This window comes from Phasianus colchicus, chromosome 21, assembly GCF_987193195.1.
Source record: "Phasianus colchicus chromosome 21, bPhaCol1.hap1.1, whole genome shotgun sequence".
NCBI lineage: Eukaryota > Metazoa > Chordata > Aves > Galliformes > Phasianidae > Phasianus > Phasianus colchicus.
This window is the reverse complement of record NC_143456.1, coordinates 3,128,549-3,200,637: the sequence shown is the minus strand read 5'-3', so window position 1 is coordinate 3,200,637 and position 72,089 is coordinate 3,128,549. Positions and strand designations below refer to the sequence as shown.

General features: G+C 41.4%; 3 long non-coding RNA genes across 5 annotated transcripts; all 3 read left to right on the top strand.

Moving 5' to 3' along the window:
* Positions 1-11,769: 11,769 nt before the first annotated feature.
* On the top strand, positions 11,770-36,205 carry LOC149915303 (uncharacterized). Its single transcript, XR_016459237.1, has 7 exons — positions 11,770-12,224; positions 24,305-24,441; positions 24,589-24,663; positions 27,159-28,186; positions 29,164-29,204; positions 33,563-33,684; positions 35,998-36,205. It is a non-coding gene; the product is annotated as an uncharacterized LOC149915303 (long non-coding RNA).
* A 1,151-nt stretch (positions 36,206-37,356) lies between these two features.
* LOC116227841 (uncharacterized) lies at positions 37,357-42,299 on the top strand. Of its 3 annotated transcripts, none has more exons than XR_016459226.1 (4): positions 37,357-37,608; positions 39,599-39,761; positions 40,641-40,809; positions 41,464-42,299. It is a non-coding gene; the product is annotated as an uncharacterized LOC116227841 (long non-coding RNA). The 3 variants fall into 3 exon arrangements; XR_004166663.2 differs by having other exon boundaries at positions 41,502-42,296; XR_016459225.1 differs by lacking the exon at positions 41,464-42,299 and adding an exon at positions 41,019-41,198.
* Positions 42,300-56,408: 14,109 nt separating this feature from the next.
* Positions 56,409-58,514, top strand: LOC116227842 (uncharacterized). Its single transcript, XR_004166664.2, has 3 exons — positions 56,409-56,758; positions 58,273-58,341; positions 58,452-58,514. It is a non-coding gene; the product is annotated as an uncharacterized LOC116227842 (long non-coding RNA).
* Positions 58,515-72,089: the final 13,575 nt, after the last annotated feature.

Genomic DNA, 72,089 nt, shown 5'->3' with positions numbered 1-72,089 from the left:
GGCTTGAGGAAGGAGCAACACTGATCTGAGTTGCTTTAGAGCAGCTAGGAAGACAGGTCCTTTAGAAGCAAATAACTCTTGGAGATCGCTGGGGGCAAAAGAAACTCTCCAGGGCTGCCTCCTTTCAAGGTGTATGGCGTGTTTGATCTCTGAGCTGTGCAGGCTGGTGTGATGTGGGTACATAAATCTTCACACAACTTTTTTTCCATCCCCTTTGTAACAGATAATGACCCCAGGGATAATTAGTTTGAAGAAAAGTCATTTAAAAAAAGCGGTTTGATCAAGGCAGATGAAATGGGTCTTCAGTGGGCATAAATTGAAATAAAGGAAATTCCATTTAATTATTAGAAAACAACCCATTTATAACCTATCTGTAATTGTGTTCAGACACTGGCACAGGTTTCTCGAAGAGGTTATGAAGTCTCATCCATGGAGATACTCAGATTCCAAGAGGACTGTGCTGAGCAGCCTGCTGGAGGCCATGACCATCATCTCCAGAGGTGCAGTGACTGCAGTTCTGTGAAACATCCACGGAGTATGAGTCAGGTGATTCTTTTTTAACATACTTTAGTATATTTCACAGTCAGCAAAAGATGGTGTAAACCAGAGAGCACTAACAAGTTCAGGATTTCCTTCTCTGGGCAGTACACTGCTACTCTTTTCATGCTTCTACATGCCTGCAGTGCTGGGTGCTAGTATAAAGACTGGATTAATTAGCTTGTTCAGTAGTGGTTATACAAATCCATGTGTGGTCTGTGTATCCTCTGTTCCTAGAAATAAAACAAATTCTGCAAATTCTGTTCAAGAAACAAGAACAGAAAAGAGAAGGAAAATAATGGTATTTTTGAATCTCTTAGCAGCAGACATTTATTCTGGGCACATACTTGGCTTAGCAGGTGGTATTATTTACTGACCGAAGAACATTACTCAGGATGGCAAGCTATGGGCATTTCAAATCAGAGGAAAACTAATAATAAAGTCTTCCCTGACTATATAGCTCTTCTTTTTAATTTATTGTTCACAGTAGGTGGAGAAGATTGAAATTATAGCGGTGATTAAAAACGAGCAGAGAGAAACTTAGCAAACTAGTTTGACAGTTTCAAGAAATATCCAGCTCTAACTGGAACAAGTCTGAAATAAACTGCTGTCCCTCGTTCTGCACGCAAAGCATGCCTGCCAGTGACTTGGGTTGCTTGGTGGGGAAGGCAGGGGAGCAAGCCAACACTTCAGTAGACTTCAGTGGGTGGGCTAAGGGCGAACCAGATGTGGACTTACTGTAACCATGAAAGCTGCATTGAAAATGTCTTGGAATGCAATCAGAGATTAATGATCTATTGTCTGCTCATCTTGGAATGGCTCGTGAAATAGCATATTGGAGAGACAAGGTTTTCCTTTTTGAGATGTATGCTGAAGTTTCAGATTTCTTGCACGTGGTATTCAGTGGTTGCAGAAGTTCATTCCCTTTTGGGTAGCTATAGCAGATAGTTGTACTAATGGGTTAAGTATTGAGTGCTTAATGCAGTTCTGTAGAAATTGGCATAAACCCTCAAAGATTGAAAAGAACAGGATTCACCCAGAAAGGTTGTTTAAGAAAAAACACACAATTCCGTAGCTGAGGGTATCTTTCATAAAATTACATATATATAATTATATATATCAGGGCTGCCCTTTCAAAAGAGAATTAACTGACAGCTATGGAAATAGAAAATATACCAAGTAACTCTGCTGTTATCCTGGCATGGCTCAGTGCTGTGTGTCAGAATTTTCTCTCTTCTCCCATCAGAGGCAGTGGGGGGTGCAGGGAATCACTGAGATTGTCAGCCTGACATTCCAGAGGAAGCAGACATGAAGAAATATGCAGCATCTGCAAAAGCCAGATGTGCATCTTCTGCCTGCCCTTCTCTAACAGAATACTATTTGAAGAGAAAGAGCTTGTCTGCTGTTGATAATCTATGAAAGTTCAGCGTGCTGGGGAGGTCAAGGCTTCCACCTGCAGTCCTTCTGTGCTCCAGTGGCAGAGGCCTCAAGCAAAACCCAGATCAGTTATTTCTCCCTGCAGGTCACGTCTGTGTGTGTTTCATAGCACTTGTGTTAGCTGTGTCAACGCTTAGAGGAGAGCACGTGCTCAGGTGTGCTCACCAGGGACCAACTTATGCTCATGGCAGAGGGATTGGAAGTAGATGATTCTCAAGGTCTCCTCCAACCTAAGCCAATCTATGAACTTGAAGCAAGTGCATAACTCTTCTTATGAACTGGAGTGAAAGTGCATCAAGGTGTTGGTGAGACTGGGACCTCAGTTTGTCTGCACTGACATGGTGATGACCTCCCTTGATTTCTTTAACAGTGTGCATACATTGCCAGCAACTCCTGTTTGATATGCAACATACAGAGCCTTTTTCAACTGCAGAATATTACACTGCAACTAAACTTAAGTTCTCCCATTAATCTAAGGTTTAGAATTCATGATGACTAACCTTATTTAAGCACCTGTGTAAATTTTAACATTAATCATTCTCTAGTGCTTTGACTTAAATACCGGAGCTCCTTGCAATGCCTGACCTCACAATTGTGCTACAATATATTTTTCAGTTGCTTTTATCACAGCAATTTGTCTTTACCCGTCACAGCTCATTGTTTCTGAACACACAAACTGTCACTAACAGGTAGTCCTTTACTCTGTGACTGGAGAACAAGAAGTTTTAATTGCTAGTGTTTTGTTGAAAAGCTTGATAATACACTATCATTAATGCATTAATTTCTCACTGATAGGCTACAACTTGTGATCTCTAAATAGGGGAATGCTTTGATGCCGTGATAAAAAATTCCTGCTACTTTTCTCCATTTTATAGTTACAGATAGAATAGCAGGAGAACAAAATACTCAATTTGAAGTCTGGGATTTCCCAAACTTTCCCCCTGTTTCACTGGTCCATATCCTGAATAGTCAGGTTTTCTTCCACAACTTCAAGAACTCATGTTCCCAGTCTTCCTTTGCCTCCTCCTTCTATCAAATGCATTTGTTCTAACACAGCAGCGTGGCACTTGCCATCTTTTGCTGATGATATCTCAACACTGATTAAACAGAACACTAATCACCATGGCATGTTCTATCCTGCTGTTCCTATTTGCTTCACACTGCAAATTCCCACAAAAAGTATTTGGCATCTCTTAATTTCTCCCATTGCCAATATTGCTTAGGTTCATGTACTGCTGAAATCCAGCTGTGAAGGACAATTTTATGTGAACATGAATTACTTTTAATTTCTAGATTTTAATTAGGTGGTTAATTACTTATGACCATATTGTATCATTGGTGACATTTCAATTTTTAAGATAATTACACAAGGATATGAAACCAGAGAATTATTCTTTACAGTTCTGTAAGTCTTGCTGTCGTTGTAATACAGATATGAAATAGAGTGTTGTAATTCTGAACACTTCAATTTCCATAAGTTAAATAACCATTGATTGTTTAGTGAAGTTATTTGATATTTCCAGAAGGACTCTTGGTAACAAAATAGATTGTCTTATATATGACTGTACGTCAGAGGGCAGAGTAAACACATATTGAATTTGTTTATCTAGTCTGGGTTTTTAATTTAGCTCCATAGAATGCTATTTTGTTGGCTAAATTACATAATCTATGAAGGCTCCATAGCAAAGGTAGTAACAAGGAGAAATTGTAGTCATAAAAATAAAGAGTGCACTCCAAATCATAACAACTCTATCCCTCACCCCAGTTTTGGTATTAACCAGGCAATCTTGGAAGGTAAGATATATCCTTTACAAGAGGGACTGTGTATATTGTATATAATTAAAGAACAGCACATGCTAACCATGGTTTAAAGACTTGGGTTTAAAGAGTGTGTAGGTATCTGTGTATTCGCTTTAAAATGCTAATGTTTTGGTGGCTGTCCTCTGTGTCTCATTTAAGCTTGTGACATGGCAGTTCAGATGGAGGTCAGGCTTATCTCATCATGTTTTTTCTTGTTTCAACTTATTTCTGTTCCCAGTTTCCACTCAGATAAATTTCCACCTGTATTTTCAAATTCCAGCAAGTTTTTAGAAGTGATTATTTTGCTGCTCTTTTCTAATCCAGACACAATTGATGTGATCTCACTTAGTGTTGGTTAGCCTTAAGATTGATTTCCAAAGACAGCAAACCTCACTGTATTGTGCATTTCCGGCCCGCTCACAGCTTCAGATTCTGCTGATGGATTTTAACAAAGTTAGGCTCTAAGTTATGGTATCAAAGTTAATGAAAATTGACAGTAATGTAATGAGAATTATGAATACCTAAGTGGCAGGAAGTTTTCAAGTTTTGTTAGGAGCACGGCCTTGAAAAAAGAGGGAAAATAAAAATCGTGCAAGAAATCAGGTTTTATTATTCTGATATTCGTGGAATAACTTGTATTTTATTTTTTTATTTCACTTAAAGATCACTTTGATTTCTAGAGAAATCTTGTATTGTCTTAATTTGGGTGAAATTCAATAGAGCCAGCCTTTGAAAAAGGTTCTTTTAGTCTTCATTTCTGCTCCAATCCCATGATTCCACTTCTAACTGTTGCCCCTGGGACTGAATCCCTATGGTTACTTATTCCTTTATCTGACTGCTTAAGATAATCACCAAATACTTGTTGTACCTGCCAGTTTGAGGCATGGAGTGAGAATGACTGTTCACTCAATATACACCATCAAACAGCCACCAGATGCCAGGAACCATCCATCACTTGGGACTTGGGCTGTGCTAAAATCCTTAACCTTGAATGTAATGAGTGTGTTGTCTGTGTCCTTGTTTCTGCGTGCTTTGCTTTGGGAAATGAGCAGTTCATCTACATTCCCAGTATTATTGTTTAAATTTGAGCTTTAGCTGATTAGAGCTGCTACGAAACAGAACTGCTAAGCCGAAGACTGTTTGGTCCCACCTCATTCTTCCTCTACCAGTATTCATATACTAACAAATACTGAAATCTAGTTTGCTGCTGTTGCTATAATACCTGCCCCTCAGTACAATGACAGAAAACGTTTCTCCTAATCCATGATGCAGGTATGTGTGGACAAGAGGTTTTCCTCATCTCTGGTTTGAAGGAGATGTGGGATACACATGTGTGCCTTGGAGAATGGCAGAGATGGAAGCTGTAGAAGAAGATTGCTGAGCCCTGGTTAGGAAAGGATGGGAGTGGAAGGCAAAAAGTATATTTCCTTTTGATTCCTCTGCTTTCAGGGAAGTGGACTTGGTTCTTCTGAATGTTTAACCTCAAGTGTTTCACTCTGTATTCTTTCTAAAGGAGTGTGGTCTCATGATTGGAAAGCTTTGGTTATAGCAGGCTCATTTGTTGAAATCTGGCTTAGCTTCTTTCCACGGAACAGTAGGGTGCAGGGGTGATGCCATGGAACTGAGGTGAGCACAGAGGACTTTTACTGTGGACTCGTGTTAAGAGCTCTGACCTTGTGTACATGACATTCCTTCAGCTGGAGAGGACTGCAAAGTCCAGCTGCATCGTACAGAAGCTGCTTTCTCCTTTAGATCCCCCTAATTATAACTAAGCTGTTATGTATATATGTATGTAACTAAGCATGTTATGTTACTAGTCAGTTCTACCGTTTGTGAGCTATTAATTGTGAATTGAGCTCATCTTCAAAGCAATGCTCTTCATACAAGCTTGCTTAATATTTAGTTGTACCATCAGTTTTGAGGTAGCACTCTGATCTTCTGTGCTTACTGAGTGCTGCCTAGATAGTTAATAACAGAAAAGCCAACCACCAAGGATGTGCAGTTCATAGTGCAGCAAAATGAGAATAGATTTTAAATGCAATTTGCATGAGTGTCAACCTAAGATTTCTGCAACCTGCATTTCTCACATAGTTTCTCACAAGTTTGGGATGTTTGGCACGACCCTTTGATACTGATAATGCACAGATTTGTGTTAATTTGTCACCATTTGTTTCCATTTTGAAGATTTCTGTCCTGATCATGAATCTCGGTCTGCATTCACAGACTGGTAGACCTGACATAGAGTTGCAGGGTGATTGTTGGGAAATGTGTTCATTGTTTGTATCATTTCTGAAGCTGAATTTGGAGTTCTGAGGATGTGTGCATGGCAGAATCGTGTTGCTGTGGAACTGCGTTATGAATATGAATGCTTTGTGTGAAATTGCAACTAGTGTGTTTTGGCATGGATCCATTTGTATGTGAAACAAAACATACGTTGACAACTCAACAGACTGTGTTAGCAGCAGCACTTTCTGTGCAGGACAGGTGCAGCAGAATGTTGGTGTTCTGAACCTCCTATGGCTCCTGTCTTGCTGTTGTGCTTCCTGCTGTTTCGAGTTCCTTTTGTGAAGAGATCATGGAAAAACGTTAAGCAATTTTGGTTGGATAAGACCTTTGGAGGTGATCCAGCCCAACCTCTGCACACAGCAGGGCTCACTGAAAGGTGGTGATGTTCAGGACCTTGTCCTGTCAAATTCACCTTCTCCAGAGGTAGAGATGCCACAGCTTCCCCAGGCACTCTACCTGTGGAAACCACTTGACCACTCCTTTACTGAAATCTTTCCCTAAGAGATCTCTCCTCTTTGGATTGCAAAAGTTAGTTATTTTTCAACGTATGAGCCTTCTGAAGACCATGGATGCTGATGTCAGCACCTCAGTCCTATGCTGGGATGTTTTACTCTGCCATTCATGACAGCAGAATTGATCAAGTCAGCTGCCCCTTCCAGCGGTCTTAAGTTTTGTCAGAGTATCTTACCTTGAAATTCTTTTGTTTAGATATATTCAAATGAAATACTTGCTGTCCTCATAAGAGACAAAGTCACCGGTTTTGTGCTTAGCCAGCTCGAGTATAGATTTGTACAAATATTTCTATGGCATGAGAAAGACATTTCAATGTTGTTTTTTTTTTTTTTTTTCCTCTGGAGAGAGGGCAGGAAATGGAAATGTAACTAAATTTTCACAGAAGAATGTATGAAAGATTAAAATTGGCAATGCATTTGGAACCTGGAATTCCAGTGCACTGATCTGACTAAGTTTCTCATGATGTAGTATGATATTAAATGGAATTGTTTTGTAGTGACAAATTGCCTACAGGAGCCTGTAGTTCAGGATTTCTTGTCCCTGTGGGTTTGGTGCTATGTCGAGGCAATACTGCTTGTCTCACCTCAAAATCTGCATTGTAGTGATGGCTTTTTTTATTCTCTCGGAGGTTGGCAAGGGATGAACTGCCTCTGGGAGAAAGCTGTTTTCTGGAGTACTGGACCCATAATGTGAAGGTTTGTTACACAGATACAAGATAAAATATTTGGGGCAGTTGTTTTCTGTTTGGTTTTCAGATGGACCTATTCAACTGTAAACATAACAATTCTTTTAGAGCTTGCAGTGGGGAAAAAACAAAAGACAAATTATTATGCTCTGGAAGAAAGTAATCTTTGTTTTTATATATAAAAAAAACGTTTCATTAAGAAAATTGCTGGCCATATCAATGGACATGCCATGGAGGCACACTCAGCTTTACAGTCCAGTTGTTAGTGTGCAAAGCCAATTGTATTTTTTGGGTGATGGTTTTATCTCCACTACAGACTCTTAGTCAGAACTTGGTGAAATTATACTGGTTTTCCTGCCTAAAACCTGTAGAACAATGCAGCAATAACTCTGCTGTCTTGCCTACTGAGATCCTAAATTCTTCTGTCCAGACATCAAACTGAGGACAGTGGGGTGTTGAACACTGCTGGATCCTTCCTAGATCCTGAAAGGGGAGAAGGAAATGGTGCATAATGTGCATTAAATGTCTGAGACTGAACGTGGGTTGCAGCTGTCTGAACAACTGGGATTGTAGCTTGCTTAAAGCCAGCCCAATGGGTGATGGAGCAGGTAGAGCACCTCCAAAGTGTAACCAAGTGGCAAATCAACTTGAGTATTTCCAGTGAACTGTCAACACACGGTCTGCAAGCACAAGTTATTCGTGAATAATTTTGTGTAACAAATACATTGCAGAATTTCACGAAATGTTCAAAGGGAGATGAAAGGTGAAATGCAGTGAATAAATTATTCATAACAAATTACTCACTAAGCTCTATTCATCACTGAGATGAGACAGAATTATTGACTGGACATGGAAACAAAATTTCATTTCAGAGAGATGATATTAAAATACCGGTATGCTGGTGTAATTATGCTGTGACCGTAAAGGCTTTACTATTCTGCAGTAAAACATGCCTTGAGTACTGCTGCAAGATTGATATTCTCCAGGACTAGTACACAGGATTTTTCCTTTAGCTCCATAATAGAATTTAGGCATTCTATTGATCTGTTCCCGTACCGAGATAAATTTTTATGTATTTCCTTTGCTGATAATTTGCTAAAAAGCAAATACTGTGCTCACAGCTGGGTAGGATGAAGAGTGGTTAAAGTGGAAGTGGCACAGATATTGGGATTATCCATCCTTCTTTACACTTGGATGGCAATCTGAAGTGCCTTAAATTTTCCCGTGATGTGAGATGGGGGCTATCTTCTCTTATCACATGGATTTTCAATATGTAAGCATTTGGGCTGTGCTTTAGCTGTGAGTACATGTACAGATGTGGATGATGTTATGGCATCAGGTTGAGAAACGGCTGAAATGTCATCTCCTGTGCTACTGCCATCATTGCTATGAGCAGTGGAGCTAGATGGGTATTGTAACTGTGCATTCTCTTTTTTCAAGGCCTGGGGATGGTTCCTCAGTCAGCTCCTTTGGTTTTTGACACATTTTCCTCAGTTTGCTTCTTAAGCCTTAAAATCAATATTTACGTCTACTACAGTCTGCATATGGTTATTTATTATTGACATGCCAGTAGTGCACCAAGTCCTATGTGAAATTGATGTCTTGTTGTGTTATGAGCTACATTTGTACAAAAAGACCTTGTACTTCCTTCAGTTGCACTGCGTGGCACATTCTGTTCATGGGCTTGTATGCTACTGCAGTTCTGTTTAGCCATTAGTGAATTCAGGCATGAATTCCTTGCTTGCTCTCTCTTGTTTGTCCATCCTTATGCTGTGAACTCCTTGATTCAGGGACTGTCTCTGGGATCTGAACCATTTCTGCTGTAAACAGCAAGTACATGAGGTCACAGAAGGGTGCTCTCATTCTTCCTTTGAACTCATTACCCTGGGGATGGAACATGAGATGAAATAAATGAGTTGCCTGACGTTTGCACAACAAATCGAGTGTTTGAGTCAATCCAAACTTGAAACCATGGGAGTACTTTTCTACTCTTTTTAGTTGTCCTGGGCTTATTTTCAAAATCCTGTAGCAGAACGGCTGTTTAGTCACTGCAGATGAGCACATATTAGTTTGTACTGGAAGGCCCAATTTGTTCCACCCCAGTTAAAGACATTGGCCTAAAAACAGGAGAGGGTCACAAGAAGATTTTGTGCAGCAGCGTTTTTGATTCTGCTGTACTAGCTGTAGCTTTGGCTTTGGTTACTGAATTGCTTTCACTTATTACTTACAGCCTTTCAGCATAAAGGAAGGCTTTTCAAAATGCTAATAAAAGCATTAGTGCTCCATCATCATCATCTTGCAGAAAACAATGTCTAGAGCAATCTATCTCCTTCTAAATCTTTAGAGAAACAAAATTTAAACTCATTTTGCCAAGGCCAAATGTCAATCATAAGAAAAAATCTATATGAAATTTTAATTGCAAGATGTTCAGTGCAAATTTAATGAGTGAAATAAGAGATCTGAGAATTCAAGCATGCTCAGCTCATGCATAATGTTGACTTAAATTGGCTCTCTAGAGGTGCAGGGAATTGCGTTCTTAGAATTTACACACTGATAGAGCAAATGTACTGGGCCCTGTAGGTTAAGGTCATAAATCAGAATCACTTAACTGCCTTTGAGTGATTGCTACAGACTATAATGGTTGGGAGAACTGGCTTCAGCTACAAGTGATTACTCTGCTTGGATTATTGAAATGCTACTCAATATTCATAAATCAGTGATCATTAATCCCCCAAATAGTTCCTGTCAGGCTTCTAAATAAATTTCCTACTAGCTAATTGAGATTGAAGGAGACTAGCATGCACTGGTTCAGAATTAGGACAAATGAGCTGCTTTGCCTACCTAGGATCAGAAACACATCTGTGGGAGAAATTGAACCGTACTGAGTACATGTGTGGCTGCTGAAATTGTCACATTTAAGCTGTTAACCAGAGAAGCCTTTCTTCGCAGGTTTTGCCCTCATTAATTACAATGACTATAAACGCATTTCTTTTAATGAGGAAGATATTTGTGCACTACACATCAAAAGCATCTAAATGCAGTCTGTGGCATTTATCACAGTGCAGAGGGCGAATACGTGGGATGTAGAACTGTGCTGGTGTGAGATGCTTGTTGTTATCTTGAAATTAAAATACGGAACTTTGGTGTTGGGATGTAATTGGAATGTTTGAGCTCTGCAGAAGTTCTTTATCTGCACGTATTCCTAGTTTGATTTGGCCCTGGGGAAGCCACGTGTGCCCACACAACACCCTGGTTGTTCCATGGTTCTGGTGCCCACAGGATTCTTTGTTTTTCAGTTGGACTGTTGGAATGTTGCTGTTGCAATAGACCTGGAGGACACTTTTAATGATTACTGTGTAAGTGCTGCTCTTCTGTCATTATTTCCCTCTTTTCTGCTGTTCGTTTCAGTTATGTGCAAACCTCTTACAGTGGGGGAAAAATAAAAGAAAAGCAAGGAAATTTTTTTTAAAAGCCAGTGTTTAGTTGAAAGGCAGGAGATTAATTAAAGTGGTATTTATGGGTGCTGGGGCTGACAGTGACCCTACTCAATTCTCACAACGATGTAAAATATCAAAAGTCACTGAAGAAAGGAAAGATGCTGGTGCCTTGTAACGATCTCAGAATATCTCTTGCTAATAGGATTTGTGAGATGATGAATTTGAGAGGCAGGATTTATTTTATTCTATTCCCTTTTTTGAATGGAAAACTTAAACCAGAACTGATGCTTATCTACATTCCTTTCATATCAGGACCACCAGAGCTCCAGGCAAGAAGCTAATTGTATCAAAAAGCCATACTTAATTTGACAAAGAAGAATTATTTTTGAAACATGTATGGAAGGATTAAACAGCGTACTTAGGAGTAAGTGTACTTGTATTGGTGCTGCAACGTATCCTTTTATTGCTGTCAACACTGACAGAGACGTTAACATAAGTCCTTTATCTTTAATTGAAACTACTACTGCATTTAAAGTTGATGATGTGATGGAGCAATTTGAGGGAAAAATCCTCATCTTTCGTCTCTGCCTCATTGCTGTTCCATCAGAATTCTCCAGCTGAAGCCTTCCTGAGCTGGCAGCTGTGTTAAAATGCAAATGGTGGTCCCATGAGGCAGCTGCACCTTGGGGTGGTTCGTACACGCTCATTTACTTGACATCAGCTATGCACTGAAGCGAGTTTTTAAATGCAGGCAATCCAAGCTGCAGTGCCTTGTGCTGTTTTTGCCTCTTAATGCAGGTGCTTCCACATAATAAATGACCCCAGAAATGTTTATACTGTATAGAATATGGTTAGTTAATTACTTTGACTGGTGTCTCACTTTAGTTAGTGGTAATAGATCATAGAGCTATAGAATCACCAAGGTTGGAAAAGAACTCCAAGATCACTCAGTCCAAGCTCCACCTTACTACCAATATTTCCCAACTAAACCATGTCCCATAGTATAACATCTATATGTTTCTTGAACACCTCCAGGGATGGTGACTCCATCACCTCTCTGGGCAGCCCATTCAAGCACCTGACCACTCTTGTCTGCATTCAGATAAAGTTGCTTTAGATTTCACTTTGCAGTTGAAATACAGAGCAAGAGATGCCTAGTAGGCAACAAGCAATGAGCCAGCGCATGGGAGTTATTGATTTCTCCTGCAGGTGCTTTACAGATACAGCTTGGCATGTCACAGTCTGTAAAATTCTTCCGCCATGCACTGTCATTTAATTTCTTTTCCTTAAAGCCATGTTGATGTATCTGAGCAGGCCTCCATGGCTGGTGTTTGAAATAAGGTGATGACAGCTGCTTTAGTAAAGCTAAGTTGGTCTTGCAACGGGGTGGGACTCAATTGCTTTGTGATGTGGTAAGTATGCAGTGCATCATCTGCATCCTTGTTACTCAGGAGGGCAGGGGGAGCGTTCAGAAGCAATGAGTTTCATCCAGGCAGACTCTGGTTGCTTCAGTTCTGAAAGGAGAGAAGGTAAATAGGTGGATAGCAATAGGGATGGCTTCTGCTGAAGGAGCACAGTTGCTGAGTTTGCTTCTAAGGTTGGCTTAACCTGGCAGCAGAAGCTGATGGTGCAGAGCATCTGAACAGAAGTAGGAGGGTAGAACTCTTGAGGGTCTTGCATTTTCTGGATGGTCTAAATACCAGTTGGCAGAGCAGAGCTGTGCAAAGGCAGCCAACAGGTAGGAAATGAATTCAGTTCATCCAGCCTTGGTATGTGGCACTGAGCTCTGTTGTCATTGCTAGCTTGGTACAAGATGAAGATTCAGTAAATTCAGCCATCTCTTGTCTCCCTCCCCTACACCCTGTTCAGACCCACAGTGTCTCAACACAGAGGAGCAACAATGTTTTGTGTTGGTTTTTTTTTTCAGTCTCATACTTAAGCATTTTTATATTTGGTTGGAGCAGAAGGCAAAGATGATGATGTCACTGCAAAGACTGCCCAGCTGTTTGTCTGCACTAGCTTTTCCACGTGAATAGCTCTAAACTGCTGTTTGCAATTACTTTTGCACTCTTCAACCTTCTGGTACACCAGCAGCTACCAGTGTGTGACTCCAAGGACTTTGTTATTATTTTTGTTCCCATTGCTCTGCCTCCAATTCCTAATTCCTTTCTCTGTTGTGGTGGTTTTTCTCTAAGAATAAATGTACTGGTTCTGTAGAGCTAGGCATCAAAAGGGAGCACACGCTAAACTGAAACCACTATTTTTTTTTTCATGTCTGCATTTTTCATGGTGATTTACCAGTACTTCCTTTTCGTACTGTGAAAACTGATGGTGAAATGATAAACAGGCAAACCTTGTTGTGTCTCATTAATAGTCTAATCCCATTGTCGTGCCCGATTCTCTAATCCTGGTCCAAATTTTGTCTATTGATTTAATTGGGTTTTTCATTTGTTCCTGGCAAATTTCTGGCTCTTGGAATTGTTAGGCTGGCTCTTGAGACTGATGAGGTAGAATGATCCATACGTTTCCTAGTGGCTTTAAACAGAAACATCTGTCAAGAAGGAACAATTTGTTGGCTAAGTGTAGCAGTAAGTTAAACGTGCATCTGACAGCACTGCTCTTGCTTCTGAGTGACTTAAGGCAGTGAGAAAAGCTACTGGAGGCTGCAGAGCCGGCAGAGATCATGTCTCTGCCAGGATGTGTCGGAGGCACTGAGCTCTCTGCAGCCTTCACTGGGAAACTGAAAGGCCAGACAGACCCCAGATGTGTTTTCATTTCTTGTTCCGTGTTTCCTTCTTCTCCTTTCTTGGAGAGGAGGCTCTAGCAGTGTACCTGCATTGTCTTCCTGCTGGCTAAGGATTATGTTCAGAAAACGAATTGAATTTAAAGTTGATGGGGACTTTTGGTGAACTGTGAAGATGTGAGTTCAAATACTGTCCTGAAAGTATTCAAATGCTCTCCTGTAAGTTAGTGTCTAAGATCAGAAGGCAGATGGTTTAAGTAAAACTGATCTGGAAGGAGGGAATGCTTGTAGCGTGTGTATATGAGAACTGTATGCACACACATTTAAACACAGCCAGTAGCTTGTTTCCTTTTGCCACCTTATGCTGCATTTTGCTGGTCATCCCTAAAGGTTTCAAAAGGAAAGTCAGCTCCTCAGCACTGACTACCACCACTGAAGCCAGGGGCAGCATTTTCCTGATTGAAGAGTGGCAATGCAGCAATGAGAGTCAGAACATTTCTGACCACAGGCTCCCAAAAGGACATCAGGAGTCACCAGGTAGAGGTCTTTATCTTGTAGATTCTTTTAAAAGCAAACTGTGCACATTGGCCTGTTCACGAACCTTCACATAAATGCAAACCCTGCAATTTCCTTGTAATCTTGTTTGCTGCAGATGCATTACAGTGCATTACAGCCATCCACTGGGCAGCAGCTCTTCTGGCCCAACTGCAGTGTGTGCAGTGATGTGGGAGCACCTGTTGTGCAACGACAGTGAAGAGCTGCTGGGAAACTAAATGCTGCTCCTCTGAGGCTGAGCCATGAGCCAGCACAGTCTTGCTGAATGCAGAGAGAGGAGCTGCCTGTGTGTACAGCCCTCATCAGCCAGAGTGGTTCACAGGGGGATGACTGGGCAGCTGTTGGGACAATGACAGTATCCAAGTAGTCTGTTACACACTGGAGGAGCCATGCTGATCTCCTTCTCAAGGCAAGGTAAATTAAGATTGAACAGGACCCTGGTGATGGTCTTTCCATGAAATATTTTTGGCTGGGGAAGCTGACAGCCACTGCCTCCATCCCATGGGCATGGGGTTGCCTTCCTCACCCAGCAGACCCAGGGTGTGAACAGGCTGTGGGCCCTGTGTATAAGTCAGCTCTGTGTCATCCCTGCTACAAGCTGGGCAGTGCTCGAGCCTGGGGCTCTGGAAGAGACAGCACTGTGCAGAGAAGAGCCTTCCTTTGAGCAGGGGAACTATAGCTGAAAGTGTACTGTGACAGAGCAAGGCCTGGAGCACCACTTGTAGGACTTTTGTCATTTTTTGATGTTCCCCTGGCAGTTGGTTATAGAATCATTAGGTGGAAAAGATCTCTAAGATTAACAAGTCCCACCATCGACCCACCCTCACCATATCACTGACCACATCCCTCAGTGCCACATCTCCACGGTTCTTGAACACCTCCAGGGTCAGTGACTCCACCACCTCCCTGGGCAGCTGTGCCACTGCATCACCACTCTTTGGAAAAGAAACTGTTCCTAATATGCAACCTGAACGTCCCCTGGAGCAGTGTAAAACTGTTACCTCTCACCATCCCTATTATCTGGCAGCAGAGGCCAACGTCAGTTTGCCACAACCTCTGTTCAGGCATTAATAGAGAGAGATGAAGTCTCCCCTGTGCCTCCTTTTCCCAGATGGACAATCCCAGTTCAAGCTGCCTTGCACATAAACCTGAGGATCTTGCACTGATCCTGCATAAACAAAATAATCATAAAAATGCTTGGCTTTTCTACCCCAAAATTAAGAGTTTCATGTTTGTGGCTGTTGGAGTGATGTATATAGCATATACAGTTTATTCCAGTCTTCAAAATCTCTTCCAGGTTTATGGGGGAGGTGTTGTTTTGCTGTACTTTCTAGCTCATACTTCACACAGAGGGCGTGAATTCTAGAGATAACAGTGATGTGTGAAGCAAAACCGTGCAGTTAAGTTGTCTGAGTTTCACTTTGTATGAAAACTTAGTTGTTGCTTGAGTGTGAACCTTAAATGTTTCTGCTCCAAATCATGAAATTGGAAAGTTGTCCTTGAAAAATGGGAAAATCATTTTGTTTTGTTTGTTCCATTTCATGCAGTACAGGGACTAATCTCTGCTGAGATAAAATTCTTTCGAGCTGAGGTGGCTTAAGTTACAAGGGCAGCAGTTTTGAGTGGTAATGACCAAATGGTTCAACAGAATCAACAGAATTGTCCCAATTTCACTGTCATATGCTGTGAAGAAATCTTGTTCACGTCCACTTTCCAGTCCTGTCTGCAGGCACAGAGGCCCCTGGTTTGATTTAAATGATGTCTAGTTAACAAGCTCAGTTACAGTTTGCACGGCGCGTTTCAGTCCAGGCAGTGATTTTGACATCATTCTACACTAATGGCAGGTTTTATCTTTAAATTTTTGTAGCTGTTATGAAGAGGGGGAGAACTGGTAAAATGGATGGTGCTTATATGTTCAATATTAGATTCTCCTTAAATGTTCAATTATCGCTCACGAGAGACTGCACATGCACGAAAAGCAGATGTTATTTTAATGTGTAAATCAATAAAGCTGCCTTGTTTTTTCTGGTTTTGTTCCAATATTGATGGGATTTGTAAAAGTCTTTTCAACAACAACATCCTGTCTATCTTGGGTTTTCAGTAGGAAGGATGGATCAATTTCTTTGAGAAGAGTTTAAAACAGATGTGATCAGTGATTCTGAAAGCAAAGATTACTCCAAGTATTGATAGCTTCCAACGAGGGCCTTGTGAGCTTCTGGAGTGTATGCTGGAGCCAGCTATGAGCAGTGCTGTAATGTTAAGCACAGCTGGCCCAAAAAGAAGGGAACCAAAGGCTTGTGAAATGCACTGAGCCATTCCTTCTGACCTGAGGCTTCCTCAGCCTTTTGACTTCAAAAGCCTTGACAGTCAAAATTAATACTGTCTGGGAAATAGTGGCAATATCAAAGAGTTTGAGGGTATTGGGAATAGGAAGAGGGGAAAAAATATAAACCAAAATAAATGCCTTAAAATTCCACAGAATCACACAATGGCCCGGATTGGAAGGGACCTCAAGGATCATGAATCTTCAACTCCCTGCCACATGCAGGGTCACCAACCTCCCCATTTAATACCAGCTCAGGCTGCCCAGGGCCCCATCCAACCTGGCCTTGAACACCTCCAGGGATGGACGGGGCATCCACAGCCTCTCTGGGCAGCTGTTCCAGCACCTCACCACTCTCATAGCAAACAACTTCCCCCTGACATCCAACCTAAATCTTCCCTCCCTCAACTTAAAACCATTTCCCCTTGTCCTGCTGTTACCTACCCTTTCAAAGAGCTGACTTCCCTACTGTTTATAGCCTCCCTTAGGTACTGAAAGGCTGCAATTAGGTCACCCCGCAGCCTTCTTTTCTCCAGGCTGAGCATTTTTCTGTTGGTTATACATGATGGCAAATTGTGCTCTGGAACAACCTGCCACCCTCAGAAGTAAAATGAGAAAGCATCTGTACAGAGGAGCCCCAGGATGAGTGCGTGGGGGGGAATAGCTGTTCTCAGTAAAAGGGACTATAATGATTATATTTCTAGAATGATTGAGACTAATAAATGTTGATATGAAAAAGAAATGATCCTTTTTTATTGGTCCATTGGGACAGGCTATAATTTTTTTTATGTTCAAGCTCTGATCAGAAATTGAAGTGACATATGGAATCAGAATTGAAATACAGCTCCGTGGAATACTTTGTCAGTTGGAAAAAATTGTATATGATAAAGCTGCTGAATTTTTGGCATGGATTACTACACCATCTTGTGAGCACTGGTGAGAGACATTTACGACCAGGTTTCAGCAGCCTTGTGCTCTGAAGGAATGGAGAATTTCGGATAACTGCATTTCCCTTTCCTGTTCCAAGTATGTTTGGGTATTCTGCAGGGTTTTTAGTAGATTGAACTGTATTCAGATAGATAGAGTCATTACTTAGCTGCTTAGAAAGATAATTCCTAAGAATGTGAAATTAAGGTGAAATTCATTCTTCTGGAAATGCAGAGCTCTTAAACCTATCAGATTTTTCAGGCTGTTTCCCCTCTTGGATCCATTACTTGTTTGAGAAGTATAAATATCCTCCAGCCTGAACAGGAATGCCCTGAGCTGGGGCTCAGGAGGCTCTGAGTTCTGATCTCTCCTGACTGCTATCTCTATTACCGTGTGCTTTTATTTCAAATAACACAAAGTTGAGACCTAAAGATCTCCCATCTCCACGAAGACTGTGGTTAGATATGTTGGCTGCTAAAATCAAAACCTTGATGTGACACAGTTCTGCCTTGGGTAGCAATTTCAAATGAAATCCAGATATATTGCACGACACAAACATCTTACTTTTTTTATATTGCATCTCAAGAATATGCCCATCTAAATCAGCCCTCCAGGCTTTCTCTACATTGTAATAATACCTGGTGTAGCTTCCTTTTTATTTCAGCTTAAACCAGGCTTTCATTTTTGAAACCATTATGGTGCCTCAGTTATCGCAACAAACAGCATGGACCCATTGCACATCGTGACTACAGCAGCAAAGAGCTTCTGCTGCCTTAATGCCTTGAAGATGTTTCCATCTCTTGCCATCTTGATCAGACTCCAAGCACGTGTTTAAGGAGGAAGGCCGTTCCTGTTGTCCTAATGCTCCAAGTTTTTCCTGAAGGCTTACCCTGCCCCTCAGCTTCTCTTTGACCTCAGACCAGCTCTGGCATCTGTACCAGTTTACTCCCTGTTGCGTGCCCACCTGAGGTCAGCATTGTGCTGTGACAGCATTGTTCTGTCTATTACTGCTGGTGAAAAACCACTGGCAGATTCCTTGGTTGCTGTAGTTGATGAGAGAATGAGTTCGTCCTGTGCACTGCCTGGCTGGATTAGGGAAATGTAAGAGGTTTGTAGCCCTCTGACCTTTGTAGTGCTCCAACTGCAGCCCTATTAAATGGTATTTGGTCCTGTTGCTTTCTGCAATTATTATTACTTGCATTAGATCTGTCCAGACACTTCACCTAGTTGTTATGGACTCATTCAGAGAAAACTTGCTAACTTCAGCTAACTGTAACCAGGTCATTGAAGCACATCTTGATGCACTATTGCTAATACTTCCTTTTGATAAAAGTTTTATTTAATTGATTGCAGAGATTCTAGAAATTAGTTTTTTCCTGACTATGTATAACTTACTGAATTTCTTTTCTTATTTTTGTCTGTTTTTTTATTGATAACTGAGACCAGGCTTTAGGATGCTCATGGGCTTATGGCTTAACCTGAACATCTGCAACAGCAGGTTTTATAATTATATTTCATTTTGAGCAGTTCTTATTTCAGATGTGAGATTTGGGCTGAGAGAGTTCAGGCTGTTCCATTTGGAGAAGGCATCGGGGAGCATCTAAAGGGGGGCTGTGAGAAAGAAGGGGATGGACTCTTGGGTGAGGTCTGTTGTGATAGGAATATGGGGAAATTATTTTGAACTTAAAAGGGGAAAATTTAGATTGAGAATAAAGAAAAGGTTTTTTTTATGATTAAAATTTGAGGCAGTGGCACAGGTTCCCAAAGAGGTGGTGGTGCCCCATGCCTGCAGACATCCAGAGTTGGGCTGGATGAGGCTCTGAGCACCTGATGGAGCTGTGGGTGCCCCTGTGCAGTGCAGGGGAGTTGAACAAGAGGGCCTTTAGAGGTCTTATCCATTTGATTGCTCCCCATGCAGAACCTTGCTGTGCAGTGTCTGGGCATCTCATCCTCCCGTGCCACACAAGGTTTCTTTGAACTGAATTCAATCACCATCACATCAAGGCCAGAGATTGGTTTGTTTCCTTCTACAAGAGGCTCCTGCTTCTGTTTGTCCCTGCATCCATGGCAGAGGTTATCATTGTGTCAGTACAAGCCTGGACTTCTGACTTGGGTCAAAAACAACACAAGAGAAATGTTTATTGCAAATCTCTTCTTAAACTAATATTTTCTCTGTCAGAAGCTGTAATATCCAGCTGTACCTGAAGGTTTCCTTATGAAGTAGCAAGAATACAGAATAAAACAGACTGGGAATACTGCTGGAGCTGCTGAGATGAGCACAGAACATTGGAGGTGGCTGACTTCGAATGTGACAGCCTGAGATTGCAGAAGTGGGTTATTTTATCCTGAGCTGTTATGTAGGTTGTGCCTTAGGATCCTACCTGCAATTCAGGGCTGTCTTATATCTGTGTCTGCATATCACCTCTGCCACCCAGGGGAAGGCAGATGGTCCTATTCCCAAATAGTTACCAGAAAGTGGACAACAGCTGGACACAAATAGGCATGGAATAGTGGGGGGAAATGCTGAAGCAGAATTGGCTGATGTGATAGCGTGTGCTCTTAGGGCAAAGGCATTGCTGTTGTTCTGAGTTGGCTCCTGGACCTCTGACTGTGTCTGGTAGGGCAGATAATGTCAGCAAGAAGCAGGAGAACCCCAGAAGCCAACAGAGCTCCTGATCCTCCTGCTGACCCTTCTATCTTGCTGTTAAGAGCCTTTCCCATTCCAGAGAGGCTTCAGTCCAGTAGTGGTGCCTTATGGGGAGCTGTCTTTCAAAGGGACAGATATTTACAAAGGTCCTATTTATTTTTTCCTTCATGCTCTGTCAGTACGGCTCGTGCAAGTCTCTATTCTAAGATTAAAGTGCCATTTGCTTTGTGCTATTCCAAGCTTTTCTTTTGGCAAGGAGAGAAATGTAGGCATGTTACAGTGCAATAATAGTCATCCTCATTCACTAAGGGTGCCGTGTGTCATGTTTTAGAACCAAACATATTTCTGATGGTGTGTTACCTATATCTCCTACCCAATACTTCCCATGCTTTAGGTTTTAATAAAAGCATTTCCGAGTTGCCTGCATTCCAAACTGTGTGTAATCTCTTTATTATGCCTGGCCTGGCTTGCTGGGTACATGAATAAATCTGGCTGCGTGTCATGATGACTGTTTGTATCGCCTGACAATAACTGGAACAGAACTAAATAAAATCAGTGTTTTCTCTTTCCTTCGATTGGACTCACCAGCAGATGGGGAATACTGCCATTCTTTCTTTATTTTTGGCAAGGACCTGCATAGCTGACAGACCCCTGCTATGATAGAGAGAGATGGTTGAGTGAGGTTCACGGGAGAACTAATAATACGTCATTTACTTCTGTCGCGCTTGGAATATGGTTTGATTTGATCATTTAAAATGCATTTTTTTTTTTTTTTAATCTTAAAGGAACCTGCTTTATTAACTACCTCCTGGTTTGACATCTGTGCAGCAAAATGTGAGCGTTTGGAATATGCAAACTGAAATCAAAGGGTAGAATTCCCTTTGAAGCTTACAGTTTCTAGCTCTTCCCCCTCCACCCGCTTTCAATATTCAACCTGCTGTAATTTTATTTCTCTGAAATTTTCAGTGTAATTGAAAGAGTGTTGGAGGAACAAAGCAAATATTTACGTTGCACAAATGCCACTTGATGTGATTAGTTATAAGCAATCTATTTAAAAATTAATATGTGTATTAAACACATGAGCATGAGTGCATCCATGCATGGAAAAGGCAGAGGAATCAATTCTGAATGTAGTTAACCTAGAAGTTTCTATTCTCTGGAGCACAGTATTTGAGAAAAGATGTTAGATGGTCTGATCTTTGGGTTTTAAAGGAACAAAAACTCTTGAAGTGTACTTCAGGAGAATAAATCTATAAGTCTTTTAGAGACTTCTAGTCCTGTATCCTGGCTTGATGTGTGTGGTCTCCTGTAAGGAACCTCCTTTTTAAGCCAGCATTAGGGGGGGCCTAATGTTCACCAGTAGACAGATCTGTACAATTCTTTATGGAGTTATACACATCCAGGTGATTTATTAGGTAACTTACAGTTTCCCATTGGATTATAGGAGTTTGTGGTCTTGATTCTGCTTAGTGCTTGGGAGCTGCTGGGACAAACTGCCTGCTTGCACAAGGAGAGGAGGGATGGAGCTGCCATACCTTGGAGCAGTGCAAATGAGGCTGCTATTTCTTGCTCAGGGCTACGTCTGCAGTCAGCATACAGTACTTGTTATTCTTGTGCCACTCAGTCTTTGTGGTCCAACGGGTGGTGAAGCTGCAGCACTGGAGAAAAACATATGGGATGGGTTCACAGCCCTGACTTGACCTCATCTCTCTGCTTTGGGATGGCTGATGTAACACAATGGTAATGACACCTTCCTGAAGTCTTATGTGACCCATAGAAGTCCTTGGAAAGAAAGAAACAGCAGGACAGATAGCTAATTGGATAAACTTCAACATGTGATCAGCAGTTGAAATGGGATGGTTTTTTGTGAACTGTCATGATATTATATTTCGTATTTCAGAGTGCTTCTACTAGGGGTTCCTCAAAATTTCTTTCTCTTTAGCTGCAGTGATTTGGGAAAAAGATGGACTTAGCTTGAGCAGTGTTTCATAAGTTTAGTTGGAAAGTCCTCAAGAGATGTGTGGGTAGTATGAAAATAAAGTTGGACTGTTCTCAGTGTTCCAGCAGGAGGAAATTGAAATGTCAGGGTAAGAATCTCACTCTCTGCTTTTGAACCTTACAGTGACTCTTTGGTTTGTAGGCTCACTTGTGGGTGGTGGGTAAGGGAAGGGATTCCTGTGCACGATGTTTGTCACAAGGAAGCAAATGCTGGAAGTGCTCAAATGCACATCTAGGGGCTAAGGTATCATCTTTTGGAAACACCCATGGGGGTTATTTGCTTGTGTGCAAATGGTAACATTTCCTGAAGCCTGTATCCCTCTGCTTCATACCTGCTAAGACAGACATCCTATTGCAGCTGTGGTTCACCAGGGAAACAGACACGTGTTCTGTATGGTTTCCCCTATGATCCTTACCACTTTCTTCACAGCATGGAGCGGCTTCTGTGGAACTGATGCAAGAGTCAAGATTTGCCAAACTCAATCCGTCAGTTAGAGGAGAAAATAACATTTAATCCACAATATTAAACCAGATTTCATGTTACTGGGGAGAGGCACTGAAAATGACTGGATTAAAAGAGTACCTTAACAAAATCGTAGAGCGCAGAGGAGCCATGGAGTGCTTTTGTAACGGATGCCTCTTTTTCATATGATCCTCTTTTAATGTGGCTTTGAAAATTTCCCAGCAGTATAGTATTATTTAGCTTTGCTTTAAATGTTAAAACACTGTCTTTTCCCCCTCCCAACCAAAAGGAGACCTTTATATGAAATTAATGCACAAAATCACAAGTAAAGGACCATTAAGCAAGTATAATGCTGAAGGTAAAAGTATTCTTTGAACATTGTTTCCATTATTCAGAATACGTGAAGTTTCAGTCCAGATAGAAATGAAAGACTATTGAGGAAACTTTGCAAATACCTGAAAATCCAACTTTGCTCTTGTTAACTGTATGGTAGTTAAGGAAGAAAGGAAAATTAAAGGAAAATAGCTGAGAGGTGTTGCCATTGGAAGTGGGATAGCCATGATCACGTCTTACCACAGGTGTTTGCAAAAGTTCATCAGCAGTCATTAATTCAGCACTGAACTTTTAAAATGTTTTTTCCTTTGATACATCAAACTAAAAGGAATAACACACTCTTGACAGCACAAGAGAACTTTGTGTATTTCCCATTATTAACAACACACGAGGTAGTATTTCCCCCTCAAGATGAAATAATGCCATTGTGTCTCATGGCCAAAAGTTTCTTACTGCTACAGGATTGCTAAGATTTTACAAATCTCATGCCCATTGATTTTGAAGATAAGGTAATTAGTGAGATAGAAAAGTGTAGCCTTATGTACCACAGAGCTGATTGTTCAATTACTGCTTCATACGGGCTTTATTCTATCAGTTTTCAGACAGTTTTCTGGCCTGCTCTTGGTTGCTGGTGCAGCTGCCCTTTGTTCTCAAGAAACCTCCTTACCAGGAGCTGTAGGCAGCAGTCTGATTTCACTGCATTTCCTGGAGCTGAGTATGTTTTCCTTACCCAGTCTGACTGTTGCAGTGCTTAGAAATCAGATCAGGTCCTTGAGAAAAGATTCTATTCCAGGGGCTCTTGTTTGAACCTTGGACACTTGTTCTTGCACATCAGCATGGACACGCAGGGCTGCTTCTATGAGATTTTAACCTTAAACCTTTGTGTACTGGCTGTCTATAAACCACAGCAAAGCATCCTCTTCTCTGGGTACAACTTTCCAGCATGTTTTTCCACTGTTTTTATAGAGAGGGGATACAGTTTGCTCTTCTTCCTAGTGAGCCTATTTGTGCATTCTTCTATGACTGGTTTATGGTAGCTGTCTTATTTTTTTTTTACGCTGTGATGGTTAATCATTCCCCCCCCCCCCCTTTTTTTTTTAATTGATTTCAGTTTCTGCCACTGTTTTGCATTGATGGAGAAGAAAATACAATAAAGAGGTGGAGGTGATAAATCAGAGATGGCTTTTTTAATTGTCTTCACATAATAAGGATTCCTGGCCCTATGTAGTGTGTTCTTAATCTGTCCTTACAATATATGCACGTTGCTTGCTTAAATGGATTTCAGCTAAAGTAGAATTCTCTAATTAGACAATAATATTGCAGAAATTGACCATTATCTCCAGCTATTGAATTTTCAGGCAGCCTCATGCTTCTACCAGCTGATTGTTAAACATGCAAGTAATACATGCAGAGGTTATTGTTCAAAACTATTCTCAATAACCTAATAGCTTTTTCATTTTTAAAAGTAGCTTATATTCATCAGCTGGAGCACAGGGTATGCAGATTGACTCAACCAGCTCAGTTATTTTGTCCTTCTTAGCTAATTAGAGGTTGTATTCTGATCTGATATCGGTGGGGAAGCTGTGATTTATTTATTTATGTTGATAATCTTACAAGCAGTAATCCACGCATTTGAGCCCATGAGTTAAGGATGTGGGATTCAGCGTTTGAATGTCTGGACACAAAGATAGGAGGGAAAAGATTTCTTCTCAGATGTCTCTTAAGAGCATTGACTCCAGCTGCGATCACAGCATGAGGTAAGCATGGGGTAAGCTGCTGTTATCCAGCAGCTCCTCTATTGTAAGACTGGGAGGCTGTGCTGCACAGGAGAATGAATGATAGGAACCTGTAACACCTTCCCAAACACTCAGATTCCTTTTCTCCTCTTCATTGTCACCATGCAGCTGTTCACATGGTGCAGCATCAGACAGCACGCAGGGTAAGAAGCTTCCCAGGATGTCACCAAGGCAGACAAAAAGGTATGGTCGAATTGATTATAAGCATTGATTCTTTTCTTTAATTACTTCCTGTGCAGGAAATAGTTTTCATTTGGCAGATCTGGGCCACAGAACTGGAAAAAAACATTTGAACATCTCCTGCTACATGCTTAGATCCTGTAAGTCTATATGCATTATGCTTTTAAATGGTCTTCTGAGGCTTGGTGCTTCTGTTGACCTGTTGTTGGAGTATTGCTCAAACACTGATAAATTAATGTCTTTATGGGTCAGAGGTGTATGAGTCTGGAGAATGGAACAGTTTATATGTAAAGTCTGTTTGGGAGGTGTGCAGTGTTTGTATGGGAATAGCACAGAGAAGAAGTTAGGATATTAGCCAGTGAGAATGCTCAATAAATACTGACTACTAGGTGAGTCTGAATTAGGAAAAGATGTGTGAAATTAGAAGAGTGAACACAAATGAAGGTAACAACCATGCTGAAGGGAAGTCAGTGTGCAGATCAGCAGTCAAGCTCAAATGTGTGCTCTATTGCTAGGCCAGGGATCAGACCTTTCCTTATGGTATTCTGTGCTTAAATAAATTGAAGTCAGCTCTGGAGTTGTAAATTTATCTTTCTCCCCTAAGTTTTGTTTCTTTGTCATCCTTTCCAGGTCAGCTTTTAGAGCAAAGCACAGCAAGAATATCAGCAAACTAGGGGTATAAAGATTTGTGTGCATCCAGCTGTTCAGTAGTAGCACAAAGCTGGCTGTATAGCACAGAACACTTATCCAGAAGGACCAGTGCAGATCCTGGAGCAGTGTGTTGGTGCAGTGAGCAGGGCTGGTGTGCCCAGGTGGGACACCATGCTGATTCTCTCCCTCTGTGTCCTGGTGGAGAAGGAGATCTGAGCAGAGGTCTGTGCTGAGCAATGATAAATGTGTTCCAGGACTGAACTCACTGCATTGCTATGATTGTGTGAAATTGGTAATTATAAATATCTTCAAAATATTGGCGTGATGGGAGACAGATGTGTTCCAATCAGTTAAATTTTCTGTGAAAAAAAATAAACCATTTAATGGAAGTGCAGTGGCTAAAAGTTTGTAATTTCAATGCATCTTTTCCTTCTCCGAAAAGAAAGCGATTGAATAGATGTACTTTGTTTTTCATGCAGCAATCCCAATTGTTTGAATTGAATTCACATGTGAAGAAAGGTTGGTTCAGTCCACCTTTCTGTATCTGGTTATAGTTTGCTCTCAGAGTATGTATAATCATTTGCTGGGAATGTTCTCATTTGTAGGAGTACGTTCTACAGTCTGTGCCAGTTTAAGCTTATGCACTCTCCAAGGACTTGGGGAGGATTGTTGTGAAATACAAGAATAACAAGAAAGCTCTGTTTTTCCAGCATCTGAAAGGACGATAAAATTCTTTCCTTCTTTGATTTTAATTTGTTTGGTACAGAAGAAACTTCCAGCTTTCATGTAACAGATGTGTTTTGGCAGTGGACTTTATGGTGAGGCTGAGGCCCTGATATCTGCATGCTGGTTATGCAGCCCAGAGAAACAAACACGTGCATGTGAGGCTGGATGCACAGTGACCAGCAGACTTAGTACCACGCAGTTCTTAGTCTAGTAAGTGCTCAACCATTTCACAATAAGTCAACAGCTACTGACTTTCTATTGCAAACACAGCTTGTTGCCTTCCAGCTTAGAAACCAGAAGGCGTGGGGTCAGATTTGCTTGCTGCTAGGAGACTTCTAAGGAACTGGAGACTTTAGAAGCTGTGATGTTCAAAATTCAAGGCAGTTTGACTGGGAACCTTGCAAACTTGGCTTATGAATGTGCTAGTCTGTGAGTTTAGGAGACAGGGTTTTTTTTATCCCTGCTGGGTTGACTGCAAAGGAGCTATGAGGAAATGAAGTAGTTTTCCAATGGAAAGCTGCCTGTTTTTCATCAGAATTTTGGCCAAATTAATCAACTAAGATGTTTTGATGAACCTGATTTTGTTTTGTCTGGTGGAATGTGTTTTGCTGGAAAGTTTCTGGATGGCCACAAGCACCCGTGTTGTTCTGGTGGTGATTGTTTCAATTTGCTTGAGGTGGTCTGGATAATGCAGATACCACAACTGCCATCTTCAATCACAAGAGAATAATCTTTTAAAAAATCTATAATGCAGATTATGAAATGAGATGTGGCTGCAAATCAGAAGAAATATACTGGAAACTGTTTTATTATGTCTCATATGCAAGTGATTTATGTAGCAATGACTTTTAGTTAAGTTCGTAAATACAAGGACCTGCACAAATCTGTATGAGCGGATATTTAAAATGAAACTTCCAGGCAGCAGAAGTCTTTTCTTCTTGCCTTAGCATGAGACCAAGTCTCCTGTTATTTTTTGCATTGCTTTTCTGTCCATTCGTGCTCTTTATTTTGTTTTTCTTAAGAATATCCCACATCTTACATCTCACTTGCTGGTGCAGAAGCACTAACTGTTGTACCCAGTGTACAATTTAAATGAAGCCCACCACTTCTTCTCATCCTAGGGAGAGAAAGATCATCGGAAGAGAGGTCTGTGATCCAGATACGAACAGTGACATGTCTGTGAAAGTGTACTGGCACAGGAGAAGTATTGGAGGTCCTTGGATTCATGCCCAGGCAGATGCTTTGGTCAAAGCTGCAGGGAGTGGGGTCTGCAGAAATGGAGTCTAAAATGGCTCTGAGTTAGGAGCAGCAGCTGCAGAAAACGTGGCCCAGAGAGAAAATGGAAATCAAGACATGCAGGTGTGCAGTGTTGAAAGAGTTTTGCCCTGCAGAATTCAGTTAACAGTTCAACAAAAGCTGCATGAACCAGACAAGATTCCAGCTCTGTCTAGACTCCAGAGACTTGACATATGATAAAACGCGATAAAAATTTTACCATAAGAATAAAGATGGGTGGCTGAATATGCACTGTGCTGAGACATGTCTAATCAGGAGGAGTGTTTTTACACATCTGCAGGGGTAGAGGCTCTTCATCCTGATGTAGGCAGCCAGCCCTCCGGAGTCTTCAATGCAAAAGCTTTTTATGCCTGCAGGAAGAACTGAAATGTACATTAAGCTCTGGAAGATTTCCACAAGTTTTACAAATATTTGAGGAGATTTGATTGCTTTATCACTTGAAGGAACAGTAATACATGAATCAAATGTGCCCAAACATTACTTCATGAAGTTTGTTTTTAGATGCTGATTGAATTTCACATGCAGTCTATGTGTCAGGTCCTGGTCAAGTCCATAGTTTCATTCATTGCTCATGGGCACACTGTATGTATCCTTATGGAGAATAATGTGTGTACTCTCATGTTAGTACAGGTCACTTATTAAGGAGAAGGATTGCTGGGTGAGGGTGGTAGAGCTCACTGTTGCAGTGGTGGAATTACCCAGGTTCACTTCACGTGCTCATATTTATAATACACTCACCAGAGCACAGCCACGTAAAGAATCATCCTTCAGTGGTTTTGATCTGCTCCTGAGAATATCCCTGGGTGGTGAATGAGCTTGCAAGTAGGCCTCCAAGGAACAGTCTGCAGCTGTGGTGAGTGATTATATCCTTGTTGATTTGTAACCTGAAATCTATATCCCACCGAGTCTTGCTGCGTAGCCATCATCTCTTTAACTTGGGATTATTGATTGTATTATAATGTTCACTTTGTACTCTGCACAGCTAGAGTACTGATTAGGCTTTTATTCATGTTGCCCCTTGGAAAGGTTATTTATGTGGGACTATTTCCAGCATCTATGCCAATTGGAAAACAAAATGTTTTATCTTTAATTATTTGTTGAATAATCCTTATGCAAAATAAGTTGCTCGCTCAGATAAAACACTCATTCAAGAGGACGTCTTGCCCTTTCTGCTTACTTTATTTATGTTGGTGCATTGTCTTCACGTTAAGGAAACGTCAAACTAAGAAGGTTTCACCCATGCTTAGTTATGCAAAGCTCGTTCTGCTCATAAATTCACTGATCTAGGTTTGTGGCAGAACATTTTTTTTAACCATAATAAATGTTCTCATAATGTTGTGCTGTCACACGTGCTGCTGTCATTTTAGGCATGCGAGACACACATCTCTGTTTATTACTTTAAATTTTCCTTCTGTGTATTGAGATCATAGAAACATATTCTGTTACCAGGCCGATTGTTCCACTTCATAGATTATTACCAAAACCAGACTTTACTATAAGTGCTACCATCAGGATTCTGATTTCCAAATTGCAGTATCAGCAGTAGGAACAATCAGTTGTATCGTTTTGCAGGAAGCTTTGGCAGTAATACTTGAATTTTTTTTCCTTCGTACCAACGAGTTTCATCAAATAGGACTCGTTAGGTCTTCTTTTTGAAGGAATTCTTGGAAGGAAAGAAGTCATTTGGTTTCTTTTCCACTGATTTCCCAGCTTGCCCTCAGAACATAAGTAAATGCATCTGCATGTTTTTTCAGTACATTATAACTTTGATTCAAGTAGAAAAAATATTTATTTTATGCAATGGCTAAATGAATTAATTTTCATTTTCAGAAGCTGGAATAACTGAAATGCTTCACAATTCAAGTGTACAGGTAATTATCCATTTAACAAATTGCCATTGTGTGTTGTTTTTTTGTGGTTTATTTTCCCCTCCAAGTAGGCCTACCACCCCTGCTTTTTCCAGACATAGATGTCATCTCTAGTTTTACATGGAAAGACGAAATTTATTGCCCAATCCTGTTTTCAAATCTGGATGCAGAACATTAGAAACAAAGAGGTTGCTCAGCTTGGAACCATTTATGGTATTTGTATCCTACTTGTAGACAGCGTTTTCTATTGAAAATTAATTTCTTAAATGACTGAAAAAATGAATACAAGATAGTTGTTGTTTTTTTTTTTCTTTATCTTCATAATGTTGGAAAGGCAGAAGATAGGGACATGAACTGAGAGCAGATCAAAGTGCAGAATTTCTGCTTCATTTTCATACCATGCATAACAAAATCCATAAAGCGAGCCTCGGGAGTCAGACTCAAGGGCCTCTTGATTAAGAATTAAATTACAGGTATGATTTACTAAATTTGTGCTTGGGGAAAGGAGCTTTTTGATGATGATGTGATTGGTAAACTACGTATTTCCTCAGCACCATATTAAAATTAATAGGAATTGCATAACTGTACATGCAAAATAATTCACAAATCTTAAAAAAAAAAAATTATCTGGTGTGTTAAGCCACACAACTGAAATCCTGTGTCTCTTAGTCCTTTACTAAAACCCAAGGGGAGTGTTGGGCTGGCACCCACTCTTTTGAGGCTGAAATGTCTTCTGTTCTCATGGAAGATGTAGTCAGAGGAGCTTTCGTATCAACTTCTGTCTGATTTTGTTTGCATTAGGTTTCATACAGTTGTTTTAAAACATTGAAAAGTAGAGCTATTTGAAAGCATTTCAAGGGTTATGTGCTTTTATTAGGCTAAGATAAATTCCTTTTACATTGCTTTTGAAATTGCTTGAAATTATTCTTAATGTATCTTTATTGCATAAGTGTTGGCTTAGTGGGATCCTTAGCCACGTTTTGGGTTCCAAGAAGCTGTTGTATACAAACAACATTTGAAAACAAAGTTTGGAAGGAGAAATAATACCTTTATTTCATACTCAAGTGGATGTAGAGAGGAGAGTTATGTGGTCTGACAGTCCTGTGCTGCAGCCCAGGTATGAGGACCCATCTGTGTGAACCATGTCCAGCATATAGCTTTGGGCCAGCATTGATATGGCAGCACTGCTGCTCTGTGTAATGCAGACTGGTGTGGGACATCACAATACACCTATGTCATCCTGTGCTGTTGTACGAGTAAATCAACAGGACTTTTGATCAGCCTGCAGAGCGAAGTCACTGTTCTTGCATTACTGTTTGGCTGTCTCAAGACAGGCAGGTTAGCCCAGTGTTTTTCACAACCCCAAATAATTGGTATTCCCCCTTCTATGGATACAGATAGGAATTCAGTGTAAGGAGATGGGAATGGTCAGCGTCAGGTTTTTCAGTATTCTGAGGTCATGTGAATTTCTCTGATCCAGGAGAGGCCTTTTTGCTTGCAGCTGCCAGCATTTCAGAGAGCGGGCAATGGTCGTTTCCCTCTATCCATCTGTGATCCTTCACTGGGATTCAAGGTTGCCCTATTCCTCTAAAAATGTGTTTGTTTGTTTGTTTTGTTGTCATTGCAACTTTGCAGCTTTTGTCCAAGAGCAGCAGAACGTAGAACTTTTTGTCCAGTGGAAAAAGTGCTTGAATGATGTCCACCTCACACCAGGGCTTCCTCACCTGCAGACCCAGGATTTAAGGAGGGAGCTCTCAGTCAGAGCAGGAGCAAAGAAACACAAAAGGCTGCTTTCTTCTAACATAAAACAAAGCACATCATTAAAATAAACAGACTAACATGAACTGTAAGGTCTTTCTGGTGTTGTTTTCAGAACTGTGAAGGGATTTTGGAATCTCTAAGATCTAATCTGGGTTTCAGTAAGGCATTATCTACAGAGCCGTGTGGGAAATTATTAGTTCAGCTGGAAGCTGGTACAAGGAAGCAGCTGAAAATCAACCCCATTTTGTGATAGTAAGGGAAATATTGGGCTGGGGGGAGGTCAGGCTGAAGTGCCCACAAAACAATGAATGACTAACTTTAATTACAGTAAGAGTCAATTTGAATTTATTAATGTTACTGATGATGTGGTGTTGGGGAGCTCTATCAAACAGAGCAAAGAAACACAATATCATAGTAGAAGTGGTGGGTAGTTTAATGGATTGAAATTATAGACCATTAGATTTATTAGTAAAATATTCAAGTGAGTAATTAGGGGGGCTAGTAATTAGAATTCCATTCTTTTAACGCAAAGCTTGTAATTTTGAAGTAACTGTAAGGAAAACCAGAACAATTCTACAGTGAGTTTTACATATCACAAACATGACTAGGCACAATCTTATCTGTGCCTGGAAAATTATGATCAATCTGGTCCTCTGTGTTAAAAAGAAATGAAATAATACCAAAGCAGCCTCAGGGGATGATAGCAGGAGGATCAGGTAGTTTGACTTGCGAGCTGCAGCTGGAAGACTGAGCTTGTTCCACTTTTCAGAATGAGGACTGAAGCAGGATATGGCACACATGCTGTGTGATCACACTGAAAATGATCTGCTCTGTAACTTTCCCTGATACCGAGGTCAAGGCTGACAGGTCTGTGGTTCCCTTGATCCTCCTCCTGACCCTTCTTATGGTTGGTTTCACATCAGCAAATCTCCAGTTGTCTGAGACCTCCCCAGTTGACCAGGAACTCTGATGGATGATGGAAAGTGGCCTGGCAAGCACTTCCACCAGCTTCCTCAGTACTCTTGGGTGAATCCCATCTAGCCTCCTGGATTTATTATAGTTTTGGAGAAGTAGCAGGTTACTGTTTCCTCCTGAATAGGGGTGGATTTATTCTGCTTCTCATCCCAGACTTCCAGGTCATGAGGTAGATTATCCTGAGGATAACTGTGGTCTGACTGTTAAAGATAGATGTATAGAAGGCATTGAGTATCTCACCTTTTCCTCATCCTTGGAGGCAACATTCCCTGCTGCATCCAATAAAAGATGGAGATTCTCCTTGGCCCTTCTTTTGTTGTTAATATATCTGTTAAAACATTTTTTTTTTTAAAAAAACTTTTGCAGTGGTGGCCAGATTAAGTTCTAGCTGGGCTTTTGCCTTTCTAATTCTCTTACTGCATATCTTAGCAACATCCTTCTATTCTCCCTGAGTTGCCCATCCCTTCTTCCAAAGATCATAAACTCTTTTTTTTTCCTGAGTCTCAGCAGAAATTCCCTTCTTCTGCCCTGCCAGCTCCTTGTAGAATACTTCATCTGCCCCTTCCTCCTAATTAGGTGATCTATAACAGACTCCCACCAGGATGTCAGCCTTGCTGATCCTCCCCCTGATCCTTACCCAGAAGGACTCAATCTTATGCTTTGCAACACTACAACATCTAAACCCTCCATAACATTTAGAGCTACCCACTGCCTCTCCTTCCTTGCCTGACCCTTCTGAAGTGCTTATAGCCATCCATTGCAGCACTTTGGACGTGACTGTGATTCTGCCATGTTTTGCTAATGGTGACTATGTCATAATTTTCTTGTTGCACACCAGCTTCTAGCTCCTCCTGTTTGTTGCCCACACTGCATGCGTTGGTGGAGATGCACTTCAGCTGGGCTATTGATCTCACCTGCCATCACTGAATAAGAAATTGAAACGTGTCTGGCCTTATGGAGCCATCAAGAATTGTTGTCTATGAACGTGCAACTGAAGGATAACTTTTTATTTTCAGCTGTGAATATTTAAATTGTAGGACTTGAAGTTAGGTACAAGTACATTACTGCAGATATCCGTAATGCTTTGTGTTTAAGCTGCTACTATAATGAAATTTCTTGTTAATTCTGCTCCGCAGCATTTGAAACTGAGACAAAAGAGCTATGGGAAACAGCAACTGAAGAGCACTAATTAAGACTCAGAGTGCTTTCAATAAACTTGTGTTGCAATGAACAAATTAACTGACAAGGGAAAAAGACAATATTGCCCTCAGGGGAATGTGCTGACATAGAGATAACTCGAAGTAGTTCAGTAGTCTTTTGATTCAGGGGAAATATGAGTCTGATTCAGTAGCATTTACTCCTGTTGTATCAGAAGGAATAGCACAAAAATGTCATCACATGAGAAGAAAAAAAATGTCAAACTATGGAGAGTGCATGTAGGAAAGCAAGTAAAAAGCTTAAGCAATTATTCCTACTCCTGCTGTTGTGCATGAGAACAGAGGTGGTTGCAGCTGGTATGCAAGGAGTGGGCCTTTCACATCTCAGGGGTCAGGGTACACTGGGAAGCTCCATACGTAGTTAGTTTTACTGCTGGTTGTAAAACACAAAGCCTTTTTCTCTTGAAGGTGTCATTACCCCCCAAAAAAAGGAGCACCTGAGAATCCCTGAAGCCACTGACCAATACAGAAAATGTTACACTGAGGGACAGAGCCAGTAATTTGAGCAATAGCAGCAGCAGAAGTGAAAGGTATTCAAGAATTTATTCTTTATAGTTGTTTATTTACCTGTCTCTTTGGAATGATGTAAAATTTGCATGTTGTCCCAGCTTTGATTTTTGACCCACGTTGTCACAAACATTGTTGGGGATTTTTTTCCCAATCTTGGTCATGCTACACATAGATTTCTTCATATGAATATCTAGGTGTTAACAGTGATGTATCCTCTCCATAAACCCTGTAACTGTGAATAACCGAAAAGCACTGAACTCTCTGGGATGAAAATGTTGGGAGGGAGGAGTGGAGGTTGCATTTGCAGAGGCTGGTTTGCTTCTGCCATGAGTGCTCCATCCAAACAGCTCCCATTTTTCTCCCACAATTTTCTGTTTCTCATTTCTTTTCCCAAAGCCCATAACTTGAGGTCATTTCGGGATTAATTGATGCTAATATCTTTACTTCAAAGCAGCACAAGATCAAGCCAAATGTACATGCTTAGCAATTACAGATTTGGCAAGGTATTATGGATTGGCTTCTACAGCAGCAGCTTTCTGCCTGTGCTGTTCTACTTATTCAGGCCTTTGATATGACTTCAGAGCACAACTAGCTAGGCCTGTGTTATTTTTGTTGGGTTTTTTTCTTAAAAAAAAGGAGCATTTTAGCACTGTATTCTGCAGAGATTGACCGTTCTGCCATTGCTAATATTTTTAACTGTCTGTAAAATTGCAATGATTATGAATCTGTAGTCTGACCAGCTAGTGGAGAATTCTGTGGATAATGAAGAAAATTGCAGGGGGCAAATTGAAAGATTTCTCTTTCATATTGTGGAGTATCATTATTCCTTTAGTGCTAACAAAGATGAAGCCAATTTAGTATAAATCTTCAAAGCAACATGTGTGAATTTATCTGTCCAGTGCTCATTACAGTTAATGGGAATCATGTGGCTGGAACTTTGCAAGTGCTTTGAAAAGGCTCCTTTTATGGTTACATTATAGACCCCCATGTTAGCTGTTGTGCTGTTGTTTTTATATTGCTCCATTTGTTTTCTTGACATTAAAAAAGCCAAAACAGTAAATTAATTAAAAACTGCATTACCCCCTCTGGAGTTAAATAGACTAAAATACTCATTTTCAAAAGTAAATAGAATATACTTAAATCAACTTGGCACGACGTGGCTCTCTATCGTTTTAAATCCCTGTAGTGTTGGACATGCTGTTTGTTGCACACTAATCAAGGTGAACTTAGCTGGGAAGTCAAAATGTTGACCCAGATACACCCGTGTGAATTTTACTCCCACTGTACTATGAACCACCACGTGTGGTATGGGATTTGTATTGGTTTTTAATCTCTAGGAAATATTTGGGTAATCTGCTTAGGGAAGAAGAAAGACGTAACAACAGGATCTTATTTATGTTAGACAGGTAATGAGCATGGAAGTGTACCTACACACGAGAATGAGCAAATTGTTGGAAGTTTAGTCTTAATTAATGCTTTGATTGCTCTCTTAAAATATATGAATACCCATATACATTATTACAGAAAGAAGTACATTTTTTTCCCGCTGGCAGTTTGGATAGGCTAGAGAAAAATGCACAAAATAATTTGAAACATGAGAATAATAAAACATTTTCAATCCAGCATAGATTGAAACACCCCAGGTTGCAGGTGAAGGAGATGCTGTGCTTTAGGAGTTCCTTAATGAGGCAGTCTGAGGTCTCTGCCCAGGGGTGGGCTGTATGTGCAGCCTTCTGTTTCTCTCCCTGCCTTCTTTGCTAGGATCCATGAGTGAAATACCTTACAAACCCTCCTTGGATGCAAAATACTCTGAGTTTCTTTTTGTGATCCTGGTACCTGTATTGGGCATCATGTTTTAGCTTCCTTGTGATAAGGCATGAGAGACAAAGGTTGTACGTCTCCCTTCCTTTCAACCCAGGCTTAATCCACAACATTTGTGCAGGAGCCCAGAGTTTTGAGAAGTTTCAATCCTGAGCACTTGATCTTCTTTGCAGCAGGCCTGGCAAAAGTTGGCTCTGACACTTGGTTTCGACTTTGGTGACTTTTGCCAGCATCCTGTGCTGTCCATGTTATTCTCAGAGACTAGACAGTTTTTTTCCCTTGTCTTTGTTTTCCCTCAGTCCGAAGCAAGCTTGCAGGCCATGATTTAGCACTGAGCCTTGCAAAAGATCTAAAGTGGGAGAATATTTTCCCGTCTGCACAGAAACCTAGAGAAGCCATACAGGATGCAGAAAGAGCAGTGCTGGTCAGGTCCTCCAGAGAGGCAGGGAACAGGCAGAGCTAATTCTGCAGTCTGATTGTTTTCCTTTCCTTTCCTTCTTACTGTTCTTTAGAGGGAACCAGATTTTGACCAGTCAGAGAAGTGAAGCATCACCACTGTACAAATAGGATCCTCCAGATTTTTCAACAGAAGGTAAAAGGAGAGATGGTGGGAAGCTGATTCACACAGGGGAGGCTGGTATGTAGATGCAGTCATTTGCTGAGAGTTGTACCTTCGAGTTGTTGATTAAATTACTGCTGCAGCAGTGGAAAGCTTTTGGGGGTTTGAGTATGGTGAGAGGGTTGTTGTTCAAAGCTGTCACCCTGGAGGGATGAAAAACACTCTGAATGCAAACGCTGTTGAGCAGGTATGTGCTGCTAGAACAATGGCTGGCATTGAGCTTTGCCGCAGGAAACTGGCTTTGGTGTTTCAGCTTTCCACTTGCCATTGCTATTGCCAGAGGGAGGGAGATGAGAGAAATAGGCTACAACAGCAGAAAATCCAATTTATAAAAAAAAAAACAACAACCCAACCAAACAACAACAATGAAACAATCCTGGGGAATTGCCAGTATTAAATGTACTTAGCAATCTTGCTTGGAGGAAAAAATGTGACATGTAGGAGAGAAATAGGGACATTGCGGGGAAAAAGGCAAAATAAATACAAATGTTGCAGTTGCCAAGTTCTGTGTTTTGCATGCAATTACAAAATGTAGTAGCAGCCCATATGTATTGTAGATGATTCTGTATTATGATTAAACACTGAGGTCTCAACTGGCAAGAGCAAGTTGCCTTAGCAAAATATTTTGTGAAGCCTACGCAGTAGTAAGCATCTTACTTGGATGAGAGAGAAACAAATCCCTTTGGAAAGAGCCATTGGATGTCTCTTCATTTGGAAGAATGACAAGAAAATTTTGTCCAGACTGTCAGATATGTCATAGGGGTTTTGCTGCCAGTGCAGCAGTTTGATCCAAAACCTGTAAAAAGCCTTTACAAGCCTACTACTTCAGTGGATTTTAGATTACTGTGATGAGTAATCTGATTAGAGAGGAGGCCTCTGAGCGTATGGAAAAATCCTGTGGCCAAATGAAGTGACTGCTCCGAAGGACGAGAGTATAACTTGGTAGTATTATAAATGATTTTCAGGTCCTGGTCTACATGTGTTTAATCACAAGATAATACATAAGCAATTCACAAAGACAGTGGTTTCATTTTGCACTCTACAACTCCCTGATAGCAGGCTGTGGCATGGCATGAGTCAGATTCCTCTCCCAGGTAACAGCAATAGGATGAGAGGTGATGGCTTTCAGTCGTAGCAGGGGAGGTTCAGGTTGAATACTGGGAAACATCTCCCCTCAGAATGAGGGATGATGCAGTGGCCCAGGGAGGTGGTGGGGTCACCATCCCTGGAAACGTTCCAGAACCATGGAGATGCTGCACTGAGGGACGTGGGCAGTGGGCATGGTGGGAGTGGGTTGACTGTTGGAGATCTTAGTAGTCTTTTCACCCTTAATGATTCTGAGAATTTACAATTCAGTGATAAGTTAGATGGTAGTGTAGTTATTCACATGACTAAACAGCACATCGTGTGCTGTTTAGGGGAGGAACAGTTGTATGTCAGCAGACTGAAGAGATGTTTTGAAGAGTGTGAAGCTCTTCAAACTCTTGAAGAGCCTAAAGCTAAGGTAAGAACATTGTGCTAGCACAGACACTGTGCCTTCTGTTTTAAAGATAAAGCTCTGTCTCATACCATGCTTTAAAATAATGTTTTAGCATTGAAATTGTTTGTCGTAAGAGTTGTTGATGAGAACAATGTTGTGACTTGGTCTTGAAGCAAACAGAACAAAAGATATCAAGGTTGAAAAGCATTGCTATGGTTACCTTATTTAAAGGTGATTGTTAATAAAGGAGAGAAAATTGGATCTGAGAAAGGCAGTAATTCCTGTCTTCTTAAGGCATAGAAAACGTTAGTCTGCTATTTTTCATCAAAACTTGATGTGAAATCGCTTCATGTTATGTTCATCAAATATTTGTTTTAAGGATCTGATCCCATCTTAACTCAAAGGATGGAGCAAGGAGAAATCAAACTTAACAAGAAGTTGAGGATTTGAAAAAAGGACAGCATTCATGTTTTGATTTCCTGGATTAATGGCTCTGGACGGAGTCCAGTTAAGATTTAGAGTGAGTGGTTTTCTCCCTTCTTTAGTATTTTGAGAAGAGATAATTGGTTTTAAAATGGTTGCAATGTGCCTTTTAAATCACATATGTTCTGATTTTGCTCTCCTGTTCTTTATCACGGTGCATTACGTATCCGCATGGGACCTTCATAGCAAGGAATCTGAGCTCAAGCTGCTAGCATGATTTAAAACCCAAGCTTAAATATTTTAATTGAAGTCAGCTAACACAGAGCTTCCAATCCCAGGGTAGAATGTTGGCTGTTTTTTCTTTTGTTTGTTTTTTGTTTTTAATCATAAATATGCCCTGAGTCTCTGAAATCAAAAGAACACCATGTACCAGTAGCATGGTTCATGATGACAGCAACTGCCTCGCTCCTTGCTTACACAAAGACCCCTATTCAGATCTGCATAAAATCTTTTCTAGTTACTTCCTTTCTGGGTTAATTTTTTTTTGAGTTCAGAGGAATTAGACCAAAGCTGACTGATGGCCTCTATTTATGCATAAAGGATCTGTTTACTTTGAAATTATTGGTTAACTGAATATCAGCTTTCATATTAGCCTACTTTATCACTTAAAAGAGATGTTTTTCAATTAAAATAAAAAGATATTACATACCTAGGGTTACAGAAACATGTTCTTTAAAAATTAAGTTAAATTAGAAACGACGTTTTCTCTTCTAATATTGATGTTGTAGCCGAGAGTCAAGCTTTAAAAGGAGTCAATTAAATCCTCTACAGCTTTGCTGCAAAATCCAGATTTAAGCTATACAATAAACCAATCACTGGTGCTAGCAGTTTCAGACCACTCATTTCTGGAAGTCAACTGGTGCAAAAACATTCATCTAAACCCACATCTCTAATCAACAATGTCAAGATTTAAATATGAGCGTGTCACAAGATGAGTTTTATTGCCAGATTTCTGACACCAGCAGGCTCCACAGGGCTGTTAGGAAAGCACAGTGTTTATTGATCCTAGAAATAAGCACATCAAATGTGTGGTACCCCTTTGCTGCAGGGTTTGTCCAGTGAGTCACTGATGCTTCCTACTGATGCTGATGGCTCATCTCCATGAACTCACCAACAAATGCAAATGGCTGAGTTCAGGGATGTAGAGAGTGGGACAGTGAGGCTGTTAGTATTCAACCTTGTGGTCCCAGGAGCCAAAAGAACCCCCCAAAGATAAAACCACAGAGGAGCAATATGCTTTATCTGGTTTCTTCCCAACACTTGCTGTCAGACTTTGTTCTAAAGCTCATCTGTGATCTGAACTCTTGGAGTCTGCTTGATAACTGTGCTTTATAGCTTCATCTTTACCATTAGATTAGTTAATGAAGATTTTAAAACTAGCATACTGAAGATTGCCCTGCTTGGAAATGATTAAAAGCTGCAGAGAACTATCTTTCCATTTATGAGTATATATGAAGTACCTCTTGCATACTGTCTGCACTTGCAGTCCGGCAGTAATTTCTGAGCAGTCTGTCTCTTCTGATTATCTCAGCAGCAGCCAAGAGCCATTCTTCCAGCCCCACACTGTGCAGACCTGGCAGAAAGGAGGAAGTGGTCCTCAGCCTAAAGAATTTAAACTCTCAGAAAAGTGGTGATGAAATAGAAGTCATGCTAATTTCAAGTGTTAATGAAGCAGAATCCATCCTGATGTGAAGGTGAGCAATAAGAGCAGTGCATCCAGGCTGGTGTTGTGATGGCTGCTGTTCCATCAGCAGCTCCAGGAAGCAGCTGGCAGCACTGAGCTCAGGATCCCTACACCAAATACTTCATTCCTTTTAGTAAAGTGTTTGTTTTATATGTTTGTCTCCCACAGCTTGACTTCCATTGTGTTTAATGTAGTTCTGATCCCTGTTATAACAGCTTTCTAAATTACATCATGAGTGAGCTAGAAAGGAGTATTTAAGAACAGTGCTAATATTGTTTCTCTGCTCTGTGCTGGTTTGAAAACCAGCTGTGCAGCAAAGAATAGAACTGTTCTTGATGAGAGTGTATTAGTCTAAAACCAAACATCCAACATGTCTGTTCTAGCTATCTGACCTGTAATCTAAACTAATGGGGTTTTGTCCTCGGGCAACCCAACCACTATTCTTAAGCATTGTAATTGTGATGCATCTTGGCTAGAGAGGCTGCTATTTCCAGCAGACTCTAGAAGCAGAGGGTTTGGTTCCAAAGAAATCAGCATTCACTGAAGCTGAAAGTTAATCTAATCCTGTTGGTAGCTGGCATTTATATAAATCATTTGGACAACTTTGTGCAAACCCTGCTTTTTATTCCCCATTTATCCAGACCCTACACCAGCATAATCCCATCCCTTCCCTGCAGTTTCCTGATGTTAGGGCACACTGATGTTCAATCACAGCCACGGCCCTGCCATGTTCCTTTGGTGTACACGGCAGGCCAGGTATTTACTGTTCTAAATAACAGCATATGTAACCACAGGATGTTTTGCAACAGGGAGTGGATTTCCGCTTTGTGTCAAAGGAAAACAAAGATGCAGTGAAATACATGTATTGATTCAGGGTTTGTTTCTGCAGTGGCACAAGATATGAGTGTGGACATTGGAGGTAATTCTCTCCTGGAGCCTCACTCCATGAGCACTCGCTCCACGAAAAGCTGCTTTGGTTTCAGAGGGAGTGAAGCTGATCCGGAGGTGTTGACAGATTTGTGGCAGTGCTGCCTGGGCCCTGCAGGATGCAGCTCTAGGTAAAATCCCAGCCTGTCCCACACCCTGGAGAGATGCTGCCCCTGTTTGCTGCTTCTGTTTGCTGCCAGCAGCCGCCTCAGCAGGCGGCTTCTCCCCATGGCCCTGTGCTGCTGCACGTGGTACAGGTGCATCCAAGATGAGTGTTTTATTTTGGGAAGGATCTTCCTCACCCCCTCCCTTCCTTTACATCTGATCTCTGTTTTCTCAGGTGTGAAATGGGATAGTGATATGAAAATGCCTCCAGTTTCATAGATGAAAAGCCTCTTACAGAACTGATGTATTCTATTTTTTCTCTCCAAAATCATAACCATGACATTTCACTTTTTTTCTCTTGCTTCAGCCTCTTGTGCTTTGCTCAAAAGGAGTTCCCTTTGCTCCCTCACGTAAAATAAACATAATTTAAAGTCACTTTGTCTTTTGGAGTTTGTGCTAAATCTCTATAGCAGTGTCATTGCAGCTGTAAGATTTTAAAGATCTAAGAGTAGCAAATTTTATGTTTGGCTTTCAAACTTTAGAATATACAGACAAATAGAGATGGTAGCAATATTTTCCAGGAAGATGAAGTAATACTTGAATTATATGAAAATAATCTTCCTAAATTTTGATTCTCGTGGGTATTTGAAGAGGACAGTGGATCTAATGTGCCAATAAAGGATATCTTTTCTCTCCTTTTCTCTCTCTGTTTTTTCAGCTACCCGAGGATCCTCTTGACACAGCCACAATGGGACCAGACTTTATGGTCTATTGTGTTAACAATCTGTGAATTAAAGCATCCCCCAGCAAGCTCTTAATGTGATGGATTGTATCAGTGATGTGCCGTTAAAGGGTCCCCAGTCAAACTGGACACGACAGGCCAGAGTGATTTGGAAGGCCTGGCAGCTCCATCAGATTTTAGGGCCGTGCCTGGTGCATGGAATAAACCTGATAGGAGATCACGGGGAGCTTCAGAGGAGGCTGAGGATGCTCATCACATTGCCAGGGATGAGCCCAAGAGACCATAATGCTCAGAATCCTCTTGACGAAGAAAAGCAGAAGTCTCAGCATTAAAAATAGATGCTTTTTATCTTGCATAGGATACAAAATCTCTTGTGATAGGACATTTTTTTTATTATATTTTAGCAGCTCCAAGCAGTCTTGGATTAGGCCTATATCACAACAGTAATACACAGGAGGCAATGTTTTGTCTTGCTATGACACCAGCTACTATTGTTTTTGATCTGCAGCCTCTGAAGAGGGATGCTGCATCTTCGAGGGAAGGTGTTATGAGTGCAGATTAGTTAGACAAGTGCTGGAGTGAATGCATAAGCAGTGATTTTGCATAATGAGGTATGTGAAATCCCAGTGGAGGTTGTTAAAACAGATAGACAGCCTGTGGTAAACAACAAGGAAGGTAAGCTTTGAAAACAGATGGCTTTGAAAACCTGGCAAATGACTGTTCCATACTTAAAAATCGGTTTTGTTGGAGGAAAATATCTTCTTAAAAAAAAAAAAAAAAAAAAAAGCAAGGAAAAAGCTTAGCCTGCATATTTTCATAAACCTGAACATGTTAATATACATTCTGTGGGTAACCATGTATCAGCTGTCTTTCCTGCTGTACTGCCTGCAGGATGGAGGCAATGGAGCGAATACCCCGAGATGTTCTGCAGCGATCCATCAGACGTTGCCACACAGCTCCTTCTCTCTGGCAGACGTGTTGCTCTTCATTATCACTTTGATGATCTGTAGGTGTGCACTTTGCACTGGGAAATTAATCTTGCATCCAAAGGGTTAATTCATCTTGAAAGATAGAGCCGTGGAGTGAGATGGCAACGTAGGAGAATATTGCTGTTAGTTGGAAAGGGCGCAGAGGTGCCCACTGCTATCTGAGACATTGCATATCTAGGATTGCCAGAAGATGAAATTCTGCTTTGAAGCTGCTTGCTTCACTTCTGTGCTCTCAGAATGAGCAGCTGGAGGCTGGGCCAGGGCTGGGCCCTTCGTCTGTTGTGAGCCAAAGCCATCTGGAAGGTGCATGAAGGCTCACAACCATTTCTAGTGTAACCTGTCCTGTGCTTGCACTCCCTGTTGCATTCTGTAGCTATAAAATAGCTGTGATGTGAATTTGTATAATGTTAACTTCAGGTCTCATAGCTGCCCTGGTATACCCAGGGGGTCCAGCCTGGAGGCTCACTTAGTTCTGATGCTGAAGCACTCAGTGTCTGCTAAATACCTTTCCCTTTGGCTTGAACTGAAGATATGAGATGTGAAATGAGATAGATCTCATTTTATTAGACTAATGATTTCATTTGTTCCCAGTGTAATCTTGAAGCTTTCCTGTGCAGGTACACGTTGCTCTGTAGCCCATGGGTAAATAAACTTCCCTTTCCTTAGTTGTTCTGTGGCTTCCTCAGGTGTAGCCACAGGTATGGATGCAACTTAAAGATGGAACAGGTGCTCTGATGCCTTCTTGAAAGGGATCACAAATGCTTCCAAGGGATGTCTCAGTTCCCATCTTCTGCTGCAAAATAAGGTGAGTCCCTATGATCTGCAATAAGAGATGGTTCATTCTGTGCCCTGAAAAATCCAGAACACGGGGACTGGTCAAACACTTGCCTTAGTACACTGGAACTGCCTTGGCTTGATCTGGTGAGTACACTCAGTTGCAGTTACAGCCCCAACAGCAGAGCTCTAGCACCAGCAATGGCAGCCCATGCTCTTAAATCCTGGCAATGTGGGGGAAGAGAGCAGCTGCATACTGCACTTGTTTCCCAGCTTGTTGGAAATGGGATGGTGAGACATTGGTGCATGGTTTGTGGGAATGGGAGCCATGTGATACACAGAAAAAGGGAGATATTATTCTTTTGTCATTGGGTTTGCAAGGCCAGTGCTGCAGGCAAGCTCTCTGTGTCCCATGTTGGCAGAGGAGGGGGCTGTGCTTCCATTGACATTGATTAGGGGAAATATGTGCTTAGGAAGTAGGAGAAACAAAATGAATCCTCTTCATCTTTCTTTTCATAAATTGCAGTACTTGCTGTGCAGCTCAGTTCTCAAGGTACTAAGTACAGCTGCTGGGAATTTTTGCCATTATGTTGTTGTTTGTTTGTTTGTTTTATAAAAAATGCTGATTACAAAACTGGGTCTCAGTGCAAGAGAAGGCAGTGGATTTTTTTTTGCGCAGTAATTCCCGTTTTTGAGTCATCTCAAAATGTTCAATTTCAACACTGGCAAAATGACAGAGTGAGCTTTTTTATTGTTTTTATGCAACGTTATTGTCAGCATTCCAGGCAATAAGTTAGAAGCATTACGTTTGCTTGAAGTAAAAAGAAAATGATTGACGTGGTAATATTTTCTCTGACATTATTATTATTATTATTCCTTGACTTCTCAGCTCTATTTGCACGTTGACATCACTGGGTGAGCAGCTTCTGAGGAGACTACAGGACAGGAAACAAAAATGAATTTTCAGTGGGAGAAACCTTTGCTACACAGAGGTTGATCTGAATGGAGACTTTCTGCTGCTTCTGCGTTGAGTTGTGTGCTTTCCCTTTTTTTTGGATGTTTGTACCCAGCACACAGATATTTCTTGAGCTCTGCCAGGTTCTGCAGTGTGCTCATTTTTTTACCAAAGAGACCTGTGCTTTGTTAAGTGTTGAGAGTAACACTTTGGGACAGATGTTCACAAGCACTTCAGTTACTCTGCTGAAAATGTACGCGTTTGTGTTATTTGATTCTATATGTAATAGTTGAACTGTCCTGAAAAATCTCACCTCCACTGTCTCAAGATCTGTTCTTTGCTGTGCTTTGTTGCTACAAATGTCTGCTGGAGATATACGAAGTTGTGGAGTAAATGAGAAGGAACAGCACTGTCCTGTCATTAACAGGTCCAGAAGAAGTCAGATATCCCACCAAGATCACAGAAGGAACCTTAGGAGACTATTGAGTCCAACCCTCCTGCTAATGCAGGAACCCTACAATAGGTCACATAGCCAGCCAGGTCTTGAATATAGAATCACAGAATGGCCTGGGTTGAAAAGGACCACAGTGATCATCTCGCTTCAACCCCCTGCTATGTGCAGGGTTGCCAACCAGCAGCCCAGGCTGCCCAGAGCCATCTCCATCGGAGACTCCACCACCTCCCTTGTCAGCCTGCTCCAGTGTTCTGTCACCCTTATCATACAGAAGTTCTTCCGTATGTTTGTACGAAACTTCCTATGTTCAAGTTTTAGGCCACTGCTCCTTGTCCTACACACCACCAAGAAGAGCCTGGCTTCATCAATCTACCTCCAACCTTTTCTTCCATATTTACAAGCACGAATCAGATCCCCTCCCAGTCTTCTTTTCTCGTTTGGCTTCCAGCTGCAGGGAACGAGGCCATTTCATCTCAGCTGCTGCACCAGCGCTGTGATAAGAAAGCCATGCAGACGTTTCCCCGTTCTAGGATTGCTGTTAGAAATGTGTGTTACACACGGGGGCAGTAGCACACCGTGAAGATGCTCAGTGCGTTAATCCCGACTGCGGTGATTTACAGCAGGATATTTAGTGTTCGTTAGCTGGCTGCGTGTTTGACAGCTGCTGGCACGGAGTATGAGCCTACATCCAAGTTTGTCCTAAGTACTAAGTGATGAGCAAAAAGAAGTTTGGTATTGGCTCCCTTAAAGTGATCTGTATGTGAATCTGTACCTGCTGAAGCTTTTGATTCCAACTTTGATATGTGGCCACTTGTGCCTGTTTAAATGTCTCAGGTGCCATCTGAAGCCTGAAGATAAAACGCTGCTTTGGAGAACATCGTAGAACTGCTCTTCTCGTATCTTGGAATCCACCCTTGTACTGAACTGCCCTACCTTTAAGCTGTTGGAATTATTTTCTCTGATACAGTTAGCAGAAAAGTTTTCATAGTGTGTGCTTAAGTGCTTTGCTGGATGCAGGCCAGAGCAGGCATCTCGCAGAACGGACCTTGTAATGACTCGCCTTGTCCCCAAATCTCAGCTTTCTTCACAAACCCCAGTAACCAGAATCTCCTGTTAGCCTGTGAGGGCTGCAGCAGCCGCAGTGTCCTGGCTTTCCAGATGGCAAAGAGTGCTTAAATGACTTGCTCAGGGGAGCTGGGAGATGAGTGAGGCTGGGCAGATGCGGGAGGCGGACTCTGGGGAGGGTTTTGTCTGCTGGCTTTATTACATGTTTGTTATATTTATGCTGCTGCCTGGGTGGTGTGACTGGGATGTAATTGCCTGAGTCCGTCTGTTCCGTGAGGTGTTTGCTAGGAGAGCTCTCAGAGACGAGGGACTCTGGTTGCTCCTCAGCCATGAGCTCTTTAACAGTATTTCATTGGAACACAGGGAGTTACACAGGATATTATTTTAAGGTAATACCTTCTGTGCATTAATCATTGGTTGTTATTGACTTGGTGACACGTTGCTGTTGGTGAAATGAACTGTGATATAATTAGGAGCAAATAATACCCAGGCATGCTGTGCTAATTATTTTTATGTGAACCCAATTCATCGCTAATATAAATAGCAATATTAATCACAGCAAGTATCAATATTTATGCAGCATGCTTCCATTTAAGTTCAGCTGTAGGCGACGATTCTGATATGTACACTGAAGAAAGAGATATAAATGAGGTTAGAGAGTCTTTTTAATCACACCAGAGGACAGAACATCCCATCCGTTGTATGACATGAACCAAATTGGTCTTTGCTTGTAACAAAGAACTGCAAGACATTACTCTGGGCTGTTTCCCTGCAGTAGTCCACGTCTTCAATGTAACAAATTGAATTAATGTCATTAGAAGTTGTTTGAATTTATATATGACTGTTTTTCCCTTCTCCTATTTCTAAGCACCTTGCAGGGGAGTTGGACGTGATGACCTTTCAGGATCCCTTCCAACTCAAAGGATTCTGTGGGCACAGCACGTGTCTTAAGAAGGATCTGTTGTAGGAACAAGAAGTGTGTTCTGCTCCAAAAATCTCTCTGAAACCAGAGCTGACTTGGTTAAGCTGCAATCACCTTCCTGTGAACGTGGCAAATGGAAACCTCATCTGCAGTGTGGGACCATCCAGGAGAGGGGTGAGGAGGCATCTTGCTGCACAGAACACGCAGTGGTGGCGCACAGCAGATCCCAGGGGCTGGGAGGGAGAAGCAAGGCAGAAGATTGGCACGTGATCCTGACCCTGGGCAGGGATGTGCCAATGCTTGTGCAGAGGTGCACTCAATAAATGAGACGATGATGTATGGCACAGTACATCACGTTCTTGAAGGCAAGGCATATATACTCACCAGATAATGTGGAGCGTGTGAAGTATTGAATATATCAAAGAAAGATTAATCTTTGTCTGCAGTAACCGTGCGCGTTTTCTGTCTAGCTGAGCCAGTGCTGTGTAATTTAAAACGTGGGGAGTGCATGTTTGCTTCTGTTTTAGGACAAAGGAGGAACGTATTTGTGTATCACGGTAGAGGGTGTCACATCTGTTACTTTAGTATGAAATGGGCTTTCTCCATTATTTTGCAAAAGAAAACTCTCAGCATCCAAGGCCCTTTAAATAAATGAGGACTTGTCTCTTGTGTCAAATGCTGCATAAACTCAGAAAGTACTGCGTGTCCTCCCCCAGCAGGACTTGCAGACAAGTGAGCTTTATTCTTTCAGGTCTAACTAGCAAAAGGAGTGGCTGCAGTGCATGCTGTGCCTTTAATGCACTCCTCAACACAGCACCCAAAAAATCCAAGTGTGGAAACTGTCAGAATAACTGTTGTGTGGCCATTTAACAACTATCTGCTAAAACATGGAGGTCATTCTGTGCAGGTAAGTGTGACTGAAAGGTTAGTTAACACCTTCCAGTGTGTGTGTGTGTGATTCAGGGCTGGTATTTGGTATAGTTGAAACTGCAAGGACTCTTCTCGCCTCAGCAATTTGTATCTGCCATATTAAGATGAACATTTAAAACCTTAATGTGATGTCTGAAATGATGATTAATTCACAGCATTCATCTTGGTTTGCTAATCATTCTGGTTTTAGCTGATATTTCTATTTGTAATCTCCACAGTTAAATTGCCATAAAATATCATAGTTACAAATACATTAATGAGCAGCTGAAAGGATATGGCACATAGTAATTTAGCAATTAATGCACACATAAAGAAGCAAATTCAAGAGAAAGATACCAATACAGGCATGTTGTTGGGAAAACAAAGCAGGATTAAAAAAAATCCAAAAAAAGCTGCAAAACCTGGGCAATAAGCACGTGAGCATTGCAACCGTATTGCCAAACGACAGTCTGAAGATAAAGGATAATTAAAGTTGGAAATGACCACCAAATGCAACCATCAACCCACCCCACCATGCCCACGTCCCTCAGTGCCACATCCCCATGGTTCCTGGGCACCTCCAAGGATCCCACCTTGGCTTGCTGTGCCACTGCAGCACCACTCTCCCATCCCAGTGTCTCTGAATAAAGGGCACAGAAATGTCACAAAACAATCTGGTGCTGAGCACCAGTGGTACCAGCTGGAAAAGATCCTCAGTCCGTGCCTGATTAAGCTCTGCTTTGCTGTCTCCCATGGTGTAGACAACTTGAAAATGTCCCCCTCTTAATAACACTTGGACTCATCACATCCACTGCGGAGGCACCGGGGAGCTCCAGGATAGCATCATTACATCACAACAGTATTATAGGAAGGACAAAGGATGTACATCTGCAGGCAACATAGAATAAAAGGATTTTCTTCCAAACAGCATCCAGAAGCTTAAAAGGAGGTGGGGGAGATGCTGAAATAATCGCGATAATTGCGCAGAGTTTTTGATATGCTCAACATGTGGTGGAAGTTTGTGGTGGAGTTGGTTTATTTCTTTAAACCTGGCTAATTTATCTCCTGCAAATGATGGCCATGATGAACAGCATTAATATGATTATCCTTTTCAGATCACTGTAATGCACGAAGGAGAAATTTAGAGTTATGTTTTCCTTTTGTTGACTGTTAATTGCCCATGTAGCTCTACTTGGGTGTACGGGGAGAGATCCATTTCTTTCATGGCATACAGAGACATAAATTACATGAAATTGAGGATTTCTTTTCCCACTCCGTGCAAGCAACGCTTTGTTTGGTGTTTATTCTTCACAGAAAATATTTAGTCATTAATCTTACAGAATACAGTTGGGGATTTTGAAATAAGGGAATTAAGAGTTCAACCATGCTTTCTTTGAAGGATTTTTTTTTTACAAGGTACAATGAGTCCCATGCCAAAATCATGTATAGCAATGAAGAGATGAGCTGAAAGTGGTAGAGTGGAAGTGACTTTTTGGTTCCTTCGTCTTGGGAAATTGCAACTTATAAAAGGATGGGAAGAGTTTGGAGAATGACATGATAATATGAGGCAGAGCCTGTATCTTAATGGATTGCAGTGCTTAATGGGATTCTGACTTGCAAACGTACTCATTTCCTTTCTCAACGCTCTTCATGAAAATGCACATGTCAATACGGGTCACCTCTGTCACCCTGCTTTCATTCAAACATCCATTCTAAATAATAATGAACATTTAAGAACTAGCAGAGATTTTTTAATTAGCTCAGTCCCTCGGGCACAACTGTATTGCATATCTTAAGTTCCACCATTCTCTTATTTTATGTTCTAGCATTACCTTGATAGTACGTAAGCTGCCATTCATGAGGGGTTTAAAATTTGCCAATTTACTTTCTACCCATGGATTTTATTATTGAATAGCAAATGCATTTTAATTTAATCCCCTACAATGAGAATAACTGTTCACTTTTTTTTTTTATTATTTTTAATTTTCTGCAAGCATATTACCTATGATAGGACCTGGCTGAGGCGGTTTCTGTGCCACTAACTTGTGTATGATTAAGTTCTAGATATCTTCAAAGTAAGTAACCACTGTGTTTCACCATCTTTTGCTTCAGCAGCTTTCTTTCTATCTGAGTGAGAGGTAGCCAGTTTTGGGTAACAGGATTTTTACCTGCCCTCACCAACTGAAGAATGGGTGATGCTTCTGCCTCTAGCTCTTCCTTGGTGGCTGCATACATGTACCTTCAGCCTCTCCCCATCAGACAGATTGCAACAAGTGTCAGGACTACAGGGATGCAGTATAATTCATGATCATCAGAACGTCTTGCAGGGAGTGCACAACAAGGAGTACACTGGATTGAATGGTAGAGGCAATGACATTTTATATCATTTTATATACACACACACACACATATATATATTTTAACATAGTGTGTTTTCTGCTATAACACATACCAGTTGCTTCTGGGCAGCTTTTCCATTTGTTTGTAATGTTGTTTCCATTGATGCTGTATCCCAGTAATCAATAAAACTTGATTAAGGATAATAGTGAAAAACGGCAGCCTGCAACCTCATTAAATGTAAAAATGCAGTGCAGAGCGTGGCGAGTAGAGTCAAAGAATCACAACTCAAAGGAAAAATATGTGGCTCGAGATCAGAAGAAACTCAAATTGATATTGCCAGGACTTTTTCTCATGACGAGAAGGAAGCTATCACTGCCATACATTGGATGTAGATTTACAGCTGGACAGGAGAAGAGACCCTATGTGAATAAATGTCTTGTTACAGATTTGCTTTTGTTTCAGATGAAACCAGAAAGGTTGCTTTAGAATGACTGAGAAAAAATAATTAAGGAAAAAGATCCATTTTTTGGAGGCTTAAAGAATGCTTGGCTAACATTCAGTGAGGCATTTTACTTTTGTCTTAAGCTGTTCTAAACATCGGAGCTGTGATTTAAAACAGTTGACATTTTGGAGTGAGATGTCATCATTCCAAAGTTTAAAGAATTATTTTTTTTTCCTTTCTCCTGATGTTTCTCGAGGGACGGCGTGTTGGAATGCAAACAAGAATGTGAAGTGTTTTGTATGAATATGGATTCTTCCATTCCAATAAGAACTGTCTGTCAGCAGTTCTGTTTGAAGGTCTGTGTGGAAATAAACTTATGTCTTTATTCTGGAGCTGGTGAGACTTCCACTCTTTCAGGATGAGAATAGAATTGGAAAGCTGAGGGCTGCAACTGGAAATTCTTAAAACTTGCATTAGTGACTTAAACATCGAGGACTATTGATTTAATGCAGTCATGGATTGTTTTGATTTGCCTCCTGTTTTTCTAAGTTGTTAAGAGTATTTATAGTCCTTTCTCCATCTTTTTGTAGCACCACAAAGGTGTGCTACTCACTTTTTCATAAAATGAGCTCGTCATATCTCAGCACTGGGAGTTGTTACTTCAAACAGTAGAGCCATACTTGGAGATTTGGGAGACAGGAAAATTTTCCTTGGGTTGTTTTGTGTTTGTGGGAGGATGGGTATCTGGTGAGAAAAGAAATGGCCTCTGATCTGTGTTTCATCTTCCTTTAAATACTTCAGGCAGTAGGTAAAGTGGGGGGCAGAACCTCATCTCTGGAGGGTCCTTCCCACATAGGGGCTGATACAGGTTTAGAGGTTTGAGTGCAAGACTCCAGGATGGTTTGTAGCTGGGGAAGGCTGCTGCTCTGCTCTTTGCTAGAAGAGTTAGGCAATCCTACCTTGATGTAGGAGTTTCCTTGTTCATGTTCTGATCACCTCTCCTTGGCCTCTGCAGCTGGAGCTCAACCATTGCACAGGGATTAGAGACTCATACATTCTAAGACATTACTAAAAATATATTCCAGGTGGATTCTGTCTCTTAAATGCATCAGTATTATGAAGGTAATGTTCTAATTACCACATTTCAGAGGGCAAAATGAGATGTTAAACTAGAAGTACCTGACAGTGGATAACTTGCATGCTGCTCACCTACTGTATCAGTGCAAACTTGGTGTCATCGTTTGTAATTTGTCCAGTTAATCAAGGTTGTGTTTGAAATTGTTTCATAGAATCATAGAATCATTTGAGTTGGAAGGGACCTTTAAAGGTCATCTAGTTCAACTTCCCTGCAATGAACAGCTGGGAATCTGCAGCTAGATCAGTCTCGTTCAGTCTGACCTTGAATGTCTTCAAGGATGGAGCATCCACCACCTCTCTGGGCAACCCATTTCAGTGTTTCACTGCTCTTACCATAAAAAACTGTGTCTTCATGCAATTTAAATCTTTCCTCTTTTTAGTTTGAAATCATTTTCCCTTCTCCTTTCACAACAGTTTCAGCTAAGGAGTCTGCTCCCTTCTTTCTTATAAACTCCCTTTAGGTATTGAAAGGCCTCTCAGGTCTCTCCAGAGCCTCCTCTTCTCCAGCCTGAACAGTCCCAGTTGTTCTCTAAGCCTGTCCTCAAAGGGGAGGTTTCATCATTTTCATTTTGTTTTGTTTGATCATTTTTGTGTCCCTCCTCTGGATGCACTTCAAGAGTTCCATGTCTTTCCTTTACTGAGGAATTCACAAATGAGTGCAGTACTCCAAGAGAGATCTCACCAGTGTAGAGCAGAGGGTCAGGATCATCTCCCTTGACTTGCTGGCCACGTTTCTTTTGATACAGACCACTGTAACAGTTGGCTTTCTGGGCTCTGAGGGCACACTGTTAGCTCATGTCCAGCTTGCCATCCACAAGTTCCTTGTCCTTTATAGCCAGGCTATACTCCATCCTTTCACCACCAGTTTGTACTGATAAGGGAGATTGCTGCAATGCTTGGCTTTGTTGAACCTCATGAGGTTATCTGGGCCCACTGCTTCAACCTGTCTGCATTTCTCTGGATGTCATTCCATCCTGGAGTTCTGTCAATCACGCCACAACCAGACCACATAGCTTGGTATTACTCACAGATTTGCTGAGGGTGCATTCAATCCCACTGCAGACATCACTGATGAAGATTACTGGTCTCAGTATAGACCTCTGAGGGACAACTTTCATCACATTCCCTTCTTCTTTTCCCCCAAATGGAAAGTTAAATGCAATCCCCTTTCTAGAAGCTGTTTTTAATTTTGACCATCCAGTAACGTGCTCCAGTAATGAAACTTATACCTCCACTTAAAGGTCCTCTGTGTAATTTATAGGCCTGATTTTCTTTCCTCATAAATTCCCACCCTGCTTTCTAGGGAGGCAAAGTGTACATTAGCCACTCTCCCAGGAGACTTCCATACTGTGCGCATAACAAGTGTGAGATAATAACTCAGCCAAGGAGGGCTGAGTGTGCTCAGATTCCAGCACCATGCAGAATTGGGTCCTCAGCTTGACCCCAATATGAGCCAACGAGGGGCTGTTTTTCTTCCAGGCAGCAGAATTTTTTGGCATGCGATCTCTTCCAAAGCGTTGACTCGTGGGAGGAGGAAGGAGCAGCTTTTCCTTTTACTCAGCTTGCAAGCCTCTGACGTGAGTGGTTCTTAGAAGTGTCATTAGAATGCTGTAGCTCAACCATATTGCTCATTTTAAGATGTATTTCAAATGACTATGTTGGTATTCTTTACAGGATGTAAGCACTGAGATACAACTGCTGACATGCACAGCTTGGTCAAGCTAAGCCAGTCTTGTAATTTCTCTTCGGTTCTGTGGTTGGGGACCTTTTAGATTAAATTCATTAGTTCATGGTAGTTTTGAGATGTAACATAAGCCTCCAAAGGGATCTTAAGCTTCTCTTTTTTATTAAAATGAAATCTTCCCTTGGCATTTCTCTAGGCACTTCTCCAGTCACAAATAAAAGGGACACTGCTGAAGAATATTCTGCTGCACACTTAAATGCCAGCAATCCAATTAAAGAAATGTTTAACCTTTTGTAAATAAAGCTATGGCTTGCGTTGCCTTTCAGCTGAATGAAAAAAAACAAAAAACTAATTTATTATTAAGCTTCTTACCTAAGATGTATGTATTCACAATATGGTTTACAGCATTATAAGCCCAGAATACCATCAAAATTATTCTGTCCAGAAGGTCAACTGGCTGCTGATTTGGAGGCTGTGTTTATAGATAGCTCTGCTAAAAGGAACATTCTTCATAAAAGCAACCTCTGACCTGACAGCCTGTAGTCACAGAAGTTCTGATCCAGATGATAGAATCGTAGGCTTCTTTGAGTTGGGAAGGACCCATGAAGGCCATCTGGTGCCACTCTTTGCACTGCACAGGAACACCCACAGCTCCATCAGATGCTAGAGCCCCTCCAGCCTGACCTTGGGTGTCTGCATGCCTGGGGCAGCCAGATGTCAGACACTTCACAGTATATTTTATATACATTTCCTTGTTTGAATCAGTTTATTAAAATGAGGATCGTTTTCCAGTTGCAAAGAGTTCAGGCAGATTTACATGAGAATGTGTTCAAACTCTGATGCGCTTTGTTCTGAGCGTTGGTCAAAAAATTGTTTTCCAAGCTAAACAATTAGTTCTAAATCTGAACGTCAATTTTGTATTGCCTCTAGAAAATCTAAACAGTGTAAAATGCCGCGCTGTAATTTATCTTTATTGCTTCTTCTGCTTCTGCTCAGAAACAGAGTCTGCTGGGATGTTCTGTCCAAGGAGATTGGTCAGAGGTGTTGGACTGAGCTGTGCTCAACTGGGCCTGGCAGCAAAACTGGGAGAGGCTCACAATGAGGGTGAAAGGGAGGAGGAAAACCAGACGTTCTGCTTTTATCATTATCATGCCATAGGGCTTTAAACAGCAAAATCTGTGCTGGTAGGAAAGCCCATGCCTAAATCTCTTGGATGGTAAATCCTCCAGAGAAGGCTCCTAAGTAGAAACTTAAACTGCCTGGTATGTTCCAGGAGTGCAACCCTACTTAAATTCTGAAATAAAAACAGCATTGTTCAAAACTAAATGCAACTGAAGAACAGTGCAGTGCGAATTTTAAGTCTGCTTCTTTTCTTTCAGACTTGAGTAGAAGAGCCAATGTGCCTGAAAGCTTGTCTAAGTTTTCCAGCTGTGCTGCTTTGTTTCAGGTAGGATATCTGTATTAGCAGAATTCCTTGTTCTTGGGGCCACAATATCAATAATATCAGCATCAAAAGATGTTACCATACAGGCTACAAAGAATCTGGCTGGGTTCTTGTGCAATTTTACTTCTTTTGCAAGTCACGTACAAGTGAGAATGCTTTGCCTTTGCACAGTCATTCAGGTTAGTTTTTTCCTGACCAAACCAGTGCCTCCATTCTTCTGTCCCCAGTTTCCAAGAAGAAAAACAGTGCAGAAGTTTTGGGAAGGGTATCCAGTTGTTGATTCCTTTTCTAAAGGAAAACCATCTCATTACAGGATGTGAGTCCCAGAAGTCCCAAGGGCTACTTTGAGGGCAGTAAGTTATTGCCAATGAGCTCAATGCCAATCCTGTGCACAGACATGTTGTGTTATTGCTGATGTGGAGATTCCCTAATCTAACCTCACACGTGGTGATACCTGTGCCAGCCTGCTATAGGATGGGTTCCTCAACGTCTTTAATTGATGGGAACAGAGAGGTCCACTGTCTGCATGTTTGCTATGAGTGCAGTTTTCCAGCAGGCTTATTCTTTTCTGTCTGTGTTGCTCCTTGCACGAAGCTTGGCATGGTTTTGGGGGTGGTTTGGTGTTTTATTGGTGTTGCTTGCAAGGCAGATACATTTTCATTCCCTTGTAAGCTATGGAAAAACCTAAAGCTTCTTAAAAAAGTAAAAAAAAAAAAATATAAAGCAATTCAGCTTTTTGAAAACGCATAATTGAAGAGCTCTGAAATAATTGGCTTATTATAGTGCACCCGTAAAAATGAATTTGCATCTCATTTATGAACTATTAGATTCCCTATTACATGAGTCTGATTGTTCTTAATGTGACTTGCATGTAATTTAGCATTCTTTACTCAAACCCTTTGTAGCTAAACAGTGGGGGAGGGAAGTTCATTCCTAAACCATGGTGCTAGATCTTAGATTATGGAGAATTCACAAATGGTTGGAGCTTTCACAAACTGGATCTGGACGTTGTGATCTCAGTATGTTCTTTGCTTCTGTATTACCATCCCTGCTGCTGGCTGTGCTGCAGAAGCCTGAGAGTGTCAAACTAATTCTTTTCTTTGGGGGAATCCCAGATATGAACACAGACTGGCAGAAGAACTCCCTGAGAGCAGCCCTGTGGTGAAGGACGTGGGGTTCTGTTGGAGGAAAAGCTGACATGAGCAGCAGTGTGTGCTTGCTGTTCTACAATTCCTTGCTTTGCCATCAGTTTGAAGGCCTGGTCACATTGCAAGGAAAAAAGTGCTATTATGGAAGATAAATTTTAGCTGTGAGTACTTGGGTAGCTGCCAAGTGCCATGGATGTGATTTTACGGACTCCTCACTGTGTTAGTCATCCAGCCTTGTTCTAAGGGGACTGTCTGAAGTCTCCTCTCTTGTACTTCACAACAGACTTCGGCATTATCAAGGATCTGTGCAGTAGAATCCCATATGAAAGGGATCTGGAGGGAAGCAGGGGCCCAAGAAAGCTGGTTAATGTCCAAGGATCACCTTCTCTAAGCTCAGGAGCAATGCATCCTGAGGAAGTGATGGAGGTGCTGCAGGTGTTTGTAGCAAAGTTGCCCTGGTGGTCAAATTAACTGGGGGTTTGTGAGGATTGGTGAGCAAATACATTCCAGCTGGTGGGTTGGGGGATCTGTGGGTACCAAAATGTTGGGAACACCCATCCATAATGCTTCCAAATGCTATTTTGTTGCATCAGAAACAGTGTTTATGCAGTCAGGAATTGTCACTTCCCATGGCAGCCTTTCCCATGTGCAAGCATTAGTTTAAGTAATTACAGAGTCCAGGCCTGACGTATCTGATTCCATTCTGACTTGAAGGAGGAGCAAAGATGACAAGAAAGAAAATGAGGCATAACAGAGGGTGACCTCGTGGAACAGAGGATTCTGAGTGCACAGATAACACCACGTAGCTGAAGGAGGGCTGACAGGCACATCCCCTGCGCCAGAAGTTCTGCAGAATTATTCAGCTGCGATTTCAGAATATCTTATTTACTGTAAGGAGCAAATGGTGAAAGAAATAACGTACTGACGTGGTCTCCAACAGACAGAAGAAACATCGTGGTCTTCAGAAGATGTAAGAAACTGGCGTTAATCCCTGGTTGGACGTGGGCAGTTAAGAAAATGTTTAGCAGTAGCAACTGCAGCAAGTCCTGGGGCCATAGAAACATAGAATGGCTTGGATTGGAAGGGACCTAGGTTTGAATTTCAGCAGTTTCAAAAGTCAAGTATTTCTCTATGCATTTTTGACAAGAAGCATGTAGAGAATTGAGTTTTTAGTTCAACTCATGGAAGGTGTGGTACTGGTTCTGTTTGTTATGGGGTAGCAGGTAGTTGTCCCATGTGAGGGGAAGGAATTCTGGATTGAGAAATTATAGAAGGACCTTATGCTCTTTTAGGCAGAGCACAATATGCAGAGATCCATTAACTTCAGAAGATAACCATCAACACTGAGTGCAGATGCATCAGAATGGCAGGGATTCCTTTGTGTTTCCTTTGCCTTTCTTTTTGATTGTAAACACTCTCAGTTTAGCAGTGCAACAAATCCAGCCAGAAGTACCAACACCAAACAGCCAGGGAAGCACAGCAGCCCCCCAGTCCTCTGACATCAATTTACAGCAGAGATGACGTTTGTTTTCAGAAACGTGGAGATGCTACACCCATAAAAGCTACCATTTCACGTAGGGGAATTGTTCACTTTATACATGAGAGCAGGTTAGAACAGTGTCAGCACTGATGCTGGGTGTTGCTGGGCTGCCACATGCTGTTAGGGGAACAATTACTCCAGCTCTGAGCCCAACCCTACTTTAGGGCTGGAGCTAATGAGACATGTGGTGTGCTGCAGAAATGGGCTCAGGAGCTCAGCTCAGGCAATCCCTGCTGCAGCTGTTGTGCTAATGCATTTCTTCCACTCCATCCGTTTCCCTGCCTGGCAGACTTTGTTATTGTTTTGCTTAGAGGTGGTTTTACACCTCAGAATCTGTGAAGGGTTGTAATAAAGATTCTGAGTGTAGGGGTTAAGCAGGATCGATCTGTTAGCTTTTCCAAAACGAGTGCTCTACCACACTGGCCTTTGAGGGATAAATGTCTTATTCAGACAAATCCACGATGCTTTTCAGAGAGAATCACTTTGCTGTTGTCAGGGAGCACAGCTGGTGCGTGGATTGCTGGCATGAGGCAGCCAGCAATGGGCTTCTCTTTGCTTTCTTTGGGGAAGGTGGAAACACGTGTTTTCAAAGCAGCTTGTTGTTTAGTAAATACCTGCTTTTACTCCCCAAACAAAGTCATTTTCATTCTGTTCCCATCACCGAAGGTGAATTCTGGGCACAATTTTGAAAGATTCCTTTCAGCTTTCACTAGTTGGCAATCAAAAGTACCCATCATCCTGGATCCAAAACGTGAAGTCTCTGCTTTGAGCAAAAAACTTGCTGCTGTGAATGAGGAACAAGCTGGCACAGTGCATATTTTGCAAAGGACACACCGTGATTACTGCTAAGCTAGATTAAATTTGGAGAGAGACAGTGGAGAGAAACTCTTAAACCTGTTACCGTGTTCATTACTCACCACTGTTTGTGTATTTCACTGCCACAGATCACCATGCAGACATAATGCTCATTATCTGTGCAGGAGGTCGCCTTTGCATGCTGGAGGAAAACCCTGGTATGCCTTGCTAATTTGATTTTAATATCTGTGCCACGCTATTGTTTGGCCTAGAAATTAGATTGCTTTTTACTAATATAATTGGCTAATTAAAACATCTTCTTCTCTAGGAGATGGGGAAGATACCTACAGTCCTTCTGTGACTTGGGACATAATAAAGTAAACATGAGTCAGTTTGTTGTGCAAGAGCTCATTTGGAGCACAAAGACAGGAGTGTGCTGAATGCAATTTCCTTTGTAAGTTTTTGAGATAAAAAACACCACTGGAAACGAAGTGGGAAGGACCTCCTGAGAGTCCAGTCCTCCAACACTGAAATGGAGATGCAAATACTTGGAACAGAAGACTGACCCTGTAAGACTGCCTTGGTGATACGTGACAGATCCTAGGATCATTAAGGGTTAGAAAAAACCTCTAAGTCCAATTCTCCACCTACCACCCATATTGCTCACTAACCATGTCCCTCAGCACGTTTCCTTTCCTTCAACACCTCCAGTGCCCCCACCACCTCCCTGGGCAGCTGTGCCACTGCAGCAATGCTCTTTTGGAGAAGAAATGTTTCCTAACATCCAACGTGAACCTCTTCTGGTGCACTTTAAGGCCCATCACCTCTCATCCTATTGCTGCTACCTGGGTGCATAGGCTGACACCCACCTCACCTCAAACTCTTTTTGGGCAGCTGCAGAGAGCTCTCTCCCCTCCAAGGAGAGACACTGCATTTAAGTGCTGTCAATTCTATGTGTTTGTAGTGCTCTGTATATCTATAGTTATTGTAAGTTCCCCCTGTGGGGCTGGTTTTGATGTGTAAAGCAACACAAATGAATCAAGTTGCACCACCACGCATCCCTCTCCCAGAAGGAAAGCACAGCTAGTTTCATATGCTGCCATACAACCCTAACTATTCCTTGCCTTCATGTTAGCACTTATTGCTCTGAGTACCCAGAAAGGAAATTGCTATGGGTAGAGCTACTGCCTTCCTTTCACCCTCTGCTTAGACGTAATGTGAGCTAAACGTGTGAGGAAGGGACAAGTGTTACCTCTGCCAAAACAGTGAAGGTGGAGGTAACTTCCAATAAGCAGATTGCTCTCCTACCTCAGATGCCAACTGTGAGAGCCGTAGCCTCCTTCCCCTAAGATGCTCATTGGATTCTGTGTTAATACACCACTATCCAGACAGGGCTCAAGGAAAATCACGATCTATCTTTGAGACTGGAAAGAGTTTTAGAGACTTACGCTAATCATATTTAATTTCTATGTGCAAACGACTTTAACTAAATGTAGGCTTCCCTTAGTATCTTCAATTAAAAGCTCTGGATGTACTCCAAAGTTGCAAATTCCTTCACTAAGCCAGTAGGGAATGATAATGAATTATTGCTAATATAGCCATAAAGCTTTTATTTGCATAAGTAATACGAAGCTAATGTGTGGATAAAATTAAACTTTAAAATGAAATATTATTAAAACAAAACTGTTAATGAATTTGGACACATTACTGAGCAGGTATATTTGGCAGCTGGCTAGAACAGATAACTCTAATAGAAGTCTAGTTGAATCAAAATCAATATTGAACACTACATAACATGCTGAAGATAGTCTAGCAAGTTATATGTGCTCATCTTCTCAATTTGGAGGTGCTTCATCATTGTTAGCTTTCACAATCATGACTAAAACAAAAGAAGGTGTGATTATATAGAAGAAGGAGAAATGAATCCCTGAATTGAAGTCTTTTGTTCTCTCTTTATTGGTATAATTAGATTGTCTTGAGAGAGAGCGTTCTGAATTCAGCTTTACTCCTGATTATATCCAGGTGCTCCAGTGTGGAAAGGTTCATTATACCTATAGGGCTAGGCTTTTGTGCTGCCTTTTGTCTATAAAACAACGTACACAAAACTGCACGAAGCTCCCCTAGATGTCTGACCTCCATATCCCAAGCCTGCTCCCATCTGGGCAAGGCACAGACCGTGCTGTGAATGCCAACTTTTTCTGCCAGACCCATTGAGACAACTTGGGGTCATGGAATGTTTTGAGTAGAAGAGAAAGAAGCATTTCTGGGGCCGGAGATTTCATTATTGTGACAAATGAATTCATTTTCTCCATTCCACAGGTGGGTTCAGCACTTTGTCTTTTTTGCAGAAGCCAAAACTCTGACACTTGAAAAGATGAAAGTTGTCAACCCTCAGCTGGTGTTTCATCCAAGGGGAAAGGCCTGTGTTGACTTGAACTATCTAAGAATATGTCCATATCTGCCTTCGTTCAGAGCAGGCATTTCAGAAATAACCCAGGGAAGTTGTTGCATTTCTGCAAGGCCTGTGTACCTGACCTGTATACACAGCTTTAAAAATTGCAGTCCTTAGGAACTACAGTGCCTTTTTCTCAGTATTTTACATGAAAATGTTTGGGCAGGGGAAAAAAAAACAGAGGAAATATTTCTGCTTGTGTTTAATTTCAGTTACTTGAAACATTTCTCTGGCAGAATGAAATTAATTCCTTTTTTTTTTTTTTTTTTATACTGAGAACAGAGGCTGTCCTGTGAGGCTGGGCAGTCTGGTAATCAGTAGAACCACAGTGGAATAGTGGCCTGTTTTGTGTCCAATAGGGGAATGGGTGTTTGGGATATCAAGGATCCCCTGCTATTTTTGCAGGTGTATTTTCTGGTTTTGCACAAACAGCTGCTGGCCTCTTGCTCTGGTCCTGGCCTCGATGCCCAGCCCTGTGCTGGTAGGATGCACAGAAACACTTCACCCCTTGAATTCCCAAGGAAGTTATATTGGGTTTCTTATGAGCCTTGTCTGTTTTAGGTTCTTGATACAGTCAGGCCCTGAAGTTTGTACATTCTGAATTGCCAGACTGTTGCTGTTGGTGCGCGTGCATCTGAACTAATAACTCAGTTCACTGGAGACTGTTTGAATAAATAGGGAGCAGTGGGAATAAGCCCAAAGCTTGCGAGGCTGGCAGCATTAGTAATACTTCCACTGAAACACACCTGTTGTTGCTTTCCCCGGAGGAAAATTTGATGTTCAGAAGCCCTCTGACACATGAAAAAGAAGATGCAGACGATGATTTTAGGTCTCTTATTCAGCACCACCCGAGTGGGTTTGAACAGTGATGTTGATAAGCAGATAAGCACAAACTGTGCCTTTCTGCTGATAACTTGGTTTTCAAATCTCAGCCTCATGCAATTGGAACTGCTGACTTATTAAACCTCAAAAACTGGACTTGATAATGGAAACATGAATGGAAAATGAATGGTGTTAGCTGTGAACGTGGGTTTTCTCCATTCTGCTCACCAGGCTCAGTGGGGCAGTGTTAGCACCAGGAAAGTAATACAGAAGCTATTAACCTTTTTTTTTTTGTGCCACGTTTTCAAGAGTCAGTTCAACATCAGGTGGGAGCTGTCTGCTCTGATGCTTTAATAGCAAACTTGGGGAGTTTTGATGAAGCATTATTAAAAAATTGTGTCACAAATGACTGTTCAGATGTGAGTTTACTCAGTTCTGCTTTCGTTCGCTGCTGCTGCTCAGTTTTAGAACTGTTTGAATAGCAAAATGCATGTCATCGTTTTCAAATGCTTAAAAGACAAAGCCAATGTTTCATCAATTTATCTGTGTCCCAAATGGCCCTTCTATCCAAGACTGTGCTTGAAACTCTGAATTACAGGCATAAAAGATGAATAGAATTGTAATGATTTGCTTTAAAAGAGCACTAAGATTTGGGGAGTACGATGAAAGCCTGCCATAGCCTAAGCATTTTTCTTCTGTGTTGTTTTTCAAAGGAACACACTGGTGAAATCAAAAGAGATGGCAGGGATATGTTTTACATTACTATACAAAAGCAAACAGATGGTTTACTTTTCCTCCCTTTTAAAATATGTAGCTACTGCATTCTCATTATATCTCTTGGAATGGTTTCAGATATCAATTCAGTTTGCAAAGCTGAGTTGATTGAATAATAGGTTTATCACAATTTCAAATCAATTAGAGATACTCCTCGCCAGAGGAAGAGATGGTTTACTTAAATATCAATAATAAAACTGTATAAGCCATGAATTACTTTAGACTATTTAGCATTATTGCATTTCTCTGTGACGGGGACAGTTCTGCTGATATCAGTTGGCAGGAGATGTTAGAGACAGGGCAGGCTCAATTATGACCAGATGTAAAGAAGCTGTCAGGGTCCTCCAGGGGCATTGCTTTCTCTTTTGGTGCCTGTGCTAGCAATTCTCTCCTACCAGCCACTGCCAACCTTCTTCCTCTTCCTCCTCCCTATCTCATATACTTCATACAGTATTCCTCCGGAGGGAATAACATTATCCTGGAGAATCTAAATTTTAAAGAGAAGGGGATTGAATGAGGTGATATATGTGGCTTTTAAAAACCCAGGTGGAATTCCATGTTATCAGTACTCTTCTTTGAACAGTGCTGATTTTTATCATTCAGTCTGTTATTAGTTCGAAACACGATTTCTTCTTTCATCTGCAGTGCCTTTCCCATTGGGTTCCCCAAAAGAAAATCAGTTGCTCAAGCTCATTTCTGTTTGATGAAGGAACACTGCTGTAGCTAACTCAGATGGAAATCAGTTGCCCTCAGAATTGCTGGAGTGGCCATTTCTTCCAGGACATGAGAAAAGACTTAACGTGGTAAAGTCCTGCACAACAGCAGGACTTGCAGTTCTTGCACTGCACTACAGGATATGTTTTATGGATATCCGAAAACTTGTAATTTGTAGGCTGCCTGGCAGCTGGCTTATGGAGGCTTGAGCTATAAGCATGCTGGCTTGTTACTAGCCATAGAGTGCTGGGATAAATTTACATGTTGCTTGAGATACTTTGCAAATAGATAAACATTGTCTTTGCATCCTCCAGTGGACACTGAAATAATCTGAGGTTTGTGAGCTGGGCCTGGCTTTGCATACAGAAAATGAGTGTGGAGATCAAAGTTGGGATTGTGTACTGAGAGCAAACCCCAGGCTGCAAAGCCCCTTAGGGTTGGAGCAGTATAGGAGCATTATGGCTCTTGGGCTCAGTTGAATCCTGAACCAGTTTCAAATCTTTCTGCATTATGTCCATATTTCTGTTCTGCTGGTGGCTTCTCCGATTGCAGACTTTAAATTTAAATGAAGGGAAGAAGTATTTCTAACCCCTTTAAAGAACCAGCTCCCCTCTAAGTAAGAACAACCCTGGAAAATGTTTCATGACGCCAAGTGTCATACAGGTCATGCACATGGGTGCCTGGAAGACTCATCAAAAGCCTTGGGCTCCTCAGGCTGCATCGTTGGCCTTGGGTTAGAACTGGAAGCACTATTTTTATGGCAGAATTTAAGGTGCATCGGTAGCTTTGACTTTGAGCTTGAAAGATGCTGGGTCACAGAAAGCTGCTTCTGGCTGGGGCAGAAGATGCTTGTTGGCTTGGTCTGTCCAGTGACCTTTCCCCCCACAGAGCTGCAGTCAGTGGGGTCAGCCTGGCCCACAGGTTTTTGGGTAGTTCTGTTTTTATTTTCTTCCGTTGGCATTGATCCCTGGAAGACAGAGCAAATATTTATTCAGCGTAGGCAGGGTGACAGATATCTCTTGTATGAAGAACTATTTGATGAGCTGTTAGTTTTGAGTGCCTTTCCTATTCATTGAACTAATTAGCTCTACAAATCTTACTGTCAACCAGTCATATAGCCACTTATTTATTTTCCCATGTGCAGAATTTTTACTTTGCTGCCTATACGCAGAGCTATAAAACCAAGCGCACCAAAAATTGTCTCTTAGTTGGATATAAATGGAAGCAAAATACTCTTGGAATTATTATTACATGTGCCATTAATTTTTATTTGAACTGTCTTATAAAAATGCCAAACTGCTTTCGTTGTTTTTCACTGTTGCACTCATGTAAATGTAGAAAGGTTGTTGATTTTTTTTTTTTTTTCTCTTCTTTTAATGCTTTTTTACTGTCTTCAGTGGGTGAATATGGAAATGACTCTCAGAACCAGGAGGGAATGGAGATTTTAATGCTTGACAGCGTACCTGGAATCTCCTGCTGATTCTGTTTGCTGCCTCCCTTTAGAGTTATGGCTTTGTTTTAACCTCCTCTTGTGCTTTTTTTCCCCTTTTGTAAGCTTAACATTATTGGCAGCCTTTCTAGCATCGCAGTGAGTGGAGTTAAGTATTCCATGCAGTTAAAGCTCAGGAAAACATAGCTGCTAAGACTGGCTCGTGTTGTGGTTAGTCACATTGCAATGGTGCAGAGGGCATCATCTTGAAAGACACCCAGCCAGTGTGTTTGTGGGAAGCAAAAATATGGATGATGCGATTCACGCATCGGTAGCTTTGACTTTGAGCTTGAAAGATGTGATTCATGGCACAAATGCCTCTTGTGATTTGATCTCTGTGGCATTTCTGATTCGGGACCGTATCACGGGGGCTCTGGAGGCTGAGAGGAATTTGTCAGTAAGCAGTGCTGCTCACATAGAGAGCTGTGGAGTGGGGCCAACCACAAGGAGGTGTGTGATCACCCCATGAAATATGGGCAGATGTTTTATAGCTGTATGGTTGCCTACAGAAGTTGCCAGTAATCCCTGGAAGTTGTGCAACGTAATGGCCAACTGGAATTGTGCTGCCTGTTGGGGAGGGATTTTCGATTTTGTAGCCTGATGTATTCAAGTCATCAAAGCCAAGATTCTTCTTCTGCATATGCAGCATTGTCTGTGAGCATGGATTACTTTTTGGACTTTTTGGCCAATTGCAAAATGGGGGTCAGTGTTACAATGGGCCACATGGCACTCATTTTTTTTTTCTTTTTCTCATGTTAGGCAATTGCTTTGTTGTTTTAATTTTAAATACACCTCATTTTGGAAGCAGAAGTAATGGAGCTGCGTAGGAACTACTACAAACACAAATTAAATTGTGTTTGAAAGCAAGCATTTACATTTTTTTCCCACTGAAGAAAGCCCAATTCAAATGAAGCGTAGACAAACGGAGCGTGTGCAGCCCAAAGGCAATGAGTGGTGAAAGCATAGCAGTAAAATGGAAAACTGCTAAATAGAACTGCTCTAATTAGCTTCAGAGTGCTCTTATTTAACTATTAGAAATGCGTGTCCAATTTTGATACGTGAACTTCAAAAAGGATGTTGGCAAAGTGGAAAGGATTTGGAAAAGGTTTACAAGAAAGATTTGAAAATCATGCCATCTGAAGAGAGACTTAGACTTTTAATCTCTTTATCTTGTTTGAAAAGAAGAATAAAAGATTACTTGAAGAAGAGATCTGTGATAATAACAGCTCTTTAATCTAATGGTAGAAAGTACAAGAGCTCGTGTTTGGCAGCAGTAGCTAGACATGGTTAAGACAGAGTTTTGACAGTGGATGTAATTGAAAGCTTGAGTAGCTTCAGCGTGCCGTGCGTCTCTGCTGCTTGAGATCTGCGTGCAGCTGAATCCTCAGAACTGGAGATCTGAGGAAGTTGGGAGCGCTCTGTTAGGCGTGTTGGGTAATCGTCGTGGAGCCACGGGAAACCCAACAGTCCTAACCTTAGCAAAAAGCTTGGCATGCTTGGGAATGGTGTGATTGGCTCTGGTACTCACCAGAGTGCAGAGGGAATGGGGACAGGGACTCAGGAAGAGCTTTTTAAACAGTGGAAATGAGAGAGCTTAAAGTTTCGTGTTTCAGCAGTTGGCAAGTGCTGCTGTCATGGATAAATCCTCCTTTCTCTCTGTGCAGTTTCCACCACCATAATGCATCCTTTGTGCTCTGACTCTTCTTAAATATCCTTCCCATCAACCAGACCTTATCCTGTGCCAGTTCTCTGCCCAGAGATCTTTCATTTGGGAAATTTTGTGAATTCTCCTTCCTGATTCCTGGTGGGACACACAGAAATAGGACTTGAGTTGTAATACCTAGGCTGTGACCACCTCAAGCTGTGGTTAGCACTATGGTTTTAACTTGGGCCAACATCTGGCTGTTAGCACCAATTCTGAAAGGATGTAATTGACAGTGTTAATTGATTAATGTTGCTGCAGCCCCTCTTGGTCATCATCAGAGCACGGTATGTTAGCTGGGTTTTCTTTTCTTTAAGCATCTCATCAATATTATTGGTCCACCTGAAAGAAACCACTGTTATGGTACCAAACTCATCACGGCTTTGGGAGGGAATAACAAACAGCTAGCTGAGGTAGATGGGATTTGTTTGGGCAATGCCAGCTTTCGGAGAGGTTATCAAAAAGCATTTAGACATAAGTGTAAGGACTAGAAATTGGCTTTACAGGGATGTACTGCATTAGATGAAAGCATTCCTTTCAGTGTGAAGCATTATGTTAAAAGCACACATCCCTGCAGAGCGTTCCTCAGAAGGACAGATCTCGGCGGTGTTATTTTTCAGTTGTTTGGTTGTAAATCATGTTTGTACCTCAGATAATAGGAAACTGAGTGTTCAGTTTTATGCTTATGAGAGGTCTTTGGATTTTAATTCAACTTGCAGCAGGTGATGCGTTTTCTTTGGTCCCATCACATCGTTGTAAAAAATGCGTTTCAGTACGACTTTGAAACACTTTGCTAGCAAGCAGTTCTGTCTTGGCAGCACTAGAAGTGCTTTTCCATCTCACCAGTGGTGCATGAATACTGAAATCTCACTAGGGAACTGTGCTGTGTGTTGGGAGAGGTTCTGGCTCATAAAAACTCAAATGCATAACCAGTATTTAGAATTAGGAATATTAAGCAATAGTCATATTTGATGGAGAATTTAATTTTAATTTTCCTAACTTTTGATGGCATTTTTGTGCACGTTCTGTGGGCTTCTGGCAGGGGAGAATGTATTGCTTTTAGTGTACTCTCTAAAATGATTTTGGTTTTGGTCAGGGATCTGCTAACACAGCGATCGTGGGATGTAGATATACTCACCAGTTGAAACAACGTATTATGTTTATCAGAAAAACTTATACTAAAGAAAGCTAGGCCACTTTTTATGCTGTTGTTCATCATTTTACAGCTACAATAAAATCTGGGGAAGGGAAAAATGTTCTCAGCGAAACATCAGCACAAATCTCCTGGAATGCTGTTGCCATGCTGGATAGCTTGATGGGAGGAGGTGGGAAATGCCACTGGGAGGGCCACACTGAATGCTGTGTTTAACAGGAGCAGGTAAAAGAAAAAAGAAAAAAGAAGAAGAAAAAAAAAAAAAGCCTAGTAAAGTTTTAGCAATCTTGGCTTGAAGGGTAATTTTCTTGTCAACTCTATAATTAATGCACCATACATTACAGTAGCCCATTGTTATTCCAGAATGCCAGGATACATTTCAAGCTGAATAGCTGTTTAACAAAACACTTGGCAGATTTATTACCCTTAGGTGATTCTGTCAGTCAGCATTTTCGCACGTTTAACCTGAAGTAGGCAGAATCAATTTTGGTATCTATTTTATGAAATGCAGAGCTGCTTAAATTAAACCACACACACATATGCACAACCCCCTGGAAAATCAGAACTTGTATTGGATCTTCATCCATTAGCAGTGAAACAAGAATTACCCTTGCAAGCTCCTTGTCTTTTTCCTCCACAGTCAAGGCAACGTCTGCCACTTCCAATATCTACCAAGAGTTATTTTGTGGTCATTTTCAGATAATGTCTTCAACGTTATGCTTGTCCTGTTGTTGCTTTACAAAGCACTTACTTGGCAGCTTCAGAAACTAAGGTTCAGCAATAAGCACATGCATAATGGGCATCCTTAAACGAGGAGATGTCGTGTTGAATTAGCAGTTACCAATTCTGCAACGATCCAAAATGGGATCCAATGTGGGAGGGAAGGAACTTTTCCCAGAAGTGGTCGCTTTAAGTGGCTTGCTATGGAGTATTAGAACTTCAAAGTTGGAAATAGAGCAATTTTTTCAATAGGAAGAGATCTGGGCTCAGATGTAGGAGCATTGCATAGCCCAGGAATGAAGCTACTGAATAAAGGTGGTAGGTGAGAAACAAAAAATGTCTACCGGAAGTTTCAGATCATCACATCATCATATTTCTATGTGTGGCAGTGTTTCCACCATTTTTAAATAATCTGGGAATATTTTTGGAACTTATTTAAACTTAAAATGAAAAAGGAGTACTCTCAGTATATCCAGTTTTTCCTCATTGCCACATTTCTGTCATATTTCTTCATTTGCTGCTATGTTTTCTGATTTTGTTTTTATTTTAGTTTTGAGGCTATGAACTGCCAGAGCTGTGATTTCCTTCCCTTTTTGCTAGAGGCTGAAAAGGGCAAAGGAAGGAATGGGGAAAAGTCTGAATTCCACCACCTGACCTGAACTGACCTTCTATTAATAGGTTTAAAGGGAGGGAAATAGAATTTCAAATAAATCAACAGATAATTCCTCCCACTGGCTTTCAAATAGCTTTGAAATGATTGTTTCTTTCACATAAAACTTGAAGAAAAAGAATAACGACATCCATTGCATGGCAAAGCTTAGGGAGGAGGAAGAACATTTGATGTGCTGTGGGATGGTGGTTGTGTGCATTGAGCTCACAGCCATCCACTGGAGGCTGGCAGTAGTACCAGACCTCCCATGACTAATCTGGAGAGCTTTTAGTATGAAATACACCTTTATCTTCCTTAGTTTGTGACATTTGTACATTCTGTCTTCAGCCCTTGAGCATATCCTTTAACAAAGCAAACCTAAGTAAGGAAAACCTGTAAGTTTTCCCATGTGATGCACAATAAAATACTGCACAAACCCTTCAGCATGCAGTGAATGTGCACTTGGGTACAGCGTGCTCCATACTTATGGACAGGTTTTCAAATTTTTGGGCCTAATTTGTCTTCCAAGGGTGACAGATGTTGAGCTGTCCTCTGAAAAATGCCATCTTCCATACTGTATCCCCTAATATGTGCTAGCTTTCATTTGCTGCTTACCCTACAAAATAATTGTCAGCAGCCAATTTGACACCCTGCACTGTCCAAGAGCTTTTCTAGCCCCTCACACATGGCTTGGCATCTTCTTAGAAGATTTCAACAGATGGAATTTCAAGCAAATGCTGAGGTACACTCCTCTGATGGTTAATTGTCCTCAAAGTGTATTCCTTATTTCCCATCCAGGTGTGCCCAGTTTCAGCTTTCAGGTGTTGGATCATGTTAGGCTTTCTTGTCTGTAAGGGTCTCTTCCTACCCAGAGTGTTCTAGCCATTGATTGAGTGACCTCTTAATGCTCTTTCTGATGAAAGATCAGATTTCCTTTGGGACATCTTTCTCTTCAGTGCAATGCCATTACAGAAACCTTAGGCAGGACGGCTGCAGGTCCTTGGCACTGGGAGAGTTTTGCCTGGTGTTTGGTGAGCTCTGCTGTCCCTCTCCTTGTTATCCCTTCCCAAAGAGTCGGTGGTGCTCCTGTGACAGAAAGCAGAAGAAGATGTGCTTCATCCAGTTCAGTTTCCACGTGGGGGAAGAGTCAAGCCCTGATGCCAGGCTGTGAAGGAACAGCTGAAGTATGCGTTCCCTTCTGCCATCTCTTTTTTGGGAGCAGTACATTTTGAGGGTGGAGAAGCTTCATGGCCCCACATAGACAGATTTGCCAGAACCCTAATAGAGCTGGTTGGGAGTTCCATTGTAAAACAGAAATATTGAACTTCTGAGCTTTGGTGCCATGCAATACTTGAGGTGCAATGTGGACCTATCTATAAATGCATCGTAAGGAGGTTTACCAGGCTTCACAGCATTCCTGTAGCCTTTTTCACTCTTTCTGGTGTATCAGAAAGAAAATGTCAGCAATCTCTAATGCAAAACATAAGCAGTATAGCAGAAGGCCATGAGCAAACCATTCAAAGTTAGTGTTTTGGCCAAGAGGCCTCCACGGGTCCTTCCCAACTTGAAGTCATCTTGTGACACCACTGTAAGATTGTAGACATGCAACAAAAATGAACTACAAGAAAGCCAGTCAGCGGCCTGGCTTTTTTTTTTTTTTAATGGAAAAAATAGATTTTACATTTTGTACGTATTTTATCTAACACTTGCATTTTCATTACTGGGAACGATGTGATTTTGCTCCAGATCTGTTTTGTTGCACTTTTCCTTGAACGGAAAGGTTTCCCAGATGCTTCTCAAAGACCACAAAGGTATGGTTGTGTCTGCCGAAATTCTCTTAAAAGGAATGTGTGCATATTGATTTAAATCTGTTCAGTTTCAGCCACAAGAAACGAACCCACTTTCTGTTTGCTCAGTTGGTGTTGCATAAGCAGATGACCACTGAGCTGTTTTTCCATATTGGAGAAAACTCAGAGAGAAGTAAGATGACAGATTTATTTCTACATTGCAATATGTGTGAACGTGAACCAGAAAGAGCTTCCATTGCTTTTAGCAGGCAGGATAATTCCTTTTACTTGTATTTTATGTTTCCACTTACTCCTTACCTCCAGGCATCCAGGAGCCATTCTCAAGTATAAAATGATGGCTAGAAGCAAGGAAATAAAGCCCCATGTTTGTTCTCTGATGATTCTCTTGCAGGTGTTGTAACAAGCATTCCCTTTTCCTTACTGAACATCTCTTTCTTATTCCACAAACAGTGTTTTTGCTATGCCATTCTCTGAGTTATTTTCATAATTCATAATTATCTTGGTTCTTAAAAATTTAGACATACGTTTAAAAGCATGATCCAATCTTGCCTGATTGCCACCACATTGTGTTGGAAGTAATTACCATTCATTTGGCTTTTGAGGCCGTTGAATGAATTTTCCACATGAGATTCCTTAATTTGTACATATTTTATTTCTATAAAATAGGTATTGGCAAGCTGCCCAAACTGTAGTGAAGGCCTTAATTCCTATCCCTGTGTGATGAAATGAATTAAGTGAGAATGGGGAGGCCCAAGATAGACTCCTTAAAATGTATTTTGTTGGCACTCCAAGTTGTCCGAACACAGGTGCAAACACGAAGGTAAGATTAACGTAGCTTAGTTCTGCACTAAAGAACCCAAATGGTTATTTTTTCATATAAGAAAAATAATACTCCTGTACAACACAAAAAATTTTCTCGTTCTATCCTGAAGCCATCATCCTCATGAGCAAAGGTTCTCTGTTTGAAGAGGTTATTAGCACCTCTGTGCTGACTTCCTGCATACTATCGAAAACATTGGAGAATACTGATTGTCCCCTGTACAGCCATTCTCCTGTGGCCAAGCAGGGTTGCTCTGCCAGTTACAATTTAGAGGTTATAGAATGCTCTATGTATACTTTTATCCCACCAGGCTGGAGATGCCCCATTGTTTTAAGATAGCCGTGATCAGGTGGAGGTGCAGTAAGATAATGCTCATGTGCATAAGGGCTTTTCAGGTATGGCCTTCATGGAAAAAAGCAGCAAATGACAACTCGAGGTGTATGCTTCTGTACAGATATAATTGGTACAATGTTCTGACCAGCCCAAGCTAACAACACCATCCTTAGTGATCCAGCATCTCGTGTTTATCATAATCACAAGGCTCTTCTAAATTAAACAGCAAGACTGTTGAGGCCTTGGGTCTGACTAATGAGCACTTGTTGACAATCAGCTATTCTTTGTGAAATCAAGCCTTGATCATGCATCTCAACGTGCAGAGCTTGCTAAGAAGCCTAATTGTCTGCTTCTTAAGCAAAAGGTTGACAAATTGAGGGATGTACTATGCAGGGACACCAGGGCCTCCAGTCAGAGAATTTTGGGGGTTGGTATGAATGTGGATTGTGACCGGTGGTTACATCAAGTTGAGTGGGCAGAAAGTTGGCACTAAACATGTTGGCTTAAGACAGACCTGTGACTTTGAGGCC